Genomic DNA, 72,089 nt, shown 5'->3' on the forward strand with positions numbered 1-72,089 from the left:
CAGTAATGTAGTAACGATCAATCAATTACATAATTTAAATAGGACTTTGGCAAATTTGGCTGATCGTCATTAACATATTTCACAAAATAATACTACTGCATAGTAAAATATAACATGTGCTGTTTTTAGTTTGATATGTTGTTCTAAGAATATTCAAATTTATTACTATTCACCTCACCTGTAAAAATGAATCGCTTCTTCATTATTTTATTCGTTTGATCACTTATTCATTAAACTTTAAGGTTAAGATTTTCTCAATATTCAAACATTCTCTGGTTCTCAATATTTATATCTGAACGAATTTTCACAGCTTTGGAAGGAAGAACTCTGTGGTGAAGAGTACTACCAAAAACAAAAGTTGGGATATAAGGGTAACAGCACTAAACAAATAGTTTTAGTTGAGTTAAACTCACGTTTATCAATATATACACTAATGCATGTTCACCCACAAAGGAATATTTCTCCTGTGTATAATTACGATCGCAGGAAATCAGAACATTTTAACATTACATTTCCATTATTAAAACTCTGCGCCTTAAGGTTAATACTATTACAACTTTTAAGAAACTAAATCCATTAAGCAATTCAGAATTGAAATTTATATCCCAATATTATTAAGGTCGAGCCAAGCAAGTTCGTTTACAACAAACACACCTATAAAATAAGTTAAAACAATTTTGGATTATATTTGTTCTGCGGTTTTACTTCTTGAATTTAGATCAAAACTGTGCTGAAATTACAGTGCTGGATGCAAACTGCTAAGTAATGGACTGCCACAATTCCCTTAAAAAATATTACATGAATAAAGTAAAAATTTGCTATTATTGCTTGAAACATAATATGTTTGTAACTGATTTTTTTATATTTTAAAACAATTACACATCTGACAAGGCATATTTATTTTGTAATAATACTGCGTCTCATTAATCATATTGTTGTTATTGGTCCTTATTTCTATTTAAAATCCAAATTATTTTAGGTAATGCCTCTTTTTAATTGTAGTTGTGTTTCTAAGGTTAACTTGTAGAAATACGGAATAGTTACTTTATCTTACTGAAGAAATCCAATGGTGATCTTTGTTTTTAAAGATTCACATTGCAAAACCCTTCTGGATGTATCCATGGATAATCCGTCTGTCGCTGGCGATGACCATTACTGGAGGGATGAAAGGCACACAATGCTGGCTGCTGTAAGTAATCTGGATGATATCCACTACTATCATACAATCATATTGCTGTTTTTGAGAGAATTAGAAACATTAGGATTTATGTTGCACATAAACATAGAGTCTAGGTTGAATGTCGGTGTCTCGCTTTCTGTGATGCATACGGCATGTGTGTAAAGTGCTCCTGTATTATGTACTCGCATGGTTGTGATTCATCATACAACTTTAAGCATCAGGTACATAATCAATGTATATATATGGCATGAAACGATGTTTGAAAAAAGAGAGACAAAAGTGGAGTAGGACCATTACTTGCTTGTATTCACAAGGATGGCTTGTGTCAACTGAGATGCTATGAAAGTCGCATGATTTTTTAGTTGCTGGCCAATGTATAGACCAGCAAAGAATAGCCAGAATTGGGGCCCATGTGATTTTAGATACCTCTAACCAGTAATACTCATATAGATATTCACACACAAATACATACAAAGAGAAAGAGAGAGAGAGAGAGAGAGAGAGAGAGAGAGAGAGAGAGACAAAGTTTTAAAATAAGAGTAGCCATGTTTCAAGTAGATATTATGTTTTTGGTTAAGAGGTTAAGTATAATTGTAACTTGTTCTTGTTTCAGGGTTTTACTATACATAGACCACATAGTACAATGATTAAACCTAATTTTGATTTCCAATAATAAACTTTATATTTGCAATATGTTACCACTGCTATCTATGGTAAAATTATTATAGTACTACTGTTAAACATATTTATATATTTAAGTTTAGATTTGTATCCGTGCCTTTTTTATATTTAAGTTATATAATAAATATATATGCAAGCTCTTGTCAAACAATTTCATTTTTAGAACATACTAGCCTATATATCCATACTATTGCAATCAATAGAGGAAACAGAAATGAAGCTTAATTCATCCATCCAAAATACATTTTCATGTTTATTGTTTTGTGCAATGTTTTCATTAACCTGCCCATCGTTGATTGATTCGTTCCATTGGAATGTAGACATTTAAGATTTAAGTTATTATATAAAGCAGTCTTTAGTGCCTGATTATTGTATTCATAAAATAATTTACTGATTTTTTAAAATTCTTAAGCTAAAGACTTATGACAAAAGATATGTAGATTTTAATTTTTTATAAAATGAAAATATGCTTCCAGGGAACGGAAACTCTAGCCTCGGCTCTTTCATTTTTTTACAGTAATTCTTGCCAATCACTCAGATGTGCAGGTAAGAATAAATTAGTAAATAAATAATAATACAAATTAAAGTAACAGGTTGCTATAGCTATTTTTTTCATATTATTTTATAATAATTACACACTCTATACTAATTATAGTAATATATACATTTGAAGAAGCAAGCTATACGGGTTTTTTACCCTTTTTTGAACTTTGCAACAACATACTTCCTTTTTCTGTATAGGAAAAAATCTACAGAGAGATTCTGCAGGAAGTTAAGGACCCTAGTGACGTCACTCTCTCTGACCTGAGATCTCTGAGATATCTTGAACAATCTCTCATGGAATCTATGCGACTATATCCAAGTATTCCCACCATTGTGAGGAAAGTTACTAGGAACACAAAACTGTGTAAGTCGATTAATAAAATTTAAAACGTTAATTTGGAATAGGCCAACTATCGGTAAACTGACAATGTATTTTTCTGAATTAATCCCAGTTTTTAACGACATTTTACTTCATGAAACTACAAATCTGAATTAAAAATATCTACATCAACATACAAAAAGTATTACCATGATTTATATTTTATCAATTTTCAGTACATATTAAAAAATAATACACGTAGTTTTATGACAGAAATATTTTTTAGATATAAAATGGAAATGTGTGTAGGTTTTTACACTATACATATTGGAAAAGGCCATAACTAATTTCAATTACTACATTTTGATTTCGTACAGCTTACTTTTTGCAGTATTTTCCGTGTTCATTAAATTTTCTATAGTAATTTAACATATAAAAGCGTCTATATTCTAAAGCTTTCCTTTATTCGTTCTAAAACCATGAAAATACGCTTCTTTCTGTATCCCTACAAGGGTTAGTATTGTTGAACATTCTTTTATGAGACATAAAGCCGATTCATTTATTCATATCCTGGAAAAGCTATAAAAACACACAGTAAAATGCATAGAACAATTAAAATCTTATATACAAAATTAATCGGAAAGTACGTCGCTAAGCGCTAATCTCGAGAAAGGCATGACATATTCGGGTAATTAATTTTTCAAAACATTCGTTGTAAACTGAGGAAGGTTTAAAATAAGAAAATGATTCCAATTTATATATTTATTAAAAAATATTGTATAATACAAATTTAACTGACTTTAATCAGCTGTTTACACTTTCAAGTGATGTTTCGACTGGGGCAGAAACATTTGTCAAGGAATACAAATTTAGAACAGTGCCGAATGTTATCAATAGAATTTTAGGTCATTAGTGATGCAGATATCACATAAAAATTTAATATTTTAGTTTTACTCCAGACTGAGATGGTGACGAATTTTAAACATGTGGGCTTCCTTGGCATTGTAATAAGCAATTTTAATAGTGGCGGAAAACGGCCATGACCAACATAACATCATGTTTCAACGATACTTTCTTTCCCAGACTACAGTCTCAAAACCAAGATTATCTCTGTAATCCAATAATTTATGGACGATTATCTTGAAATTTTGCATGAATTTAATAAGGATTACGCACTTATACCGAAATTAAATAAAGTATTACCATTTTCTGTATTAGGCTACTCAGTCCTTCGTACGCACGTGTATTTTCTTCATATGGACAAGGCAAACTCAAATATGGCACTGGAAATATATTAGACAAAAGTTAATTTCAAGAGAAGGGAGTAGACGCTTTTTGGTTGAACTAGATTTCGGATTGATCCATAGGTGTATATTTTATTGAATGGGGTTATAGGTTGAAATCAACTATAGAACCGAAATTGAATTTAAACACGGCCATAAGTAAACACCTTTTGAACGACATAGGCTCGTTATACGCATCTTATATATCATTCATCTGTAATGCAAGACTAAATCAAATATAGCAACAAAAACTTCTTAGAAAGAAAGTATATGAGAATGGTTAGTAGAGAACCAAAGTATTTTCCGAGATTGTATCTTTTTTATCGATACAACAAGGCATCCTAGATGTGCAAAAACATTATCTAAGAACCAGAATAATCTCTCATTCTCTTAACAATTATTCTCTCAACCATGAATGGCCAGTAATTAGTAATGAATGGCCAGAAAACCCAGTAATATGTACTTTTTGTACGCCTACTTATGTTTGGGAAATTTCATGTGACAGCATCATTTCATGTTATTATATTACATGATTATTGTTGTTACTGAGTGTCACAAGGACTTCGATTTTCAACATTGCGTGCGAAGCCGAGTATAACATATAGTATTACATAAAAAAATAGGTGTTAAATTCTTCCTGAGAACTTGGGGAGAGTTCTTTTTTATTGAACGTAAAACTAATGTTAACTGTTAATGTAATGAATCGATACAATGGGTTATCATTCGACATACAAAACCTTAGTAAAAGATTTATGAAACAGACGATGCCTTGCACAGTCGGAAGGATAGTCCTTCGATCTTTTGACCACAAATTCGTGAGTTTTTTACTATACACCAAGAAATATATTTACCAAGTTAGACCAATCCATTTTTATACTGTTATTGGTATCCATTATTTTATTGTCTATTAGGAGTTATCACAAGGGCAGTTATCGCAGGGTCGTACAGACGAATGAAAGAACCGCTCTTAGAACTTGTGATCAAAATTGCAACCATATCTTTTCTTAAATGCTCCTTTTCTATCAAGAGTTATCGCACAGAGACACAGTATAGAAGGGGACACGTTTACGCACTTGGCCAGCCCTCTGATCTCATAAAAGATTGCTTATTTTTTGGACTATTTAAATGTATTTACGGAAGTTTTAAAATCGATAGTTTCTTAATATCAAGTGTTATCTCATATACAGGTAAATAAACGAGATTTGCTCAGAGTCAGTGTGTCCGTTGATTTTTCATCCTGTAGGGTTTTTCATTTTGGGCGGGTAGATGTTGAGATGAAGTAAAAACACGCTATGTATTGATATAAAAACGAAATTTATTTTTCATTTGGAAGGCCCATGTATGCCATTATATGTGGAATATAACATCGTTCCCCCCCCCCCCACCCCCCCCCCCCCCCACCCCCCCCCCCCCCCACCCCCCCCCCCCCCCACCCCCCCCCCCCCCCACCCCCCCCCCCCCCCACCCCCCCAGAAACAATTCTATGTTTACCTCAGCTTCTTTGTTACTGCTCAAAAAATGTCTGATGTGCTGCGTATCTGTGTATAAATTATTCTCATATATCTTGATGTGGCATTGCAGTCCTACATACAAAGTAGAATTTTAATGGAACAATATTAATATGCAAACGTGTGAAGCTATATTCAACTGTCAGTACATTTTCCTTATAAAAGACCTTCGACTTGTGTTTCATAGTCCCGTATAGTGTTTCATATACGGGAAAAAAATAATTATTGCCCACTGTTTAGCTTCCCTTTGAGTATTAAAAAAAGTATTTTCATGTATCTTGGTGTATAACTTTGGTCCTATGAGGTTCCATAATAGTCACACAATTACTAAGGATTTTAATAACTCCAAAAACTAATTTATCATCTTAAATTTCATAATAATAAAGTACACAATTTATAGAACAAATAAATTTGTTTTCGTTAGGACATAAAAATTAAACAAGAATCAGTTATTTGACGTCAAAACCTCGTATAAAATTTGAAATAACATTATATCATGTAAAATAATAGGTTACTTTAGCACCAAAAATCTAATTTCTTTTCTTATTGTACGGAAAACGTTTGTGAAGTATAAATTTCTAGATAACAATATATATATATATATATATATATATATATATATATATATATATAAGCTATATATATATATATATATAATTAAACATTAATTATACAGTGGCATTTATATTTCGGTGACAATCGTTTTCAGGCGCATAAATGGTATGAAATATAAAAGAAACATGATACGAAAAAAAGTAAATAAACAATAAATAAATTTTAAAAGAAAATTATACAAACGAATTTAAATAAACAGTTATTATTATATAATACTGATGACATGAACTAAATATTTCCCCCCATATCTTACTCTCCAATTTAGAAATTTTTTTTCAAGTAACCTGATGTTTTGTCCATGTGGAATTTTGCTCTAAAAACAAAAAAAAAAGACAATTGGTGTGTTTTGTTTCCAGTGCTCTTAGGTAAACCAATTAGGTTTGACAGAATATATAGTGTTTAAGATAGTGTCATTGTAATTTAGACCATAAGTGACGACAGTTTTTTTTGGTGCTTATAAACCGAATCGGTGCCTTGTCATTCTTGTCATCAATTTATTTGTAGTTGAATCAATATAATTTTTGCTACTAGTAAAGTACTACGAATTAGGTAACATTTTACTATCCAAACATTGTGGGTTTGTTACATGGATAAGGTCCTTTTAGTTTTTGTATTGGCCTTTCATTAGTGTTTGTGATTGGTAATTTAGGTTTGACAAATAAATCTTAAAGAATTTGAGGCATTTTAAAGATAACTGTGGAAGTTATTTTAAAAACATCATTATTTCAACTTGAATTTTTTAAGATATTAAATGTTGGATATTATTAATTTTGTGAAGTCCTGGATAGTATTGAATATATTTTAAGCTCTGGATAGTTTCTAAGCTCTGCAAGCTAACATTTTCGATATATTCCTCTTGATATGAACTGCATAAACTGCTGTCGTAGTTTCAATATTACATAGCAGTCGTTTGTTTTATGTTTATTTTGCTTTTTAAATTTAAATTTTCAATAAATACTTCCATATGCAATAATTTTACCTATTTTGAAGACGATTTAAATGTGAATTGTAATTAGCGAAACTTGTTTAAATGTGTTTGAAAAGGTTTTTACAATTCTTTGTCTCATGTGTCTAAATACAAAAATGTCTTCAATGAAACATTACCAATATATGGGCTTTTAATTTTAGCTGTTGAGAAAATGTGATTGTAGTTTTCACATAAACATATTTGGCATGTGACGGAGGCATACAAGTTCCCATTTATGTGCCATTTCGTTGTAGATCAAAATACATTTTGAAAACGGATGAAATCCATTGTGATAACAAAATGGATTAATTTTGTAATAAATGAAGTACTATTTTTTAGTTAACTTGGGTTTGATTAAGATAATATGTTAGAGCTTCAATCCTTTTATCACTTTATGTTTGTGTATACAAATGAAACATCAACAGTGACCGATATTGTATCATTAGGAAGAGGTTGGGGTACATTTTTTGAGTTTTTTCTAAAAAGTCATCCCAATTTTTTTGAATAGTGGTAGTTTTTGACAATGTCTTGTAGCTGGTGATCCACAAATGCGAAAATATTTTTAGACAAACGATACATTTACATCATTTTCACAAAATAGGTGAAATGGTAGTCTTAGTGTCTAATATTGTTGTGTGTTTTGAGCTTCTTCGTCGTCAACTTTCTTTGGATATCTTCAGACGAACATGACTCCGATATTCCAAGAGTCAAGTCTGAGGCAGTTGTCAGATACCATACACTGCAATAAAAAGGAGGTGAGTGGTAGCTAAGCCATTCCATTCATTCGTTTGTTACAAAAAGAAAAAGGACACCACCTAGTCTTAGAACTCCTTAACATTTTCATTTACATGGCTAATGGTTATAAGGAAGGTGAGGGCAAGTTTATAAGCGGGATTTCTATGATAGTGTTTTCACTCATATTGCTAGGTATGAAATTCCATGGTTGTAAAAGAATTTAACAAGAGAGGCGGATTATTTAGTAGTGTTTGTTTTAAGATCTCCAGAATTATAATATACCTTTCCTATTCTTTCGTTTACGATAGTATAATATAAGGCTTTATCTTTAAATTAGAGTAAAATGGTACTGTGTTGTCTGTTTTAGAAGTCTAATTTATTATAACCTTATAACAGAGTTCTTGTACACATGTCTGAGTACAGTTATCGTAGTGTAAACATTTAAACAGCTCTGCATCTTTTACATAAAAAATGTCTGATAAGTATACAATACGTCACAAAAAGTAAGCAGTAGACGCATATTCAATTATAAAGAACGTTACACAGAATAAGGTCTACAGAGAATAGGGTGAGATTGTGTCAATATAATGTTTTCTATAGTGAATTATTAAAATTAGCTTATCATATTATTGTAATATTATTTATACGTAGCAGTAAACATATGCTTCTGACGCAATGTTTTATTGAAAAGCAAGGACATCCTAAGAATATTACTATGCAATGACATTCTAAAAACTTAATTAGTTAAAAATATTTTAACATTTTTTATGATCCATCTTTTTAAGTTGAAAGAGCAGGTTTTGAGCTTTCAGCTCAGGGAGTGAAACAGTTTTTGCTATTACCGTGAAACAATACAAACTTATATGAAAAATGTTTTGATAAATGTTTTGCGTCACAATGAAACTATATTACAAATATTTAATAATGGTTTTAAAATTATTCTTTAGACATATTTACTTACACTACACATTATTTAATACGAAGTTATGAACAAATCTTTTGACTATGCATGGTTGCATTTCCAAATAGTTATGATTCCGTTAATTATAACTAACGTAAAATTATTTTTCGACATCATTCCCAAAATTGTATTAATATTAGTCCAAAAAAGCTTAGTTTTACTTTTAACTATCGTAAAAACAATTCATATATGAATCTATCAAAAGAGAAATATTCAGATTAATATTTTACTATCGGTATGTGTTTTAAAATTGTTTTACTATTAGGTTGTGGTTATTGCCATCAACTATAACTTGTTGATGAGAGAGTAACACCCTCAAAATCTATTCCGCACTTGCATGCTAGCCTATATGACGTACAAGTCCCTAACTTCTTTAGCTGCCTATCTGGGAAAGAAGTTGAGCCTTATAATAATCCAAAGATATACCGTTTCAACGGGCTAAGCTTTAAGTGTGTTTGTCCTTTAAAACATGGAAGTGGATTTGGGGTCCAAGTACCTTGTTAGGTCGTGCCTGTAAAATACCGTTAATGTGAACCCAGTCTGTGTGCCGGAGTTCTTTGCACCGTTTGAAATCGATGCAAAGGTTTAAATCGATAGAATGTCCATTTTAACATATAATTTGTAAAACTGCACCGTACAATGTTAAAAAGTTTATCAATAGGTAGACTGAATAATAATTGGACATTAATTTTATGAGGTGAGGTTTTTCAAATTCTTTTTAGAGCAATGACGTGTTATGGACTGCTTGGAAGCTTTTTTTTACTTAAAATGATGCATAATATGGACCATGTTTATAAAATTTTAAATCATTTATTGGATATTTCAAAAACTCATATCAAGTGCACTATGAATGGTTGCCAGATACCACATTAAAATTCGCTTTGCGCAAGACTAATAATTTATATATATATATATAATAATAATATATATATATATATATATATATATATATATTATATATATATTATTATTATATTTATTAGACTTTTCAAACATAATCCTTTAAATTATCTTTTGCAGTTTAAATATTTTAAGTGTAATAATCAGAGTTTCCTTAAAAACAGTACTCCATATCGTATTTGGAGAAAACATAGTCATAATACAATGCTCCTAACGTTTCCACACCGACAGCCAAAATTTCGGTTTCTCATGAAATAATCAAGCGGAACCCATCCTAATAATTAGCTCTGCTACATGGCCATTCCATTGCAAACAGTTTTTAAAATACTCCAAAATAAATATATATGAGATGACGATTTTATGTCTTCAACATCTCTGGAGGAGCTTTTATTGGTAATGCACTAAAAAGACAATTTATGTTCTATTTCCAATTAGAAAAAGAAGAGCTGTGTTTAGTATTTCTAAGCGTTAAGGCGAAAGTTGATATAAACAAAGCGATATGTTAAATGTACCAATTAATATTAGGGCATTTTTTTAAATCGTTGTAGCAGAGTGAAAAACTGCTTTTCGAAACACGACTGCTACTTTTAATCGTGTTATTCCACATAATTCCGTTACTTATTTAATTAATTTAAGATTAGTAACGTAAAATAAAAGTGGACTTAGTCAACTCTAAAAGTAAAGGTCGTGCATTACGGCCGGCATTATTAGTGATGGAGGGGTTGTTCTGTCAGTAAAAATTTAAGGACAAAATTCACTAATTATTTACGGAGTATATGAAGTACTGGTGCATGATAAAAGAAAAGATAAGAGGTTAAAATTAAATATTTGAGTTAAGAACCGATACGCAAAGGGCTATTATGAGAACGTGCATTTGAAAGAAGGTTGATGAGCAAGTCTCCGTTTTTTCCGATGTGTGGTTGAATTTACAAACATCTATGTTCAATTTAGTAGCTACAAATGAAGTAGTTAGAAAATACCTTGTGAAAATGAATATGAGTTTTCTGTATAATTCATTTGGAAAAGAGTCTGTACAAAATATTTTGGAAAATCTCATGATGTATCTAATCAAAGGTTTAAATATATTGTTAATAAAAAAAAAACACCGGTGCTGTATTTTCTCCAAACGAAATTCCTTGGAGAAACAAGAAAATAAAATGAAAGGTAATGCCATACCGGATAATAAATTACCTCATGATAAAATCAAAGAGTTAAGAGGCCATATATGGTTCTTTGCAGTTTAAAAAAGTTACTAGTCTCGTACCAAAAATCCAAATGTTCGCTAATTAGAATTAAGTTTTAAACTTAAAGTTGACCTAAAATAAGTATAGATAACAGCGCCAACAAAACCATAAATCTGCTGTCAAGGAAAGCTTTTACGTAAAATTTTATATACTAAGTTCAATTAAAGGTTAGGAGACCCAGAATTGATTTATCTAACACGTGTGACTCACTGAAAAATTAAATAGATCATACAGAAACCCGTCATGAGAAGTCTGAACTTCTAACCAAGGCGCCTTACAAAGGCTGAAAGTGCGCGTTAAGCAAAACAAAAAAGCAGCGGAATTGGCCAATTAACATGAATACAAAGTTGTTGTCTTTGATCTCCAAAATCTTTACCGACCAGTTCTGCATGTATTAAAGTTTATTACTGTCGGAAGTTGTGGACGTATAATCTGTGTATATGCAATCCATGTACTGGACAAGAAACTATGTTCATGTGTGATGAAAGCCAAGCAACACGAGGCAGCCAAGCAATTGATTCGTGTATATTCCAATTTGGAAACAGTTTGCATTTTACAGTTGATCATATCATCGCTTTATTGACATCTCTATGATACAAAATAAAAGCTCTCTGGCTACAAAATTTTGACCCCCCTCAACACAATCATCATACAGGAAATTGGTCGGTTACCAATTCTCCGTCCAGGCGCATTCCTTCAATGAGTGTCATTGGGACTTTGGTGGGATCGGGAAAGCTCAAGAGAGAGTTTTATTCCTCTTCACTAAAGTGAGATAATCGCAAAGGCCTATACAAAGTTTATAGTAGTCAATTTTAAAGATAATGAGACACAGTATGAATTAGTAAATTCCAGTGGTTAAATTTCAGAAAAGACCAACCTTTAACTCTTTTACATAGTTCTGCTGTTGTGACAGAGAAAGATTGTTTCTGTAAAATGAATATCTCGGTAAAAGCACATCCAATAAAAAAGAAGTTACAATACCTCTTCGACTTGGGATCCAAAACCTTCAAGGCCTTCTACTCTTCATACCCCCAATAAACCATGAGTTTTACATCCATCTACCACATCTTAAGTAAGGTTAACGAGTAAGTTACTCGCAAAACATTAGTTCAGGCTGGATATTCAAATGGATCGAATGAACTCAATTGAAGACGTGGAGGTTGGGTTTTATGAAGTAATTGAATTTTAAGATGAAAATAATATGTATAGTTTATTGGACTAAAATATGTCATCTGAATTTAAATGTTATACCATGTATAACTTCTTCTATTATAAGTAAATGTATTTTTGTTACAAAACATTATTAATAAGAGTAATGTATTCTTCGCAAAAATCTTATTTGCTGAAAATTTCAGAAGCCAAGTGGACAACAAGTAAATACTTGTTGATAAGAACTTATTGGAGAAGGTAATGCTTTCATGTAAAGAAGTGGTAATATAAATCCAATTACTGAATTTCTGTCTTGATTTTTATGTCAAAAGTCTCTAAATAATACGGATAGCTGAATAAGAAATTATATTTTAAATAAAATACAAATGAAATTTCTGTGGCATAAACAACTATTGGCATTTTTCTCAAAAGAGTAACACGGGTACTTACTCGATTTTCCATCTTATGGGGTCAAATAATTGCCAAACTCTTTCTTGAAATACCTCAGAGACTGTTTAAAGAAATGAAAAGGAGATTTATTTACTATAATATAGGGAATATTTGTCCCATAGGATTGAATCATAGAACGCAACGTTGTAAACATTGCTCCAATAATTTGTATTTATATATATAAATATCAGCTGCCCTAGTTTGGTAAACTTCACTAATCTGATAAATTTAACCCTTTACATAGTACGCATTCATTTACAGTAGATACATCATCCTGTTTGTGGTTATTCTCATTTGTGCTACCTATTACCAGTAAATTAATGTTGAAAATAGCAAATCATCTAATTAAACCATATTGATTGAAGTATACGATTTAAATATAATATGAGTCTCCATTCTTCTTAGTCCATTGTATTATTTGAGAAATTTATTATTATTCTAAGTAGCAGTTGATGGAATATTTTTTGTATATACTTTGATTATTATTATTATTGTCGTTTACCTACTAAGTTTAGTTTGAGTTCTGTTTATTTGTTATTTGCCAGGAAACTGCTTGCGGACCATAGTAGTAGTATAGTACTAGTATGTATTATATTAAGATATGTTTGTCCCTTCTAGTGACACCTAATATTTCAATGATGGAAATTTATTATTTATATGAGGAAAAGAATAAAATCTCTTAATACTGATTATTTACTTACAAATAGATAATATTTACCCATTTCAGGACAAAGTAAGATGGTGCTACTGCTGCTATTGTATTCGGCAAGTATTCTACTGGTTATATTTTACCTTCAGTTCCGGTGGCGATACAGATATATTTTGGCCACAGCCAAAAAATTGCCTTCTCCACCAGGATGGCCACTCATTGGCAATGCCCTTTTACGCCCAGGGGATATTCCTTGTAAGTATTAATTATATAAATAACTAGAGTGATAATTCAATCTAATCTAAAATGTTAAAATTAATTATTTATACACCACTGAGATCAAATAATTAGTTACGATTCCGTATTAAAATAAGGTTGAACATGATTATACATGATAGACTGGAAGGTATATTAGCCTGTCTAGGGTTAAAACGACATTCCGTTCAACTCCACCATTTCCAGAGTATTTTCTAATCCCGCATTCCACATAATAGGAAATACTCTTATATGAACATTTTTGTATTTTAAAAGGGATGCGTCAGTCGGTGCGTGGTTCTGTTAGACATTCAGTAGCACAAAGGGTTCCTAAGGAGTACTATTCAGGACAGAGTCACCATCATACCATAGATGGAAGTGTAAGCAAATTTAGGAGTGTAAGGAGTATTTTAAATGAATCCACTAAATAAAAAAAAATGAAATGAAAATAAATTAATAAGATATGATTTAACTCACTTAAAGTCAAGGGATTATGTACTTGTTGAAAACGATGAAAACTTTTGAAAATATAAACCATTATTAAGCTGAAATATTTAATTTAATGAAATTAAACAGATTCGTAATAAAAATATAAACTTAATTTAATAAAATGGACATTAGATATTAATTCATGTATGTGCAGTTAAAATATACTTTAAATTATTTTTCATATCTAACATCAATATTATTACTCAATAATGCTTTTTATTTTATCTAATTACATATATAATATTAAGCTCCTTACGATTAATCTGCTTATAGGGTAAATTAGGAATATTTATGACGGATTAAACACACAGAGTGAATACAAATTTAGGACTTCCTTCTATTTAAAAAAAGTTTAAATGATAAACATAACCTTTGTGTAGTGGTACAATAAGAAATTAAAATTTCATTTATTAATTTTCAAAATTTGTTGTGTTCCCAAAAATGGGGAAATTTTAGAGACAACTCCAAATTTCTAACAGCAAACTCTTCTAAGTGACCTCTCATTTTGAAGATGATAAAAATTTTTTGGAATAGTGAAAACCAGAGATCGCTATCTCTTTACTCTATAATAAAATAATAGGTTTTAAAATGTTAATTACTTATTTACACTCACATATTTTATTGTAAAATTATTTTCGGTTTGGAAACCAGTTAATTCGTCGTTTGAGTTCTGAATCAATTAGAATGACAATGGACGAAAGATGCAATGAAGGAAGAAAGTACACTCATAAGAAGTTTAGTTACAAACAGTGACTAAAACCCTAACACCCTAAGAGTTCCTAGATCCTTGTCGATTCGAACTGCGGTTTAGTACGAACAAGTCCTTTCTTTATTCCAATCTCATCAGAAAAGGTAATACTTTTAGAGTTTATATTATTAAGTGGATTATCATCATCATGTATATCGTTTTTTGTGTCGTTACTGTTTTGTGAAGTGTTTAGATATAGTTTTTTTAGTGTTATTAGAGCTATTAATTTTGGATTGTTTTGTCATTCTTATTTTTAAATAATATTATAAAATTATTACTACCTATGAGCGATAATGCCTGCTAGTTAGAACAATAAAGTATTAATGATAATTATTTTCGTGCTTTCAAATGAAAATTATCATGAGGCAGAAAGGTGGTTTAATGTTGCAAATCCTGATATACCTGTTACAAGGAAATAATTAAGAACGTTAGTAAATAGATTTCGAGTATCTGAATTCATCTCAGAGGGCCTACACTCAAGTTCATTTCTTCTAGGCCAAAACAATTTGAAATCGTATCAAAATTTATCAAACATCCGCAGCAGTATACCAAAATCAGTAACAAATCCGTTTCCCAAGGGTCTGTGGTACGCGTACTGAAAAATATTTCAACCTTCAAAATTCAGCTTGTACATGAGCTGAATGAAGACGATCGAGGCCGTCGTATACATTTTCGTGAGGAAATGTATGCCCTAATATCTGTTCATCCATTGTTTGTTTGAAACGTTGAGTTCAGTGATAAATCAGATTTTTGTCGATGGAGCTGAAAATAAACACAACTGAAGGTACAAATCCCTTTGATTTCCGTGAATCCTGCACTCAATAACCAGGAAAAGTAAACGTGTGGCCTTGAATTTTCGGGAATCACATTTTAGAACCTGTTTTTATTAATGGGATTCTTCATGGAGAACTGTATTTGCAAATTTTACAAGGATCAAGAAAATTAAATATTAATTTTATGAAGAATTTGTTCCCTTTCAGCAGGATGATGCCCCAGCATATTTTTACCGTGCTGAATGACATTTCCTGGGAACTCAAATACGTGATCGGTTGATTGGTAGGCATAATATAGAAAGATTATTTATGAAACAATGGACCACTCAATCAATGTTTCTATTCCCTGCAACTTTAAATGAGCTTATAATAGCAATTAATTCCTTAAAAACAAGTAGCGCAACAGGTCTGGATGGTATTAGCACATCATTAGTTAAAGATACCTATAGCAAATTTGCAGATGTCTTGCTTTATATTATAAATTTGAGTTTTGAGACAGGGGATTTTCCAGAAAAGTTGAAAGAGGCTGTAGTCATACCCAATTTATAAAAACGATTCTAGAACCTCTTGTAATAAACTACAGACCTATATCATTACTGTCCACATTTGCAAAGATATTTGAGAAAATCATGAAAAATAAGTTATTACAATTTCTCGAAAATACAAATTTTTTCAGTGCAAACCAGTATGGATTTAGACAAGCCATGAGTACGGAAACGGCTTTGCTTGAGTTTATGAGTAGAGTGGGTAATGGGATTAACGATAGGAAAAATGTAACAGGGCTTTTTCTAGATATTACGAAAAGCATTTGATACAGTTGACCATTCAATTCTTTTAAATAAATTATACGCTTGCGGAATCCGAGGGGTTGTTTTTAAATGGTTTAAGAGTTATTTATCATGTAGGAAGCAATGTGTTAAAGTAAGTAGTACCTTAAGTCAATTTGGTGAAATAAAATATGGAGTACCTCAAGGGTCAGTTTTAGGTGCCACATTGTTTTTAATATATATTAATGATCTATGTAATGGAAGGTTTTACGGTAAGGTTACTGCATTTGCAGACGACACAGCACTTTGTTATGTTGAGCATTCATGGGGAGAAATTGAAGTAAAGATTAACAAGGATCTGAATGCATTAAGGTGGTGGTTTTCAGTTAATAATATGATATTAAGTCCTCAAAAAACCAAATACATAAATTTTTCGTTAAAAGTGCCTTATCCACGTTTTAAAAATAAAATTATGTATAAATGTCTTAACTGTATAAGCACTAATTCTCAATGTGATATAAATTGCAGTCTAGTGGAAAGGGGAGGATTCGCTGAAATATTTGGGGTTATGGCTTGATAAAGATTTAAACTGGAAAACTCATGTTTCAAAACTTAAACAAAAACTAAATAATGTAATAAGAATCTTCTATTATTTGAAAAATATGTGTGATACTAAATTGTTAAGAATGATATACTTCTCCCTGGTGAACAGTAGGATGGAATATGCTATATCGTGCTGGGGAGGAACGTACAAAACTTAATTTAAAGCCTATAATAACAGTTCAAAAACATTTTATAAGAATAATCATGAAAAGAAAGAAAACTGAATCATCCTACCCTTTGTTTTTGAGATTGAATATTCTTCCGTTAAGATATATGTTTGTTTTTAAAGTTTTTTAAAAATATTTTTCTTGAGAAGCAAAAAATCATAAGTCAACAAATAAATTTAAACTTAAATTAAGAAATGCAGAAGACTCATTAGTACCAAAACCTTCAAATACTTTCTTTACAAAAACTTTTATTTATTTAGCACCAAAACTTTTTAATCTGTTACCACAGCATATAAAGAGTCAGTATTCAATTAATATTTTTCTAAAACAGCTTAAAAAGTGGCTATTGTCAATGAAGGATATTGAAGAAGTATTTTTTAAAATTAATGTTTAAAATGAGATTTTTCCTTTCCTTGTAATCTGTTTCCAATAATGATAATAATGCATAATTTAATTTATGTTCTGGTTGTGTTCATTGTGTTCTCCATGTTTATTTGTTTAATTTTTTACATTTAGGCTTAGTTGATTATTTTATGTATAGTTAAGATTTTTTATTAAGATTTTTTATTAATTTAGTTGTGTTTATCACGAACTTCATGTAGAGTAAAAATAAATAAGTTTTACTAAAATATTACTGTACTGTTTGTAAAGCTGCTAGTTTTCTGTTAATTTTATGATATTTATTACTCCAAACAGGCTTTGCCTTGGAGTTTTTCTCTTTATTTCTCATAGTGATAGTGTTATAGTAGTTTTAGTTGCATATGTATGTATTGTTTATGTGTAAGTAAATGTAATGTTTTTTTGGTTAGTTTGTAAAATTTTATAAAAATCGTATCTGTAATTTTTATTTGTGAGAAATAAAGTTTCTTTCTTTCTTTCTTTGTTCTAATAAATTATAATAAAAAAAACACTAGAAAAACTCTTGAATACGTAATAAACAGCATTGTTGATACCTGCAACCAAATACCACTTCAGACATTTCAAAAGGTAAGGTAAGAGTTCACCCTACGCTTGAATAGCAGAAAACTTCATTTTGAACATTTGATTAGACTTGCAACGTGGTGAGTTACTAAAAATATTGTTCTGGTAAATATAGGTATTAATTTGGATGTAAATGATAGAGCGATCTCATGTTTTTTTCACATTTTTATTTACGTTCTGTATGCTCTTCGTAATGGGGTGTTTATTTTCAAAATTTTTGAGTTGCTACCAAAATTCTCATTTTGCGGGTCAAAAATATTTTTTTATCATCAAGTGAGACTTTTTTTCTTATTGTATCACTATCCAAAGATATATCCTTATATAATAAAAATAGAGAGCGGAGAATGATGTTTTTATTTAACCTGTAGAGATAGTTTTTAAAACCCAAGCAGTAACAATTATTCCAAATTCTTGTAAGATAAAATTTGTTGGCCATATTTTGTGCACTTTCACCGAAACTCAGGTCTCATAGACCGAAAGGGAATTTTATTTTCGACTAGTTATGACACTGTCTCACATCGCCTTCCCTACTAAACAGTACCTCCCTCCCTCCAACTCCACACATAAATGCCGTTTTTTGTTCATTTTCAGCGTGGCTTTTTCCTTTATCAATCGATATTGAGAAACCTGCTGGTCTCAGTGACCTTTGATTTCAGTCTTCATGTGCTTCCTGTGCTTGTTATTATTATTTTGTAATGATCCAGTTCCGGTATTTACCCGTTACTAAATGTAAATTTGTTTACGTACTTGAATACATTTCAAGATTTTGGAAAGTTTGGTTTAGTAAATGGAGCATTACAGTGGATCGTTCCAATCGACGACCAAAAAAACTTGAATCCGCGTGATTCTAGTTTTAGTAATGACATCCGCGGTCTCCTTTATGATGGCCTATGAGAAGATTCCGATGTTAACAGGAGTGTAGTAGACGACTCAGATCCGGATGTATATTTTGTTCTCTCTGATGTTGTAATAGAAGAATCAATTTTACGTGAACAGGAACCGGATAGTAATCTATTAAAAGTTCCTGGGAACAGGCGAGTTGTAGTAGGGAATATGTTACAAGCGAGCAATGAGAAGGATCACATAATTATTATTTAGAAAGATCAATCAAGATCCAAATTTTGCCCCAAACGCATGAAATAGCAAAGAGCCTCAAAGATATGTCATAACTTCTGCTATATATATAATTAGAACATTGCCAGGAATAAAAGGAAGAGCAAGGAAACTGGGTAATCAGCCCACAGAGGTATGGATTCTTTTAGTTGATTTTAGGATCTATTTTACACATAATATAACAAATACCAACAGAAAGGTAGTAAGTGTAAGACCAAAGTTGTCACAACAGACCAAAGGAAACAGCTTTAGGGATACGGATGTTGAAGAAATAAATGCTTTTCGATTCTCAGATCCAATGATGAAAAATTACTATCATTGTTCACTAAAGGTCCTTTTAGCCTCCCTGTATACAGAGCCACGATATCTCTCAAACTGTATAAAATCCTCCTACCGTGCCTCAGATTTGACGACACATCAACAACTGATCACAGGAAAATAACGGTAGACAAAAATGTTATTCCTGAAATATTTCTTTCCAATAGCAATAGTGTAGCCTACATTCAGCTTCTTCAAATGTCACTATTAATTAAATGATCGTGCATTTCCAGGGAAAGTGTGGATTACGAGTATATATGCCACAATAGCCAAAGAAATATGAACTAAAGTGTTTGTGTGATTCAAAAATTTCGAAACGAACACACTGGTATCCTGGTCTTCTGGTATTTACACTGGTAAAGATAGTGAGTGACTCATTACTTTTCAGTGAAAGAAAAGAAACACTCAGTATCTCTACACAGCCTGTGATTATACTGGTTCGCTCTATTGTTTCCTAGTGAAAGAAACGTCATAGGCAATAATTTTTTATATCAATATAATCTGTACATAAACTTGAAAAGAGACAGCTGACCTACGTTGGAACCATGAAAATAATACAAAAACACTTTCCTGAAGAGAAAAATAGATCAGAGCTGTTGTACTAGTATCTTCAATTCACCATGCCATTGAGACTAATGAGGAAAAATGAAAGCCAGACATAATCTACTACTACAAAAGCACAAAACGTGATGTATAATTACTTTGAATGAAATACTGTAAATAACTCTCTCCTCTCTGCATATCTCTTGCAAAAACTAGATCACAGGTTGATCAAATCTTGACCAACCTTTGCCCACAAATAGTAAGGGTTATGAAGCTCACAATCTCTCCTCTGTTTGTTAAATTATAAAACTCCTGAAATCTGAAGCTCTTGCGTTGAGGATGTAACATTTTCCTCAACTTAAAATGTAAAAATATTCACCAATGCTTACCCAAATTCCATCTACTCACATACTCCTTCATCGTACTCAGTGATGTGATGCTTATGTGGAAATGAATGATCATGCGAACATTCAGTTTTATAGTTTTTTTCGAGATATCGAGCGGACAGACTGAAATTGAGACATAAATTGAATTTATACAACCCCTCTAGTGACTTTGATAACCCTAAACCTGACATGTAAATGTAGAATTCCAAGAATAACTTAAAACTGCATGCAATACTATGTCATATTGTAATACCTCTTAAAATAACGTAAATAATCTTAATTAATATATTTTCAAACACCCCTGGTATTATGTTATAGTAATATTTTAAGTATACTTTTTACAACGATTACTGTTTTTAGGTACAACGAAAAATCTGTTCAAAAATCTTATAAAGTTTAAAAGGCGTTTCTGCTTTTGGGTTGGACCTGTACCGACTTTTGTAATATCTGACCCCTCAGATGTGCGGGTAAGTTTCATTGTTTTGCCATTTTATTTTTTATGTTTCCGCACGTTTCATATAATATTTGAAATATCTTTTAAAATAAAGTTTATCTCATTGTTTTCTTTAATTTTTATAATTATATTCCTTACGTGTAGTAAAATTGGTATTCTGTTTATTTTTAGATTATTCTGAATAGTAGTACCACGTTAGAAAAAGACGATAAAATGTACAAAATTATGAAGATCCTTCTAGGAAAAGGATTAATAACTGCAAAAGGTGAGATACAATTTAAAACTGTATAAATAAGTGAATGTTACAAAGAACAAAAAAATTTCTATATGATACGGAATTAACTCGAAAATATATATTAATGGTGTACCAGAACTCTCTACTAACCTTTAAAGGTATTACCTCAGAAATAAATGTAAATTTGTTTTCAACAGAATTTGGGGTAGTTGCAAAATAAATCTACTGACTGCCCCAGAGCTCTCCAACAATAGATTCAGACATCATATACGAATGACATGTAATTTTTTCTGTATAAGATTTTATTTCCTTTAGGTTAGGAATAAACATTTTTAGGACTTTCATCTTGGTTTTGTATTGCCTACTCATTTTCTGTGAGATATATCCAGAATTCCTCTTATTATGTTGCCTCCCTTTATGTCCTTCACTATTCAATAACCAGATCAACTCTATCCCTTTATAACACCTGAATGTATATTATTTTTAAATAATCACAATTTATTTAGAGCTTATAATATAATAATCCTATTCACTCACCAATGTTTAATATACAAAATATAATACTTTAAATTGAGTATATTTTTCTAAAAACTCCTTTCACTGTTTGTGTAAATTTGATCAAAAAGAATATTTACTTTTTTTACTTACGTAAAACGATAGTCGATTTTAATATCTTTCCTATAGTAATCCTAAGCATTTTGTTTTTTCTTAGTTTTATTTCTAAGCCATACATTTCTTATGAACACACTCAAAATCGTATCGACCTATAAAATTTCCTATCTAGCTATAACATCACAGTCTTCTCCTTCTAGTATATTACTTATATTAATTCTGGTAACGCCTTTTAGGCTTTAAAACTTGTTCATTCTCGCGTTAATCCTGAATTTAATTTTACAAATGTCGTTTTTTGTTATATGCTCTAAGTGAATTACGTTCCCCGAGTCCTAACCTTAGAAACCCCATAACCAATACATTCAGAACAATACTCTAATAGAGATCCTTGAAGGAATTCTTTTTTTGGAATGTTTTGCGCTTTTTCTTCACCATCTACGTTAAATTTATTTTAACGAATTAATTTATAACTAGTGTGGGCAATTTCCATAAATCCTGCTATTCACAATAAACTCTAAACAGTTTGACCCACCAAGTTAATAATACGGTTTTGATGTACGAGCAAATAATTACATCTTAATATACTTAAAAAATAAATCAGCTGACATAATTTAAAACTCAAAAATTTAAGAATATTTACCAGATTATAATTTTAATCACTTTGGAGTATTCAAAATATCAAACCGTCATACCGAGTGTTTTGTGAAATTTTCAGTTTCAGTTTGGAAGAAGACTCGGCGTTTGATCAATCCAGTGTTTCACCCCACAAACATTGAGAACTTCCTTCCTGTATTTAATGAAGTGAGCAGAGAAGTGGTCCAACATATAGGCGTAGAAGGCGAGATATTTGACTCTTATGATTTGTCCTTCAATGCAGCGCTGGATGCTATATCAAGTATTGAAATTTAAATAAAAGTATTCTATATGTTATTATAGTCTAATGTACTATATAACTATAAATGCATATATATAACTTGGAAACTAAGATACTGTGTAATAAAAATTTCAGTATTTTTTAGTTTCTGGAAGATCCTTGTTGTTTAGTCTTGTTAAAATTTTTTTGTGCGGTGCACCTGAAAAATTTTGAAACAATGTTTGACTATAATTGATAGAGAATTTCAGACATGGGCTAGAACATAGAATATTAAAAAAAAACTTAAGCCATGCACTTTTTAAAACCGTTACTTGTCCTCTTTCTTAAGTTTAAAAACAAAACGTAACTTAAGGTGTAACAATCACATAAAAATTAAGAGAATATGAAAAAATAAGCGCATAAAAATGAGGCATACTTGCCAATAGAAAATACGTAAGTATAACATTTATTAAGTTAACACGAGAATAATATATGAAACCGATGGTTTTCAGTAAATTTAAAACAAAGTTCACTCAATATTAACGGAAACACAGACAAATGGACAATTCCATGTCCCTGCGATGTGTTTGTCACAGATTTTGGAGTTATAGGGCTGTATCTCTGTGTAAACTTAAATGGTGAAATTTTTAATACGAATAAAAGTAAACTATACAAATCTTTTTTTATGAAGATTAAAAAATAAGTAAACGGGTTTTATCTCAAGATTATATGCAGATTTATCTATACCTGTTTTACGAAACATGTTCCCGTTGCACGTCACTTCAGGTTTTGTTTGCTGCTCGGCCTCCATACTACACTTCTTTTGATTTTTTGAAATTGAAATTTCCAGTTTGGCTATTTTGAGAAAACGATATGTGTTACAAAATATAATAACTCCGTAAATTTAAGTTGCAGCATAGTAAATTAATTACCAAGTGTGATTTATTGTAATAGTACGCTAAATATCAGAAAAACTAATCAAGAAAAAACGTGTGTAGTATAAATAGTATAGTAGTGGTAATAGTTTATAGTACATATATATATAACTATAGTATATATTTAGTTTTATATATATATATATACTATAAACTATTATACATATATATATATATATATATATATATATATATTTGTATATATATATATATATATATATATACTATAAACTATTATATATATATATACGTATATCTTCAATAACAATAGAAAAAATAAAAGAAAAGAACATAAAAATTATCTATATTTCGTCTTAAAACATTTTCAAGAGATATAGGTAAATAAGTAAATATATCAACACATATAATAAACAAAAGAAATATCATTATGTTATTAAAACTAATTTTGAATTACGTAAAGAGATTAAATAATTTTGCTTAATACAAGGAGCATAAAGTTATAAATTAAATTTGTAGTGAAATGTGTAATGTTATAAATTAAAATTGTAAACTGTAATTTATACATACTGCTATCCATATCTTAAATTTAGACCATCCGGATGTTTAGTTTGTAGCACCCTCTGATGAGCTATTTCTAAATAATTCATTTTAAGTTTATGGGGGTTCTGAATTTTGTTAATACTTTTTAGAGAAAAGCATTCATCGAATTTTTTTATGCTCCATTGCATGGGCCGAAATAGGATTTGGTTTAATTTTAAGGTTTGTTTGTATCGCTGCGATTTTTGTTCATTCTAATGTGCAATGGAATTATAGTCTGACTATAGAGCTGAGATTATAAACTTACTTTAGTTGGAATAAATTTTGGTTATCCAAATTACATGTTCCTTGCACCAAACTTTGGGTATCGACAATATTACTAGATAGAAACAGAATATGTTCAATATATACTTGACAATAAACAACTACTTGTTGAAATGAGTTCAGAATTACTCTGTCCGTGTAACTCTTCATTAAAGCTCAGCGAAATCCTGGAAAGGTATTAACACTTATATATATGTTGCAAATTTGGGACTGAACTTATATATTAAAAGTCATGTTGTTAGTTATTCACTAGATATCGGCCGGTTACCTCGCTAACGCTCAGCCTAAACCAATGAATAGATATTGACCGACATCATACTTTATTGCCAATTCAGGAGTGGATTGATATCTCAAAACTCATCTCCATAGATATTCATTTGCAAGATATCGTACGATTACTTCACTAACGCTGATCCAAACACTGGTGGATATATATATTTACTGTATTGACTACGTGAACATATAGATTAACATTTGCAAGATATCGTACGATTACTTCACTAACGCTGATCCAAACACTGGTGGATATATATTTACTGTATTAACTATGTGAACATATAGATTAACATTTGCAAGATATCGTACGATTACTTCACTAACGCTGATCCAAACACAGGTGGATATACAGGGTGTATATTATGTCTGGAAACACCCAAATATATCCTTTAATAATTTAAATATAAATTTGAAAACCTCTTACAATCGTGATAGAGATTGGGCATCTACTTTTTGGAACAATGTTTTGTTATGTCACACCAACGGGGGACGTCCTGCGAGGGTATCGTGAATATTCTTAATGGAAGAGCCTATACCTTGTGATACATAATTTTAAAGGTAATAGCTTACTGAATTGAATGCCACAAACCGCATCTCAAAGGAATTATTCTATCAGAAAATAGAGCATTTTTAGTATTGAAAATTTACTGATGTTCAACAATGTAATTTTAACATGGTTCTTGCCACAAAATGTGTTACAAGAATTTTTTAGCATTTTTTAAAATGTTCAATTAAAATAAAATAAACAATTTATTTTTTAAGCTGGTTTCATTAGTACAAAATTTACCAGTTTTTATTACAATGAATAAAACTTATGAGTCACTTTCTTTGATTACTTATGAATCCTGTACTTGGTGTTTTTCCAGTCAGCAGGAAGGTTTAAAGAGACAAAGGTCACTAGCCTATGAGAAACATTATTGTGTTATTAATCATCTGGTCTACAGGTTTCAGTTTGTTGAGCATGGAGCTTTCACTAGACAGGTCTAAGCTTGGGAATTACAAATGGACAAAGGTCATACATATCATTCCTGTCGAGTTAATCAGTGTCTCTGAAGCATTGCTGTCAACAAGGTTATCTAATTACAGTAGTTCAGTTTTTAATTTGGCATTTTAATGGAATTGTCTGAAAGAGAACGAATTACTCTGTTGATGATGCGAGGATATGGCGATCGTCAAAGATCTTATCGGGAAGTTTGTAATTTGTTTAATGACACTTTCCCAGAAAGGAATCCCATAAGTGTTTTCAACAATATCAAAAACTATTGAGCGTTTTGAAATGACAGGGAGTGTACGTAATCGGCCAAAGTCGGGGTAGGATACAATCTGCAACAAATGAAGAACATGCACTAGATGTTTTGCAAACATTTATTGAAGACCCACATACATCGCTCAGAAAAGCTGCACAGCAACATGATATGCACCCTATGTCTGTGAGTAAGATTTTGAAAATTAATAAATACAAACCATTTAAAGTTCATTTAGTCCAAACAGTTAAGTGAGGATGATTACGACAGAAGAGTTGAGTTTTGTGAACTTGTGATGCGCAAAATGTGGATGACAATAGAGATTTTCTGACCAACATACTATTTTCTGATGAGGCAACTTTTTTCCTAAATGGCAATGTTAACAGGCACAATTGCCGTTACTGGGCTAGTGAAAACCCACATTGGATTACTGAGTCCCATTCACAGCAACCACAAAAACTGAACGTATGGTGTGGAATTTTAGGTAACAAAATTGTTGGACCCTTTTTCATCAATGGAAATTTAAATGCCGAACTTTACTACAATATGCTCCAAAATGAAATAATCCCAGCTATTCAAATTGCATCAGGAGAATACTTTGATAATGTATGGTTTCAGCAGGGTGGTGCTCCACCCCATTATGGGAGACAGGTAAGAGAGTATTTGGATTTAAGGTTTCCTCATAAATGGATTGGCCGAAGAGGAGAAATCGAATGGCCTCCAAGATCTCCGGATTTGTCACCAATCGATTATTTCCTATGGGGTCATTTAAAATCCAATGTTTATAGAAGAAAGCCTCATAATTTGGAAGACCTAAGAAACAGGATTATAGAGGAGATTGCTTTGATAACTGAAGAAATGTTAGGCAACTCTGTCGAATCATTTTACACAAGATTGGCTCATTGTCAAACCGTAGAAGGAACACAGTTCGAACAATTGCTTTGACACCAAATGCAGGTAAAACGTTTGTTGTAAGACTTTTCTAACAGCATACATTATTTTTTATTTGTAATATAAGAAATCAATAACATAAGTATTTCCATAATTGTACTGTAATAAAAAACTGGCAAATTTGTGCTAATAGAACCAGCTTAAAATGAAATTTTTGTTTTATTTAATTGAACATTTAAAAAAATGCTAAAAAATTAGTGTAACACATTTTGTGGCAAGAACCATGTTAAAATTACATTGTTGAACATCAGTAAAATTTTCAATACTAAAAATGCTCTATTTTCTGATAGAATAATTCCCTTGAGATGCGGTTTGTGGGATTCAATTCAGTAAGCTATTACCTTTAAAATTATGTATCACAAGGTATAGGCTTCCATTAAGAATATTCACGATACCCTCGGCAGGACGTCCCCCGTTGGTGTGACATAACAAAACATTGTTCCAAAAAAGTAGATGCCCAATCTCTATCACGATTGTAAGAGGTTTCAAATTTATATTTAAATTATTAAAGGATATATTTGGGTGTTTCCAGACATAATATACACCCTGTATATTTACTGTATTGACTACGTGAACATATAGATTAACATTTGCAAGATATCGTACGATTACTTCACTAACGCTGATCCAAACACTGGTGGATATATATTTACTGTATTGACTACGTGAACATATAGATTAACATTTGCAAGATATCGTACGATTACTTCACTAACGCAGATCCAAACACTGGTGGATATATATTTACTGTACTGAATACGTGAACATATAGATTAACATTTGCAAGATATCGTACGATTACTTCACTAACTCTGATCCAAACACTGGTGGATATATATTTACTGTATTGACTATGTGAATATATAGATTAACATTTGCAAGAGAGAGTACTTTTATATAGTTTACATTTAGTTGGAGTTCTTTAGACAGTCTTAAACACATTTCAACATTGCGGTCATTCAAATATGTCATTATATTTATGATCAAACTTCTGAAGTAATGAAACCAAGAAATTTGTGTTGAAATTAACTTTCAACGACGTTTTGGAAAACTTGAAAAGGTTAACCTTTTTAATGAGGTTTAATTCCATTGATGGACTTGCACATAGTTTTGTGTGTATGTAGAATGGGTCGTCATATTACGTGCAAAATATAAAATCAACATATGATTTTTACTAAGATATTTTTACACATGAAATATTCATAGATTGATGAGATAGGTGGTTTCGTAATAGTGTTTAAGAATAATGATTTTCGATGAGGTAAGGGGTGTAATGCAACACCTGTCTGCGATAAAATCACATTTTGTCATTAACACATCGAGTTTCGCTCCAAAACTGGGTTATTCCTTTTTACTGTATAAATATACTACATATTGTGTTAAAATGTTAGTATTTATAATCTTATAAATTCGGATTGTTTACAAAATTTATCTTTTGCGTATATTTTTGCATATATATGCAGTTTCATGGACCATCAAGGTTGCTAATTCATAAATAAGGGTCAATGGAAAATTTTAAGTCTATAGTACAGTTTTTTACAAAAATTTGAAATGGAGAGATATAAATAATTGATTTGTTTTCCAGCCCAAATAGTGGTAGGCTCCTCTAACGCTCAGCCAATAACAAAGTTTGTTTACATGTGTCAAGTAATGAACTTCTTGAATTATTAGTAACCCCAATATTTAGGCTAGGTCAGTTATCTTTCAAATATTACCATTAGTGTCTAGTTAGATTGAGATTACGCATTTATATCAAAGACAAAAACTTGTTAGTTTGGAATGTATTATAGCAATAAATGATAGCTGTCAGCATTAGGGAGGCTATAATTTTATGTTTTATTTCGTTTCATCTTACGTATATTTATATCTGATTGCATATTAATTGGTAAGCCTTATGTTTAGTAACTCATTTTTAATGGGCTGAGTATGTGTGTGTGTATGTACTCGGTTGGCCTGTGTTATTTGGATAATGTTTTCCTATTAATGTAAATTTTACGTATTTGTATTAAGAGACGTGCAACATTGCATAATTACATTTATATTACGTTACATTTATATTACAATACATTTATATAAATTTTAATAATTTTTTCCAGGAACTGTTCTTTCAAAACGATCTGTGAACAAAACAATTAGGGAATCAATTCATACAGGATTGCAAAAGTAAGTACAATTTTAGAAATAAAAATAGGCTTGTTTGTTCTTTTATAATGGATAGATATATTTACATTGTTCAAAGTCCAGCGAGTTGTTCAAGGACGCCTCCAAATTTAAAATCTTTTCGGTTCCTATCTTAGGAAACGATTATTATTATTTAAATAATTCAGTGTTACTGACATGTACTACTAAAATATCGTTCACAACAAAGTAAAGGGTCGATAAATAAACTCTGAATAATACATATTGTAAAATTATACAATTATGTTTTTAAAATATAATATAATATATATATATATATATTATATATATATATATATATATATATATATATATATATATATATTTTTTAAATATATAATTGTATTATTTTACAATATGTATTATATATATATTATTATATTATATATCTATAGAGGTACAATAAAATTCTTTCATGATTGCATTATTTCTTTATATTATTATGCTCTTATCTCATGATTTTCAAATTCCGGCCGTATCTACGAAAATGAAAGGTCATATTTAGCAAAGAATATTAATAAGGGGGATACCATTACTATATTCATTTAACTATCAGGACATATGAGTAAAAGAGCTGATTATTAAGAAATCCTAAATTTTCATACTTGAAAAAAATAGATATTTTGTTTAGACTACTCACAAAAAAGAATCATATTCTTAGACGTATCATTGATAATATTTTTTGTAAACATGTGATATATTATTTTACTAAGGTAAATAGTTTTTTATTTTTTGTTTCCAAATTTTACCTTTAAGATAAAAGCATGTCTGTATGATTTATTACTTTTTAAAACGATCATGGCCTTGAACTAAAAGTAGTAAAATTCAGATTCATATTTAGAGAATGTTATAGATAGCCCTTGTCAGTCTGAAATGGGTTATTAGTAGTAGAAAATGTTAAGTTATGTATTTAACAATAGGTCCAAAATATTACAATCATAATATTATCTTTTAATTTATGAAATAAATGTGGTTTAGATTGCTGTAAGTTTATAAAAAAATTATTTTATTTACAGTTTTCTTTGTGAACTCTAAAAACGTCTACATCCAAACGTTAAATGTTTTCTTGTTTTTCAGCCATGGTGAATTGGTTTATGAAAGCATTTACAAGCCTTGGCTTCACATAAAATGGATTGCAATGCTAGTAGGAGACAAAATTAGTTACACAAAGCAGCTTTATTCTGAAATAACAGAGTATTTTGATAAGGTAATAAGTATGCCAGACGTTAATATTTTCACTGTAGCAGCCTGCACCAAAATAGCCCAAAAACATTCAAGGCGGTGTTGCCATATTACTTCTAACCATTAGTTGTTCCTGCTATGACGTAGGTATGGTCACATACAGTATATATTATTAAAACGGTTTTTAGAAAAAGATTAATCAAATGAAATTTGCGTATACTAGTTTACTGTACCAAACTTGTGTTCTTTGTTTATTTAAACTGACGATGTAACGGATTATTAACTGTCTTTACATGTAAAACTGGTAACCCAGATTTTTTCCGCAGGGTGCTGGGCAGAATCCAGACACATAAAATACCACCCGACTATTTTCGTGCGGTCTACTACAGTAATGTAGTAACGATCAATCAATTACATAATTTAAATAGGACTTTGGCAAATTTGGCTGATCGTCATTAACATATTTCACAAAATAATACTACTGCATAGTAAAATATAACATATGCTGTTTTTAGTTGATATGTTGTTCTAAGAATATTCAAATTTATTACTATTCACCTCACCTGTAAAAATGAATCGCTTCTTCATTATTTTATTCGTTTGATCACTTATTCATTAAACTTTAAGGTTAAGATTTTCTCAATATTCAAACATTCTCTGGTTCTCAATATTTATATCTGAACGAATTTTCACAGCTTTGGAAGGAAGAACTCTGTGGTGAAGAGTACTACCAAAAACAAAAGTTGGGATATAAGGGTAACAGCACTAAACAAATAGTTTTAGTTGAGTTAAACTCACGTTTATCAATATATACACTAATGCATGTTCACCCACAAAGGAATATTTCTCCTGTGTATAATTACGATCGCAGGAAATCAGAACATTTTAACATTACATTTCCATTATTAAAAACTCTGCGCCTTAAGGTTAATACTATTACAACTTTTAAGAAACTAAATCCATTAAGCAATTCAGAATTGAAATTTATATCCCAATATTATTAAGGTCGAGCCAAGCAAGTTCGTTTACAACAAACACACCTATAAAATAAGTTAAAACAATTTTGGATTATATTTGTTCTGCGGTTTTACTTCTTGAATTTAGATCAAAACTGTGCTGAAATTACAGTGCTGGATGCAAACTGCTAAGTAATGGACTGCCACAATTCCCTTAAAAAATATTACATGAATAAAGTAAAAATTTGCTATTATTGCTTGAAACATAATATGTTTGTAACTGATTTTTTTATATTTTAAAACAATTACACATCTGACAAGGCATATTTATTTTGTAATAATACTGCGTCTCATTAATCATATTGTTGTTATTGGTCCTTATTTCTATTTAAAATCCAAATTATTTTAGGTAATGCCTCTTTTTAATTGTAGTTGTGTTTCTAAGGTTAACTTGTAGAAATACGGAATAGTTACTTTATCTTACTGAAGAAATCCAATGGTGATCTTTGTTTTTTAAAGATTCACATTGCAAAACCCTTCTGGATGTATCCATGGATAATCCGTCTGTCGCTGGCGATGACCATTACTGGAGGGATGAAAGGCACACAATGCTGGCTGCTGTAAGTAATCTGGATGATATCCACTACTATCATACAATCATATTGCTGTTTTTGAGAGAATTAGAAACATTAGGATTTATGTTGCACATAAACATAGAGTCTAGGTTGAATGTCGGTGTCTCGCTTTCTGTGATGCATACGGCATGTGTGTAAAGTGCTCCTGTATTATGTACTCGCATGGTTGTGATTCATCATACAACTTTAAGCATCAGGTACATAATCAATGTATATATATGGCATGAAACGATGTTTGAAAAAAGAGAGACAAAAGTGGAGTAGGACCATTACTTGCTTGTATTCACAAGGATGGCTTGTGTCAACTGAGATGCTATGAAAGTCGCATGATTTTTAGTTGCTGGCCAATGTATAGACCAGCAAAGAATAGCCAGAATTGGGACCAGGTGATTTTAGATACCTCTAACCAGTAATACTCATATAGATATTCACACACAAATACATACAAAGAGAAAGAGAGAGAGAGAGAGAGAGAGAGAGAGAGAGAGAGAGAGAGAGACAAAGTTTTAAAATAAGAGTAGCCATGTTTCAAGTAGATATTATGTTTTTGGTTAAGAGGTTAAGTATAATTGTAACTTGTTCTTGTTTCAGGGTTTTACTATACATAGACCACATAGTACAATGATTAAACCTAATTTTGATTTTCAATAATAAACTTTATATTTGCAATATGTTACCACTGCTATCTATGGTAAAATTATTATAGTACTACTGTTAAACATATTTATATATTTAAGTTTAGATTTGTATCCGTGCCTTTTTTATATTTAAGTTATATAATAAATATATATGCAAGCTCTTGTCAAACAATTTCATTTTTAGAACATACTAGCCTATATATCCATACTATTGCAATCAATAGAGGAAACAGAAATGAAGCTTAATTCATCCATCCAAAATACATTTTCATGTTTATTGTTTTGTGCAATGTTTTCATTAACCTGCCCATCGTTGATTGATTCGTTCCATTGGAATGTAGACATTTAAGATTTAAGTTATTATATAAAGCAGTCTTTAGTGCCTGATTATTGTATTCATAAAATAATTTACTGATTTTTTAAAATTCTTAAGCTAAAGACTTATGACAAAAGATATGTAGATTTTAATTTTTTATAAAATGAAAATATGCTTCCAGGGAACGGAAACTCTAGCCTCGGCTCTTTCATTTTTTACAGTAATTCTTGCCAATCACTCAGATGTGCAGGTAAGAATAAATTAGTAAATAAATAATAATACAAATTAAAGTAACAGGTTGCTATAGCTATTTTTTCATATTATTTTATAATAATTACACACTTATACTAATTATAGTAATATATACATTTGAAGAAGCAAGCTATACGGGTTTTTTACCCTTTTTTGAACTTTGCAACAACATACTTCCTTTTCTGTATAGGAAAAAATCTACAGAGAGATTCTGCAGGAAGTTAAGGACCCTAGTGACGTCACTCTCTCTGACCTGAGATCTCTGAGATATCTTGAACAATCTCTCATGGAATCTATGCGACTATATCCAAGTATTCCCACCATTGTGAGGAAAGTTACTAGGAACACAAAACTGTGTAAGTAGATTAATAAAATTTAAAACGTTAATTTGGAATAGGCCAACTATCGGTAAACTGACAATGTATTTTTCTGAATTAATCCCAGTTTTTAACACATTTTACTTCATGAAACTACAAATCTGAATTAAAAATATCTACATCAACATACAAAAAGTATTACCATGATTTATATTTTATCAATTTTCAGTACATATTAAAAAATAATACACGTGGTTTTATGACAGAAATATTTTTTAGATATAAAATGGAAATGTGTGTAGGTTTTTACACTATACATATTGGCAAAGGCCATAACTAATTTCAATTACTACATTTTGATTTCGTACAGCTTACTTTTTGCAGTATTTTCCGTGTTCATTAAATTTTCTATAGTAATTTAACATATAAAAGCGTCTATATTCTAAAGCTTTCCTTTATTCGTTCTAAACCATGAAAATACGCTTCTTTCTGTATCCCTACAAGGGTTAGTATTGAACATTATTTTATGAGACATAAGCCGATTCATTTATTCATATCCTGGAAAAGCTATAAAACACACAGTAAAATGCATAGAACAATTAAAATCTTATATACAAAATTAATCGGAAAGTACGTCGCTAAGCGCTAATCTCGAGAAAGGCATGACATATTCGGGTAATTAATTTTTCAAAACATTCGTTGTAAACTGAGGAAGGTTTAAAATAAGAAAATGATCCAATTTATATATTATTTAAAAAATATTGTATAATACAAATTTAACTGACTTTAATCAGCTGTTTACACTTTCAAGTGATGTTCGACTGGGGCAGAAACATTTGTCAAGGAATACAAATTTAGAATAGTGCCGAATGTTATCAATAGAATTTTAGGTCATTAGTGATGCAGATATCACATAAAAATTTAATATTTTAGTTTTACTCCAGACTGAGATGGTGACGAATTTTAAACATGTGGGCTTCCTTGGCATTGTAATAAGCAATTTTAATAGTGGCGGAAAACGGCCATGACCAACATAACATCATGTTTCAACGATACGTTCTTTCCCAGACTACAGTCTCAAAACCAAGATTATCTCTGTAATCCAATAATTTATGGACGATTATCTTGAAATTTTGCATGAATTTAATAAGGATTACGCACTTATACCGAAATTAAATAAAGTATTACCATTTTCTGTATTAGGCTACTCATCCCTTCGTACGCACGTGTATTTTCTTCATATGGACAAGGCAAACTCAAATATGGCACTGGAAATATATTAGACAAAAGTTAATTTCAAGAGAAGGGAGTAGACGCTTTTTGGTTGAACTAGATTTCGGATTGATCCATAGGTGTATATTTTATTGAATGGGGTTATAGGTTGAAATCAACTATAGAACCGAAATTGAATTTAAACACGGCCATAAGTAAACACCTTTTGAACGACATAGGCTCGTTATACGTATCTTATATATTATTCATCTGTAATGCAAGACTAAATCAAATAAAGCAACAAAAACTTCTTAGAAAGAAAGTATATGAGAATGGTTAGTAGAGAACCAAAGTATTTTCCGAGATTATATCTTTTTTTATCGATACAACAAGGCATCCTAGATGTGCAAAACATTATCTAAGAACCAGAATAATCTCTCATTCTCTTAACAATTATTCTCTCAACCATGAATGGCCAGTAATTAGTAATGAATGGCCAGAAACCCAGTAATATGTACTTTTTGTACGCCTACTTATGTTTGGGAAATTTCATGTGACAGCATCATTTCATGTTATTATATTACATGATTATTGTTGTTACTGAGTGTCACAAGGACTTCGATTTTCAACATTGCGTGCGAAGCCGAGTATAACATATAGTATTACATAAAAAATAGGTGTTAAATTCTTTCTGAGAACTTAGGAGAGTTCTTTTTATTGATTGTAAAACTAATGTTAACTGTTAATGTAATGAATCGATACAATGAGTTATCATTCGACATACAAACCTTAGTAAAAGATTTATGAAACAGACGGATGCACAGTCGGAAGGATAGTCCTTCGATCTTTTGACCACAAATTCGTGAGTTTTTTACTATACACCAAGAAATATATTTACCAAGTAGACAATCCATTTTTATACTGTTATTGTATCCATTATTTTATTGTCTATTAGGAGTTATCACAAGGGCAGTTATCGCAGGGTCGTACAGACGAATGAAAGAACCGCTCTTAGAACTTGTGATCAAAATTGCAACATATCTTTTCTTAAATGCTCCTTTCTATCAAGAGTTATCGCACAGAGACACAGTATAGAAGGGGACACGTTTACGCACTTGGCCAGCCCTCTGATCTCATAAAAGATTGCTTATTTTTTGGACTATTTAAATGTATTTACGAAGTTTAAAACCGATAGTTTCTTAATATCAAGTGTTATCTCATATACAGGTAAATAACGAGATTTGCTCAGAGTCAGTGTGTCCGTTGATTTTTCATCCTGTAGGGTTTTTCATTTTGAACGGGTAGATGTTGAGATGAAGTAAAACACGCTATGTATGATATAAAAACGAAATTTATTTTTCATTTGGAAGGCCCATGTATGCCATTATATGTGGAATATAACATCGTTCAAATGTACACCGCGGTTTCTCAAAATAGCAAGGATTCGAGTTGCCCAACTTTCAATTACTCTGCCGCATGAATCCGGTTGAATTTGAGCGATGGCCTGGGTTACGTTGACCTTATGTTCATCGGTTGATTGAGTCCTATTGGCATAGACCTGCGACTTCAGGAAACCACTAAAAAAGTCTAGGGGCGTCAAATCGCACGACCTCGGTGGCCGGTTCGCGTCACCTCTGCGAAAGATAACCATACGCTCAAGTCGTTCATGCAAAATGTTCATGGTTTTGTTCACCATGTGGCACGTAGAGCCGTCCTGCTGAAACCACATGTCGCTTACATCCGTATCGTACAATTTGGGCCAAAATAAATCCGTTATCATTGTACTGTAGCGTTCGCCGTTGTCAGTGATGGCCTCACCAACGTTGTTTTCAAAAAAATCGGACCAATCACACCGCCAACCCAAAACCCGCACCAAACAATTTGTGGATGCACCGATACCTGGAGAACCTCATGTAGGTTTGCGTTGTCCCATATACGGCAATTATGCTTCTTAACTTAGCCATTCATCCAGACATGTGTTTTGTCGCTGAAGATAACTTTTTGGCCGAAATTAGGGTCCTATTCCAAACGCTCCAAAGCATACTCGGCGAACAAACGGCGTTGTCTATGGTCATCAACTTTAAGCTCCTGGGTCAGGACGATGTTGTACAGATGCAAGCCTAAATCCAGACGCAAAATATTCCAAGTTGAAGTTTGCTAAAAGGACGAGTTCTTGTGCACGGCGAGGCATTTACTGCTTCGGGTTCCTCTGCACACTTTCACGGACAGTGGTGACGTCCTCGATAGATCTGCTGTTCCTTTGACGTCTGGGTGTAGGCTGGTTGTTTACCGAACCGGTATTCTAGAATTTAGCTTCCAAACGTTGAAGAGTGGAAATTGAAGGTCCTCTGTGACTGCCGAATAATGGTTGCAACGCACGTAACGTTTTAACTGTTTTTATAATACACTCATTTTTATAATACAGTTTGATCACCTGAACGTGCTGCTCAATCGTGTAACTTGTCATGATGAAATAAGTTGTAATGAAATGGCATTACTTTCTGAACAACAATACACTAATGAAAGAGCTGACACAAAAACAACATGGACGCCACAGGCTGCCAACATCTACCCGGCCAAAATTAAAAACCCTATATAATCAATTTGTTTTTTCTTGGACCAAGATAAACCTATGTAAAAAGTTTTAAATCTTTATGATCGGTCTATAAAATATATTACACTGACGTAAAGACGGTCCCAGGATCACATTTTGGCCCTAATACAAAAACACCTTTTTTGGATTTAAAGGAACCTACGTACCAAATTTCAAATCCGTAAGATTTTATATTAAAAGAAATCTCACATACGGATAGATTATCATGCAGATGGTCAATGACACGGTTTTAATATGCCCTTTTTGGTTTTTTAATGTTAATATACACATATAGAATTCAGCATTGGATCGAGCAAAAGCTGCTAAGATATAGAGTGATAAAATTTTAGCGGATTGCTTTAAAAACCTCTCAATACTATTTGTACTTTTTATATTAATTTCAGTTATTAGGCTATATGGTAGGGCTAAGGCAAAAAAAGGTAAATAATGTGCAATGGTTTAGAATATTGTACGAAAAATATAAGACTTTATAGGCAAACATATTGGAATTCGTTAACCATTTTAGACGTCCACAAATAATAGGTTTTTAGTGTAAACAGCGGCGATTCTTAGTTCTGTATAATGTTTTTTGTATGTTATAAATACTAAGAATATATAATGTAATAAAAGGATTTTGTTCAATATCCATGCTTTAATATATTTGTGAGAACAGAATTTTGCCTTTTTACAACATATGTGCTTATGTGCCTTTTCCGACACATATTCTGTTGCATGCGTTCTCCGCACATTACTTACCACCTTACTCACCAAAAAGAGGTCAACTAATATATGCTCAAAGCTGAGAAAGAAAAGATAGGTATACATTTAGAACAACCGACGCGACATAAGAAACTGGGACAAAATATAAGCAACAATGCTTGACGTTACTTCTAAACCTGAAAGTTCATAGTTTAACGCTACCTATCACCGTATCAGCTACCTATAAAAGTGATAGATAAAAAGTCTGTAAAATGATTCAACATATCCCTGTGACCTCAAGGCTATACTATTACGTATTCAAAACATTATCGTGTTTATATATTCTCCTAATGAAAAGGATTAACATTAGTTTATAATAATAATATTATTATTTTAAAAGTTAAAAGCGTAACTCTTGTTTTGTTTTTATTTATAGTCAATACACAATGAAACTCAAAACCAATTTAACTTTTTGTGTAAATATTAAAACAGTAAACATTAGTTCGAATCTCATCAAGTATATATACATATGTCATATATATATATATATATATATATATATATATATATATATATATATATATACAGGGTGTCAATTAAGTCTGGAACCTCTTTTTTAATTTTTGAACCACAATATAAAGAAATACCAAAGTTCACATGTGCTTACTGGTGATAGTAACGCAAACATCTGCCCAATTACCGACCGGATAACTCTTTGGGGGACGGTCCACAAGGAGTCAGACAAAATTCTTAAATAGCAGCATAGGTCAAATTATTAAGTATTACAAGTAAACACCAATTTTTAAGTACCTGTGATCAAAGTAAGTGTTCAAAATGTTCCCCTCCCATCATCTGACAATGTAGTAATCGAAGCCAGGAATCAATAATTATTACCAATAACACAACTACTGTTAGAATTTGAAAGTGGCAGATAGAGTCATACACAGCATCCAAAGAAACTTAACGTTTGGGCATGTATTACAGGAAATCAAATTATGGGCCCATTATTTATCAATGGTAATTTAAATGGTGACTCGTATCTAGCAATGCTCCAAAATGAGATAATTCCTGCAATACAAGCTGCTCTTGGTCGACAATTTCAAAGAATTTATTTCCAACAAGATGGCGCGCCACCACACTTTGCTCTCCTTGTTAGAGAATACTTGGATACAATATTCCTTCGCAGATGGATTGGAAGACATGGTGCAGTAGAGTGGCCTGCTCGTTCCCCTGATTTATCTCCGCTGGATTTTTTTCTTTGGGGATACCTCAAAGATAAAGTTTATCGTACTAAGCCTCGAGATTTGGCGCACCTAAGAAATCTCATAGTCCAAGAAGCTCAAGATATTCCTCGTGACTACCTTCAAAATGCAGTGGATGGCTTTTACAATCACCTAGGACATTGCCAGACGATGGGAGGGGAACATTTTGAACACTTACTTTGATCACAGGTACTTACAAATTGGTGTTTACTTGTAATACTTAATAATTTACATTGTTCAATTGTTTTAAAATTCAAATAGCTATAACTACTGAATGAATCTACCTTTTGAAGTCCGGTTTGTGACATTGTACCTTTCTAAGTAAGACCTTTAATTTGATACCAAACTTGACCTATGCTGCTATTTAAGAATTTTATGCTGCTAAGAAGACTCCTTGTGGACTGTCCCAGAAGGGATTATCCGGTCGGTAATTGGGCAGATGTATGCGTTACTATCACCAGTAAGCGCGTGTGAACTTTGGTATTTTTTTATATTGTGGTTTAAAAATTAAAAAAGAGGTTCCAGACTTCATTGACACCCTGTATATATATATATACACTTTAGTATATATATATATATATATATATATATATATATATATATATATATATACTCGTATTATAAAAAATATGGGACATCCAATTTAACATTTAGATATTTTGTGTGATATGTAAATGTGGCCTATACAAGGTTTTATTGACTAGAAGTAAATTATGCAATTTGTATTGTATATTATGCAATAATGTGGTAGTTTGAAAGTGGTTAATTAAGACTATGTATAATATGTAAAAAAAAGATTCTCTTTTATTATTATATCCATTATTGTTTTATCATCTACTGCAATATTTATGTGTGCTATTATTTTAGTACTAACACCATTAATAACTGTATCCATTACAATACAGCAACTTTAACGCTGCCAGCCAATAGTCGTGTGATGATTCCTTTCTACTCCATGGGCCGGGATGAAGACCTGTTCCCCGATCCTGAAATATTTCTCCCAGACCGTTTCTCGCCAGACGCCTCTGAAGGAAGACATCCGTATGCTTTCCTCCCTTTTAGTGGTGGACCACGAAATTGTATAGGTATTGTCACGTTTATGTCATCTTGATACTAAGAAATCTCTCTCTCTCTCTCTCTCTCTCTCTCTCTCTCTCTCTATATATATATATATATATATTATATATATATATATATATATATATAGCTTTATCGACGAAATTTTGCAGCCAATGGTGAAATATTTAAAGTCACACATCAATAACACCGATCACTTCATCGCAAGACTGAATGAAATGAAGCAACCCATTCCCAGCGATGTAATTATGGTTACCATTAATGTCCAGTCCTATACACAAACATTCCTCACAATTTGGCCGAAGAAGCAATTCATAGTTTTTTAACCACTAGACCTAAGCAAGCCAGTCCCAGCACAAAATTTATAATTACATAACTTCATTTTATTTTAACTATGAACAACTTTAAATATCAAGATACAAATTACCTCCAAATTAATGGAACAGATATGGGCAGCAGGATGGCACCTGCGTATGCTAATCTATTTATGGCAAAATTAGAAGAAGATTTTTAGAATTTTCAATCCTACAAACCTCTTGTATGGTTGAGATTCATTGACGATATGTTTATGATTTGGAATAAAACTTAGAATATTTAAAAGAACTTTTGGAAAATCTAAACGAATTCTCGATTTTAAAATTTACCTGGAAATTTTCTAAAGATATCACAACATTCTTGGTTGTAGATGTTTTTATTAAATCTGGATTTCTCAAAACAAAAATTCATATTAAAGTCAGTAACACAATGGATTATCTACATTTCAACACCTGCCATCCTGTACATGTCAAAAAATCAGTACCCAACTTTTTGTCAGTTAGGGGCAAAAAATTATGTACTTATAGTGAAGATTTTCAAAATTATCTATAAAAACTTTGAAATGCATTTTTCAAAAGAAGATATCCTTAAATTTTTTTAATAATCAAAGTAAACACGCTAATGTTCATAAAATAAAAAATAATCATGATGTAAAATGTATAACAAAATATGTTCCTGGTTTATATAAAACAAACAATATTCTAAGAACGGCACACAACATTCTTAAATCTTCACCAATTACCAAAAACTTAAGTTCAAAACCACCCAGGCTAGTGTTTCGTAAAAATGCTAAAATCAGCTTTACAAAATACTTTTGTACTAGTAGTAAAACAAAGAAAACTTGCCCTATTAGAGGACAAATTAATTGCAAAAGTAAAAATGTAATTTATCAATTAATATGTAAAAATTGTGCAATGGATTATGTTAGATTGACAACAAATCCATTGCACATAAAAATGAATTTTGTTTTTATACCTTTTTGAAAACGGCAAAGCCGAAATATTAAAGGAAATCGAATAAGTGTAATAGAGTAATTCTTCATTTATACATCCGAAGTGAATATATATATATATACGGCCAAATAAAAAATAATTGAATCGTAAAAAATAAGGGTTCTGTGGTGTAATGGTAGTACATTCACCCTGGCAAGTGAGAGATCCGGGTTCGAATCCCAGCGGAGCACGTACTTTTTGTGATTCAATATTTATAAAAATTATATATATATATATATATATATATATATATATATATATATATATACATATATGATTTATGTATGTAAGTGTTTGCAAGATTGTGTAGCAAGTAATATTAAATGTGTTTACAGGAAAGACGTACGCTATGTTCTTCATGAAGACAGTCATGGTACATTTGCTTAGAAGTTACAAAGTGCACAGCAATGTACGTTTGTGTGATATTGAACCTACTCTCAAGATTGTGCTGAGTTCTAACACGAAACTCCTCGTACGATTTGAAAATCGATAATCTGTTTTCAAATTAATGTATTGCTTCAAGCCTTGACCTTTAATATTTCCACATTTAAAACTGTAAGATAATCTAGGTCCATAAAGAGCTATAAGAATTTGTAAAACGGCAAATCAATAACTTACTATTTGGATTTTTAATTTATAATACAATACCACCGGCAATGTGTGTTTAGATTCCGTTATCTGCTACCTAAAATCTCTTTCTAATACGTATTGTACAATTAAATTAATATTCTTTTCTATGTACGTGAGTGTGGCAATAGAACAGAATTTAAACCAAACTTGTTTAACGCTCATTTAATTCTTGAATATTCTGCTTGTTGTGCAATAAAACAGTTTTAGCTATCTAATCAATGTTTAAGTACCTATAAAAGCAAGGTATAAAACGAAGAAGCCTATTTTTAAATATTTCTAAACCCGACTACCATTCCTTCTATAATTTGATAGTAATATCAATGTGTCCTCTGTAGTTGCAGGCTTTTAATACTGTATAAAGTTCATAATTTATTTCTCTAAAAAATAGTATGATACCTTATTCATTAGTAACATGAGGATATATTGTAACACTAATCATAGCCAATTTCAGCCATTATGAGTAGAGAGGCTTAATAAATAAAAAAGGTCCAATATCTAAGCAAAAGTATTTCAAATTATAAAAATTTGACCTCTGCAAAATTCGTAAATATTTACGAATAACAAAGATTTGTATGCGTTTGACATGTATATTACTTATAAGTACTACAAGTATTGATTCATACTTTGTTTCTGTACAGCGTTCATAAATTATTAATTTGAATACATAAAACAATATGAGTGCATTATATAACGTAAATACAACTTGGGGATGGAGTGTGCTAAGGTTTAAACAGTAAGCTGTTTAATATTACATTACACCCTAACATGAGCGTAAGCTGCTTGACCACTTTAAGCTACTTACATGCCATAGAGTACCGTTTAAATTATGCCAATACATACATAATGCTATTTATACTGGGAATGTAAGGCGATTACATATTATGAAGTCATACAATAATTACATTCACAATTAATTACACCACGTTTGTTTGCTTACCATCTGTACTATCAGTAGGTTTTTGAAATAATTTATGTTCAAAATTTAACTACGTAAATAACAGCCTCAATATCAACCAAAATATTTTAAAAAATTATACAATTTAAAAATATTACAGTACGTATAAAATTATTACATGGTTGGTTTTTTTTAATAAAAAAAGTTTCCTGTCCCATCGTATACGTGAGGGGGTCAAAACTAGGCAAGATTATTCGTGTTCATGATCCCATGTCTATATAGCATGTGATTTTTGTACGCTAATTGGCTTAGCGTTAGTGAAAACTTATACTAGTGTACTTGGATAATCTATTTTCTGTCTGTCTGTCCACAATGCATCTCGAAAACCGAATGACCCGGAAGTTCAACAGGATTATCATATTAACATGTGATGTTGGCTAATTGGTTCGTCAAACTGTTGCATGCCTCTTAATGGTATTGGACGGAGCTTAGTAAACTAGATCTTATTGGTATAACTTAAGAAATAATTATACTGTAAACCTAACTAAGACTTATTTCAAACTTATTATATTTAACTTAAGTTTTTTTCTAATTTGATAATCTATCACAAAAATTATTTCAAACTTTATAACAATACTTACTTCAAATTTATTTGATTTAATTAATTTGATAAGCTATCACTAAATATTATTACAAAACTTATGTTTTTATTGTGGTACTGTATATCTGCGTAGATAAAAATACTTATATGTAAATTTAAACTTTTGCATGAAACTTAATTTCTATCAAGACAAAAAATCTTTCAATGAACGTATACAGGGTGGAAAAAAAGTATGGAAACGCTTTTCACTAATTTTGTATGGCTTCACCTATACAAATTAAATTTTGTACATCACCACTTGTATTAAGAACCTAGTTTTTGAGACCAGTGGGTACATTTTATCTTTTCAGGGGGACGGCCCCGTGAGGAGTCGGACGAAAATCTTAAATGTAAGCATAGGCCGAGTTTGGTATCAAATTAAAGGTCTAGTAATGAGAAAACTCATTACCGCAAACTGCACTTAAAAAGGTTTACCCTATCCAGAGTACGGGCCGTTTGAATTTCATAAGTAACGTTTTGATTAATTATTATTTCTCCGCAATTTCACAGTCTCAAGTAAACTGTTCTTACTGAAAATGACACTTTTATGGAACACAATTATCCAAAAGAATTAAATTAAAAATTATCTATGTATTACAAAAAATAACCATACCTTTTAAATGAGGTGCTCAAACTGCTCTCCGAACACTTGTTGGCAAATGAAGCTAGTCTATTATAAAAACCTACTGCAGTCACATTTTGAAGCATCTCAGGTGTAATTCTTCTTGCTTCTTCTAATAAACGATTTGTCAGCTCCTCAATGTTGGCTGGTTTAGTTTTTATTACACATTATCTTTTAGAAGCCCCACAAAAAGAAATCTAGTGGATTAAGATCCGGTGACCTAGCCGGCCACTCAACGGTACCCCTGCGACCAATCCAACGGTTAGGAAACACTTCATCTAACAGATTGCGCACCCGCAAATAGTAATGGGGCGGTGCTCCATCTTGCTGAAACCATACTGCATTAAAATTTGCCCCAAGAAGAGCCACGCATTGCTAGCAAAATGTTATTTGTCAACATATTTCGCCTGTTAGATTTCCATCTATCACAAACGGTCCTACAATGTTATTGTTTATTATTCCCAGTCCACATATTCACTTTCTGAGGCCTTTGTGTGTGGCCTTCTATCATCCAGTGTGGATTATGGTCGGCCAGTAACGGCAATTATGCCTATTTTAACTTTTCCATTAACAAAGAATGTAGCTTCATCTGAAAACAATATCGAACTTAAAAAATTTTGAATTTCGTCACACTTTCTCATCATTATTTCGCAAAATTCAGTCCTTCTATCAAAATCATCCTCTGCAAGTTCTTGGGTTAGGGTTACTTTAAAAGGGTGATACTTGTTTTTGTGTAAAGCATTCAACACTGAGGTATGGCTCATATCAAGATCTTCTGCAGCCACTCTGGCCGAGGTGCTGGGATTTTCAACAAATGTTTGGAGTACATCCAAAGATTTTTGTTCATTTGTTGCCGATTTAGGCCTGCCACCTCTTTCGCGATCTTTGACTGTTCTAGTTTCTTCAAATCTTTTTACTGTCTTAAACACTGTTGACTTACTAATTGGGGGTCTATCAAGAAAAGTGTCATCAAACAAAATGCGCTGTTTCTTCATAGGGACGAACTAGATATCCCATACCAGCGCAGCGTGATTCTCTCAAACTCACTAAGTGACATTGCTTTTAAAAACTAGTAGAATAAAATGTAAACACTTAAGTAAAAAAAAAATATAACTATCGCAGTACCTTCTAGTGAAGACTTTCAACTTTATCTTACGTGGAAAATTATAACGTAGACTAAATACCAAGCTGATATTAAAAATACAAAACTGTGGAGTTTTGCTGTGACAGTACTGATTTGTATTGCCTAAAACCAGTTTATGTTTGCCTGAGATAAAAGGGCTGGAGGGACTGGACCTTGACCTCATGTTGATAAGGAGTTACGGTGGTATTATTGAATACTCTCAGTTTCTTGAAGACAAGACAGGAAAAACCCCTATTTACTGTTATCCAACAAATGTAGAGGTAAAAAAAAATAATTTTTTGTTGGAAAATTGTTTTTTCAAATTTACATAACCGACATAAAACATACTACTGAAAGTAAATTAGTTACTTCACAAGACAAAATTACTAAATTTCTTTGTCATGAAATTCATACGGCTCGTTACTCTGGATAGGGTCAACCTTTTTAAGTGCGGTTTGCGGTAATGAGTTTCTCTTTACTAGACCTTTAATTTGATACCAAACTCGGCCTATGCTTACATTTAAGATTTTCGTCCGACTCCTCACGGGCCGTCCCCCTGAAAAAGATAAAATGTCCCCACTGGTCTCAAAAAACTAGGTTCTTAATACAAGTTGGTGATGTACAAGATTTAATTTGTATAAGTGAAGCCATACAAAATTAGTGAAAGCGTTTCCATACTTTTTTTCCACCCTGTATGTCTATCTATGACTTTAATTAGCGTCACTGTAAGCTATTACAGTTGGTTGGTAAATTTTTTCTTATCTTTATCTTTCTACTAGGGATTTGCAGTATTTTTCTGCCTAATTGTCTGTCAACAGGAACTTTTGAGAATGAAATTAGCTATAGATATTACATTTTTCTTTTAACTTCAGCTAGGCCTTTTACACGTCACGTCTGTAGCGTACACCTACCTAATAGTGTAAATGTGTTTAAAAGTATTAGAGTCTGAAATAACGAATAATGCTGTTAGTCGGTACTATAGACAGATACCCAAAATCTACAAAATCTCTTTATATAGTTTTTTTATTGCCTTCAAAACATTTATTTTCCAGTTTAAATGCCCAATAATTATATTTGTTAGGGTAGATAGACAGGAGAATACTTTCTTAAATCACTTTAAAAATAGTTCATTAATAAACATATAATTAAAATCGGCTTTGTATAAGATTCTTAATCTGGATATGATCATTTAAATTGAATATTCAAGAGCTTACACGACCACCTGTCTTGTAAAGGTTTCCTCAAGAAAAGGTTCTTCTTTCAAATTAAATAAAGGTAAACTTCCTGTCCAAAAATTAAAATTGATCGAAAATTTTAACTTTCTTATAACATAAATAAAAAAAATAATATTTTGTTTAGTTTGTGATTAAATGTTTTTTTTTACTATAAGCGAAACTAAATTAAATTAAACTAAAAATTTCTGAAACATTCTTCGAATCACGTAAGCCATTCCCTTTATCTTTTCTTTTAAATATAGATTCAAATTTAAAACTGTAATCTAAATATGTTTTACCAAAATATATTTACTATAACTTGATATCTTGGTGTATTAAAAGTAATCTCAATGCTGTGTACTAAATTTCTTTTTCAAGTAATATATATAATTTTGTTATTACTTTGTAATGTGATTATGTGCTATGAAGTAGCACAGTAGGTATTTGAAATTAATTACATCACCCTAAATAATGAAATATACTATATGTTTTTCAGATAGGGATTCATTCTTTAAATGAAAGTTTAAATAAAGTGTATTATTTATTATAAATAATAAAAGTTACAATTACATATATATATATATATATATATATATATATATATATATATATATCTTGACAGGAAATTTGTTATGCTATCTTCATACGCCTGTAATGTGGTTTACTTTTTATTTTAGCCGAGAAACATTCTTGGCATATTTAATAGCATTTAGGTACATACGATGTAAAAATATTTAAAGAAAAAAGAATATTTTGTAAGTTGATACTGAAGTCAGTTGATAAATATTAAAGTAAACTTATTTACAACACCGTATGTAGAAAAATATGTTGAGATAAAAATACACTAAAAAGCATTAGGAATTAAGCTATTATTTATTTAATAATAAATTCAAGTACCACACTAAGATTTGTAAAAGACACATTTTAAATATATATATATATACCTGTGCTTAAAGAGCCTATATCACTTCTCGGATATGAATATATCTTCTATCTTAAGATGAAGAAAGTTTTCAACTCAGTTTGTTACGCACCGAACTAAGGGAGGATCATACAACACTCGGTATTGTTCAAGTTTTGATAGAAAAACTTAGACAATCCAGCGAGACAACGAAAAAGAGTTGCTTTAGAACATACTACTGGTACCAAAATGTTTATATTCTGTACAACTCGTTAATTCAAAGTAACTTATCAAACAGTGTAAATAATCAAGGTTTATTTTTTCACGTATCATAATTATGGAAAGCTATATTAAAATCTATGGTTATTTTAAGTTTTTATTAAACAAATCGTAAACTTAATTTGATATATTATAAGCTTTCAACTAATTTATGGATAGTTTTTTTTAATTTTTAAAATTATAGAATGAGATTATTCCCAAAATCCAACTTATCAATAACATTTCAAATCTAACAAAACCTGTAGTATACAGCTGAAAAGTATAATGTTTCATACAGTGAAAGTCTATATACAAGTGCAATGCGACTTAAAATAAAAACAATCATAATTTGGTGAGGGTAAGTGTAAGATTTGATATCTAATATAAATTTGAAATATTCGATGTATTCTACTTGGATGTTATAAGCATTTAATTATTTAGCGCTTTGTGTTTCTTGTGTTTATTACATCTTTCCACATTAATAACTATTAATATTTTTAATTAACAAAATAAAACAATTTATTACTGAGTGGTGTAATATTGTAAAATAAGGCTCTAGTTTATACTTTTCATATCTCATATTGAACTATCCAGCAGCGTTAAGTATACCCTTAGTGAAAAACGAATACCCAGACGTATTTACTTTCAACTGTGAGGTATGAAATTTGTTTACTGGTCCTTTGAGCAGGAATATTATCAAATAATATGCTCATATCTAAAATATATTGATACAAATTACGACTATTACAAAGTATTATAACGTTTTCCCAGTAACCCTGTATATGTTTAATAGCTATACATTTGAACAGGTCATGTGCCTAGGAGAGTTGTAGTACTTAGTAAACAAATAAAAAATGGGTTGCTCACTCCCATGACCCCCGTATCCAAAGTCAAAATTTTGAAATAACAAATAATACCTTATATATACTTAAACATTCTAACATGCTAAAAATAATATATCCAACAATATTGGACATTTTAACTTTCATTGTGAATTAAAGTTTCGAAACAGGGGTATTTCCCCAAAAGTTGAAACACGCAGTAGTCATATCTATTTACAAAGCGGGGGCCGTTTAATGTTTGCTCTAATTTTAGACCCATATCTTTAGTTTCATCCTTTTCTAAGGATTTGAAAAGATTATGAAAGAAAAAAATGTTGCTTTTCTTAAGTAAAATAATTTTTTTAAAGAATTATTACGGGTTTAGGGCAGGACTAAGTACTGAGTTAGCCATTTGTAGCTTTATGGAGAAGATTAATGCGGGGATAAACGATGGGAAATTTGTAACTGGGCTGTTTATTGATATTAATTTCAGTTTATTTGTTTATTTTGGAATGGGTCATGTATGTGTATGTATATGTAGGTATGTGTATGTATATATACTCGTATGTATATGTATATATAATTTATTTATTAATAGATCTAGATTATTAGCAACGTTTTATGTCACCTATTTAATATTTATTAACATGACAATATTTACAAATGAGTAATTTAAAGGGAATACATATTTATTATCAGAATGTAAGAGGTCTCGGATCTAAAACAACTTCATTTATGAATAACATTCTTGCATGTAGTTACGATATATTAACGTTGACAGAAACCAATTTACAGTATGATATACATAGCGGTGAGTAGATATGAATATGCCGATTCTGGCGCACTTTTGGGACAGTCAGAAAATCAATGTAAAATACTGTCCATTGAACCATAAACAAATCTAAGAAATCTAACAGGAAACCACGAATGTAAAATACTGTCCATTGAACCATAAACAAATCTAAGAAATCTAACAGGAAACCACGAATGTTAAATAACCGAATCTATAGCTGTTTTACTGTTCATTGTAGGCTTCTAATTTCTTAAGCTGTTTTAATGAAAAAATCCAGAAATCTTAATAAAAAATCTATAAACGGAAATAATGAAATTTGCTAACAATCACTCGAGAAGTCGGGGAGAATGTGAGTAAAACCGCATTCTTTTCAAGAGGTTCCTCGTTTAATTTCTCCAAATGTACTATAAAATCATCGAGGATTTCTGGCTTAAAATCGTAGACAAATTCAACATCCAGATAATGAAAAAATACAGGTAATATCTTTTCATAATAAACGTGTGTATTTAAACCAACAAACCTAATGTATTCTTTGAAAAGGAAAATAATTTTGTCAATGGTTCCAAGAGATAAGTAAAAATTTTTGTTCTTTTTTCTAAATTCTGTAACAAATTTTGTTTGCTTCTTGTCTCCGTATTGTAATTTCATAAGCAGATTATTCAAATATGTTAATTTATTTCGAAATTTCTTAGGCTTAGGTCTTTCGTACAAAATTAAATTACAATCTCTACAAACTAATCTTTTATCAATAATTTCTCCTCTATTATAACACTTGTAACAGTTGGCAATATACTCTTCCATTTTTACAAAAAGAATAAATGGAAGCTATGGAACTAAGTCTGCCGAGATATAAATTTTTCAGCGCAAATGTTTATGTTTATATTTCAACTACCGAGATAAAAAGAAATAATTTCATTCTATTGTACAACTATTTAGGATATTTTGTTTATGATTATAAAGATTATTCCGGAAGAAATCGAGATTTTTCATCGGCGAAAGAGTATATTTTTGAAGTTTTAGAAGGAATGAAAGAGAACAATATGAACATCATTAACTACTGAATTTCTCTAATATCGTTCTTAATCACATCATAGGCTAAAAATTTCTCAGAAACCACAACCACATAACAAATCGCGTTTGTAACAGCTTTTTGAAAATCCATATTGATAATTATATCGTTCTTTGAACTAGAAATATTTGTCAAACTCTTTGTTGTATCAATGACATAAATGGGTCTATTTGCTATAAATTCTTTGGGGTTGTAATACATTTCCATATTTTTGTAGTAAACTTTCTTAAAATCTTGATACATCTGATACATGATTCTGAAAAGACCACCGGAAATGTTTAAATTTTGTAATTCATCTGGATAATAAGAACCGTTCAATTTTACTCTGATATTTTTTACATCCAAACTATCAAACTTTGAAGGATTTTTTTCTTGATTATTCTGTCTATCTGTTTGAAAACCGATTATAACGAACTTGGGATTGAAGATATTTCTATAAATATTTGTGATATCGAACGAATAAGTTGTTCCGGAAATACCTTTTTGTTCAATACATTGCCAATCTAGAAAATTAAACATAATGTTTTGACTTTTTGTAATTTCATCAATCAATCTAATTTTACTCGTGGTTTTATAATCAATCATTGGAACTCTAATGAAAAACTCGTTAATTGTAATTTTGCCATCAACAGGCATAACATTTCCAGTTGCAGTCTTCAGAATCACATCATCGTCTTCTGCTCTTATAAAACTTAGATAAAATCCTCCTTTATAGATCGGAATAGTAACATTTTCAAAAAATCCTAAGCCGAAATGTGCTAAATCACCGACCGCTTCAAATTGTCCAAATTTAAAAGTTGATTCAAAACTGTTTGAAAATACATCACTTTTGGAATAACAAATGGTTCCTTTAATAGTGCTTAATTGGCCACAGTTTTCGACTTCTTCTATCAATTTATTGTGTTTTCTTACTTCAATCTTAGAAAATAAAAACGGTATAAAATTATCGATTAATCTAACATTATCAGTTCCAAGATATGCTTGACCATCTTGTTTTGTTAAAGTTCCAGAAATATAAAACTGGAAGTTAGACGAGCAAAAGTTATCTCCAAAATCAATATTAAACTCAGTTCTTTTATTCGGTTCATTCAAATGTTGTTTACTAATTGGATAGAAATTTTTAAACTCCGCCCTTTCAATATCACTAGCATATTTTCTGTAGTCCGCCATTTAATAAGAGAAAATTTAAACATCGTGTATCATTTTTTCATCGATCTAATGTACGTTTTTATAAGAAAAGATATAAATTTTTGTAAAATAATTAAAAAGATTAGTCATTTTTAATGATCTACTTCGTCATATTCAGGATTCTCTTCCTTAAATTTTGCGATCTCGGTCACATATTTCAATAAAATCTGCACAGGATAGTAACCGCTATCTATAATATTGTTCCAATCAACTGTATCTTTATTTTCATCCAAAAACTTTATACTCAAGTGTTGATAGAGACAAAGAACAGACATATGATCTTTTAATTGATAATGTATATTTTCTTGAATGAACTCTGGGGACAGATTTTGATATTTTGCAATGTTATACCAATTCAATTTGTTTACGTATAATCTCATCATATCTTCGGATAATTCATATTTTTGAGAAATGTCATCCCAATGTTCTTTTTTCAAATCTCTTTCGTGTTGCATTATAAAAAGATCGAAAGCACTGTAATGTCCCGCCATCTCTATTTATTAAGAAAAAATTTCAAGTTTTTATAAATTGACTCTTTTTTGCGTTACATTCAGCACATTTTCCAGAAATTCTCTTAACTCCATTGATATTTGCATAGTATTTTATATCATTTGTTTCAGTTTTTGCCTTACACCTCACACAGTATATGAGCGCCATTTATATAAGGAAATTTTATCATGCATAAAACCCTACACGAATACCTATTTCAGTAAGATCTTCCTCCATATTATTAAGTTTTTCTTGTAATTTTTGAAATTTGACAGCATAAGAATCATTGTATTCAACAAATTTATGACCAATATTCTCAAAAGTTTTCGTAGCATCTAAACTAAACTTATCAAAAGACTCTTTAAAATTAGTAAGTTTTTCATTAATTTCACCAACATCGTCTACTGATCTTCTATTTCTGGCTTCTAACTTGTCATAGACTTCTGTTGTAAAATCTTTAACATGCTGTTTATGATTCTCATAATTTTGTTTTAGTTCATTAAACATTTTAATAGGATCTTCTAATTGAATCATTACAACAACATCAAATGGATTAATTCCTTTACTAACACTGCTAATTCTTTTTCCTTTAAAATCTAAGGCATTTTTAACATTCGGATCATGTAAATCAACAATATCGATGTTTTCTGATAATTTTAGAGGTTTTAAAATTTGTTCTTTAACAACAACATCGTGTTTGTCAATACCAGGTCGAACACCGACAATTCTTTTCTTATTAGCCAAACTAACATAATTCTTTTCAACTTTGATCGCTTCAGTAATTTTATCAGCTTTTTCGATATGAGACATTAAATTGGTAAATAATTTTTTTACACCATCATCAACTTCTTTTTCCAATGTTTTTATTTTATCAGCAACTTCATTTGAACTCATGAAATTTGCAAGTTTGTTATCATATTCTGCTTTAAAATCTTCAATCTCGATAGCAAACATATCTGAATCTGGAAGGTTTTGTAATAAATTTTCTAACTTGTTATCAAACTCATTTCTCAAACTATCAAAATTCAAACTATTATCTACATTTTGAATAATTTGTGTACCAAATACGTCAAAAATATTTTGTGAATCCATATTTATTAAGCAATAATTTGTTAACAACTTCTTTAAAATCTTTACCATTACTCAGTTCATTCAAAACAAAAACACATAAATGACCACAAATTGGGGGATCTTTATAGTCTTGAATCTGAGAGTCATTGTAGTAGACGCTTGATTTTTTCAAATATTTGATCAATTCTATAGGTGGTTTGTCCTCAATTCTTCCATACGAATCAAAATAACATGCATTCTTATCATTTTTATAATAACAAACCCAATGCGTTCCACTCCCCAAAATCGAGTCTAAATTCACAATTCCACATTCGAATTTCTTAACTTTTTCAGGTAATGTATCTCTCATGAAAATTCCTCTAAAATGTTTAATGTTTTTGCAGAGTTCTTCCAATTCACCGAATGTTAATGGTTTGATTTCAAATTTTTTTTAATGTTTGTTTTCACGTAATTCAAAGTTTTTTCATCTAATCCAGATCCTGTAACATCTTCCAACTCTTTATCTAACCAATTTAAAATGTTTCGAACAATAGGAATCACATCTTTTTTAACGATTGGAGCAGCTTTACGAACATAAGGAACAACATTTTTAACAACTGGAATATTTTCTCCAAAATCTAATAAATCTTTCAAAAGTCCACCATTTTTAAGTTCTTTCAACTGATTATAAGAAAATTCTATTCTGGTTCCTTTACTGTTTTTCTTATGTTTTTCGAGTTTATTGTATTGTCTATTTGTTAAAAATATCTTATCTTCGCCATTTTTTAGTTGATCTATTTTAAATTGAATACTAACGGGTATTTTTTTCTTAAAAGCGGATTTTATTTTTTCTTTCTGATTTTTGCTGAAATTTACGTTCACCTCCATTTATATAGTTAAAATTTCAAGTTCTCTTCAATTCCCATTCCTAGTTTTCTCTTCAAAAACATTGCTCCAACTGTTGGAAGTGCAACAAATCTTTCACCTAAACTAGCATCTTTTGATAAAAATCTATCCATTGCCTTATCTTGCAAAACTTTATCTGCTATATGTCTGGAATTTGTGTCACTATGTTTTGCATAAAAAATATCGTGTTCCATAGCAGCTTGATCTAATTTATTTATACCAGGATCTCCTCTTTGTAGTCTTTTTTCGAGTTTTGTGCCAGGCCCCAGATACTGATAAGTTGGTACGTGTAATTCAAAAGGTAAATTGTTGATAAAATCATTCAAAAGTCCGCTACCTTCAATCATAGATGAACTTATTGCTGGCAAAACTCGCTTTAAATATTTAATTCCATCAGGTTTTTCAATCAATTCATCAAGTTTGTTCGAAATAAAATCTTTAATCGCTTTCTTTTCGTTCAAAAAATTGTTGTTTCCAGCCTTCTCTTGAGCATAAATATAATTAATAATTCCATCGAGTTTTGTCAAATCGTCGATATATCTGTACTCAATCTTATTATCATTGTATTTTCTTACACCTGATCCTTCGATTCGTTTTTCCCAAATTGGTTTAATCAAATTGATATATTTTTTACCTCTACTTGACTTAGGCTTCTTAGTAGATGGATCATTATTTTTGTAAATTGAGTCAGATTCCCATAAAATTTCTGTATACTTTTTCAAATCTTCTTCAGAATATAAATTATCTTTTGGAGCGTCATAGTCTGTTAATAATCTCCATAAACCTTGAGTTCCTTCATATGTTTTTTCATTAATAATGATATCATTATGTTCAAAATTCACGGGCAAATTTCCAATCATAAAACTTTTCTTTTTTTTATCCCAATACAAACCAAATTTATCATCTTTTACTCTAGGAAGGAATTTTTTACCAATTTCACCAATTATTATATCCGTTGTTCCAGGACTTATTGGTTCAACTATGGTAGAGTCTTCAATGATTCGAGGTCTAAATGGTGTTGAAGATGGTAATTTTGGCAATTCAAACTCTTCTACTTCAGATTCTGGAATCGAAATATCGGCAAATTGTCGTACAACTGGAACCAAATTCATTAAATTTTGATTATCGCTTAAAACATTTTCAATTTTGCCCTCAACATTTTTTATAGCAGAAGTTACAGGTTGATTAATTTTTTGAATAAGTTCTTGTTCTTCTTCATCAATTCGAATCTGTTCTTTAAATTCTTTGATTAATTTCTTTTCGATTTGATCAAGTTTTTTCGCTTCTTCAGAAGTTACGTTCACCATTTATTTAGGAAAATTTTGAAACGTGGAACACGAAACGTGGAACGTAAAAACGTGAACGTGGAACGTAAAAACGTGAACGTGGAACGTAAAAACGTGAACAGATTTACCGTTTTTCAGTTGTTTTCATAATGTAAATAAAAATTAAAGATAATGTAAAAATAATTGTAACAAATATTTTATCAAGTAGATTTGCCAGACCACTGAGCAGCATTTATATTAGAAAATTTATTCAAATATTTACCATTTTTAGGCTTCAAAGTTAAATTAATAGTTAAAAATCCATAGTCTTCTTTCCAAATTTTATCACATAATTCATTAAAGTGGTTAAAACTCATATCAGATCCCACATAATTGTTGTAAATCTTTCTCGAATAGTGATCGTCTTGCTTAAAAACACACAACATATTCAAATTATTTCTAATAACTTGTTTATCAACCTTTGAAAAGCATTGGGAAAGATAGATACAAGAGATATTTTTGTGACGAGACATTACGAAATATTCCTTAATAACGTCTTGATTTTCTAAAATACAGTCATCGAAAACGATTAACGAATTGGGTTTACACTCGCTTAATGGAACTATGTCCTCAGAGGCATTATAAAAATGTGATACCTTTTTGCTTAAGTTTTTCTCAATATTTTCAAATCTTTCTTGCAATTTTTTATAAGCGTCTTGTTCTAAAGATTTACTAAAAACATACAAATTGGAATAAGGAATCAACCTATTGTAGATAAAATTCAATAATAAAGTTGTTTTTCCACATCCACTTGAACCAACAATTAACAATCTGATTGGTTGATCTTTCTTATTTTCTTCAAACGTTTGAAGTTTTATCTGATCTTTTTGCTTTAAAAATTTCTCCATTTAAATAGCTAAAATGAAGCTGTTCAAGTTGACTTCAGAAAGCTCTAAATTAGTTTTAAACTTGGAACATCCTATACACTTAGAGGAAGAATCAAATTATTTTATCGGTTTAAGCGGTTTTTATTCTGACAATTTTGTAATAAATATTAGTGAAAGTTCTCCTTATTGTATAGGATTTAGTGAGAAGAACATAACAAAATATTATGGTTTAAACAAAGGATATTATACTTTCGATCAAATAAAAAATTCCCTTAAAAATTATCTGAAAACATTCAAACAATCAGATAAATCTTTAAACTTTGACGAAAACAAGTTTGAAATGCAAAAAAATTATCTCTCTAATAAAATTCAAATAAAATCACCAGTAAGAATAATGTTTTCAGCAATTATTGTAGAATTGTTAGGGTTTGTTCAAGAAACTATTGAGCCAAATCAGGTATATTTAGGAAATAAAACGCCAAAATTTAGACCGTTCGATGTAATTGAAGTACATTGTAATCTCGTTGAACCTAGTTTTGAAAATCATACCGAACATTTACACAAAGAATCTGAAATTTTGTACACTTTTTTCCCAAATGTTGCTTATGGATCAAAAATCAGTGAAAAACCGAATGAAATCGATTATATTCCAATTAGAAAAAATATTAAAAGAATTCAAAAAATCGTTCTAACTATACAAGACTCTGAGGGAAATTTAATAAATAATGAGAGTAAAACAACAATATATTTAAGATTGTCGAAAGAATGATGAATCAAGGGGGGAACGAATCGTTCTTACCTTCAAACTTTCAAAACGAGTTGATAATGATGATAAATACCAATACTTTTATCTAAAAGATAAGGTAGCCCTCGAGGGCCACCTCACAAATATTCACAAAAAATACGAATAAAGACAATGTTAAAGAAAAATACAAAAAAAGCTTTGAAAACATAGATTCTGACAAGGGCGTCGATTCGACGCTCTTACAAAAATTTTAGAATATGAAAACACGAGACAAGCAATAATATTAAACGTTGATGATGATAAATCAATGTTTAAAGACATAAATCAAGGGGGTCTATTGAATAGACTACCTTTAAACTTTCAAAATAACACTGTTTTCGTTAATGAATCTGGACTTTATACTCAAAATAAAAAATTGCTTGTTAAATTTTTTCTATCTAAATGGAGTCAGTTGTAGACCTACTCAATAATCAACTTATATTCAATAACAAACATATCTTTACGATTGTTGACGAAAACAATGTGATCTGGTTTAAGGCTAAAGACGTAGCAAAAATTCTAGAATATGAAAATACTATGCAAACGATCAGAATAAACGTTGACGAAGATGATAAAAACTTCTATTTTAATCTAAATATAAGGGGGGCTATAAATAGCTTACCTTCAAACTTCCAAAATAACACTGTTTTCGTTAATGAATCTGGACTTTATTCTTTAATTTTGAGATCGCATAAACCAGAAGCGAAATTGTTTAAAAATTGGGTTACGAAAGAAGTATTACCTTCCATTAGAAAATATGGTGAGTACAAACTCAAAAACGAAAATAAGCAGTTAAAAGATGAAATAAAACAGTTACAAATTAAAGATGAAATGAAATCATTGAAAATAGAGAATCAAGAATTGCGAATGGAATTAATGAAGAGAGATATGGTATGTAAAGATTTTGATAAGAAAAAACACCATGTTTTTGTGTTAATTAAGAAGAATCACATGTGGGAATGGCCTTATTACGTTATCAGAGCTCAGAAACGAGAAATACCAAACCGATTAAAACATCTAAAAATAAATTATCCTGAATTAGAGATTTTGTTCATTGATGACGAACCAAATTCTATCAATCTGTATAACCAAATGAAAGAATCTTTGAATATTTTATACAACGGAAATCATTTTACTACAAATATGGCAGAATCTCGACTGATTTATAGAATATCTAAATTACACGATGAAAATGTTAATAAATTTTATTAAACTCTCGAATTATGATATTTTGTTTGTAAATGTTTTTCATAGTTATTTAACCATTTTATAATTCTTCCACATTCACAATGAGTATCTTCATAATATAATCTATGAAGATTCTTCTTTACACAATCTTTACAATATGAGTCTTTCTTATCTCTACTATAGTGATCACTATTAAACTCTGAAATTTTTTTAGTTTCTTTACATTTAAGACATTCTTTATCTTCCAAAGTTAATTTTTCTATTTTATCATATAATTATTTATGATATTCCCTTTCACAATCTTTGCAATAATAATGCATTCCATCTTTCCTATTTTTATCTTTATAAAAAGCTTCAAAACCTTTTATTTCTTTGCACATTGAACATTTCTTTTGAGCCTCCATTTATATAGAAAAAATCTTTGACTTTCTCAATTCATATTCATAAAACTTTCCGGTTATTTCTTCATTATTTAAATCTTTTATACTATAAGTTACAGGATCTGTGTTATTAATTTGATAAATCACAAAGATTTCTCTTGACCAATTGTTCTTATATTTGTTCGAAAATGTTTGTTTTTTACTAACAATTCTTACATGATCATTGACTTTAAACTTAGTTTTCGTGTGAATTTCTGGTGGAACATACTTGAAAACGGTCTCTAATAACTCCTTTTCTGCATCCTTATCTACGTCTTTGGGCTTCATTTTGATTGTGCTGTGAACTGTATCGTTATAATTGTTTACGATTTTTTGAAGAATATCGATCCATTTAAAGTTTTTATTAATCTCAAAAATTACTTTCATTCTCTCATTTTGAGTTCTGTTATATCTCTCTACAATACTTGATTTCTCTTCGTTTTCAGTATGATAAATCTTAATGTTGTATTTTCTCAAAACTTCGTTAAATTCTTTATTTTTAAACTCTAAACCCTTATCTGTATGAAGTAGATTTGGCGGTTTGTGATTGATCTTTATCGCGTCTTTTACTATATCTTCGAAGGCTTTTGAAACATCTTTACCGTTTTTTCTTTTGATAGCTCTTGACCAAGCATATTTTGAGAAAGTATCAATAACATTTAACATATACTTGAATCCATCATTTTGATCCGAATAGTTAGACATTATAACTAAATCTGCTGCCCATAAATCGTCAATTCCTAATGTTATAATTTTTCTCTTTTTAAACTTCTTTCGTACTGGTGCATGAATTTCTCTAGCTTCAATCTCGATTTCTTCCTTATTCTTAGATTCTTTCTTTACTTGTTTTTCATTTGGATTCTTTATAAATTTACTCTTATTTGTCTTACATTTTGAACATTTTGCTGCAATTCTATACAACCCGTTTTGAGTTTGAACGATTTTAGAATCTATACTTTTCGTTTTTTTCTTGCATTTGTGGCAGTGAATCAAATTATCTTCCATTTACATGTCAAAGTTTCCAAGTTTATTTAACTCATCTAATATATCAGATTTTGCTTCATTTTTATAGCCATAAGGTACTGTATCGATCTTATTTTCTAGGACATTTCTCTTATCATCTTTAGCGTTCAGTGCCAGCTTGTTTATGGTGATGGTATACAAATCATGTTTATAGCTTTTGATTACTGTCATCTCCCTAAATTCTTCTTTATCTTCGAACAAACATCTCTTCAAGTTTTCGATATTTATTGTTTTATTTACAACGCTTCTCTTAATTCCTTTACACCTAACTGGATTTTTGTCTAGATATTTGTACGAGTACATCTTTGACCTCAAACCACAAAATTCTTCTAAGATTTCCCCATTTAGTTCGTCTTTGAATTTCCCTATTACCTTCTTGTTTTTAGTAGCGAAACATTCGTGATCTTTTGGATAATCGCTCGTATCGAAATCATCTATATTTTCTTTAATAATTTTGTAAGGATCACGTTTCAATTCTAGGAAGTAACTGTCTGTGTCCATGTAACACAGATTCAAATCTGGATCAAACTTCTTTAATTTGTTGTAATAAAACTCGTACATTAACAATTTTGAAAGGTCAAGAACTGAAAAACCTATGTAGATTGGCTTGTTAAATTTAACTTTCTGCTTGTACATGTGACTCGCTATACAGTTGTCGTCAAAGATGTTAAAGCATTTGAAATTTGTTTTCTTAGCTTGTTTCATTGAAAATTCTTCATTTCCTAGTCTAATATCACATCTGTTTCTCACATTTTCCATAGATTTTCCAAAAACAGAGTTGTTCATCAGCTTGTAAAAATCTTTCTCAAAGTCGCTTGTAGCTTTGGTTCTCATACTAGTATTAAAATCAATGTAATCTTTCATAAAAGGCTTCTGATCGAATGCAATAACTCTATTCACATGTTTTAACACCATTCCTTGTTCCAGATAGAATTTCAAATTTCTCGAATGAACAACATATTCAGTTTTATCCAGTAGAGTTGTGCAAAGTTTGTTGTTATAATGTTCTGGAGCAAGAGGCAAATCTTTATGATTTTCATGTAAATTCTTCGGATATTCTAGATCGACTTCGAGAATATAGCCATAATCTTCGTCGCCAGTGAGTTCCAAAATTGTTTCTTTCCATTCTGCAGTTGTGTAAGTTTTTGGATCCATCCACTTGATTTCGTTATATGGTAAATTTTGCATTAGGCCATACCCATAAAGGTTATTTGCATCGACGTACAACAAATAGTTTTCAGGCTTTGTCTTATCAAAATCTTTTAAATATTTGTTATTTGCTTTCACATATCGTTTAATACATTGAGAAATGCCTCCGCGAATACCTTTTTCGATCATCAAATACATATTATAATCACTAATTAATTGTAATTCTATATTCGTTAATTTTAACATAGCATCCCATGCAAGACTGGGAGCTGTTAGATAGTGTGCTGGATCAAGCTTATAGCAATTTAAGCAAATATTTCTGAAATTTTCAAATATATCAGCGAGCAATAGTACATCTTGGATATTGTACAAATCAGAGTAATTTCCAAGATTTTTCTCTTTTAAATTGTTCCAAACGCTCAAGTAGTGTTGATAATCTTTCTCAGATATGCTCTCGTCTGTCAAAAGTGAATAGAAATCTTGAATTCTCAATTCTTCTGTGTAATCAAGTTTTTCAATACTGTCGATAAATTCATAGGGAAATATTCCTTTTCCAGATAGAATTTTAAAAATCTCGTCGTCGTCATTTGGCTGTCTTTCTATTATCTCATTCAGTCCATCTTGTATAAAATGATTTGTATGTTTGAAGTCTTCTCTCTTTAGATTTTTAGCTAACTTTTCTATAGACGAGGCCATGAATCTGAACGTGTCTACGAAAGAAAACTTGATGAATTTTCTTGGCTTATCATCTTCAAACTCATACCCATATCCTGAATTTACTGAATAATTTATGTATTTTTCATCGGTGTTTGCAATCAAATCAACATTACCATACTGTTTTGCCAACTCTTTTACGTACAAATGAGTATCATAACATGACATATTGTGACAGAAAACTGGAATATTCTGAGGAAATTTGAGATTCAAGTTACAAGATAAATGAGCTGAACCTCTAAATTTACCTGTTAAATGACAATGATCTCGTACTTTTTTTCTTGTTTGATTATCAAAACCCTCACATTCACAAATATGACAAAGACTGGAATTTTGATACGAAATTTCTTCTTCTTCAGTTAATTTCATAGGTATTTTATTCTTAGAATTATACTTTTTAGCTATGTATTTCGATAATTTATTAAGTTCTTCAAACAATTTTGCAGGAACATTTGGCAAATCTTCTTCATTTTTTGCTCGATAACATATCGGCTTGTACATACGATTGGTCACATTAGACACTAAGTATAGAGTAAAACCATATGGAATGTGCTTCTGAATCTTGGTTGTGATCGATTTTTGCGGATTGTTTTTGCATGTGGGAATCTTCTCTAATATGCTTTCAAAATCCATATAAATAACGTACGGATGGCTAAACTTCTTTTGATAATTAGTAAATCTAGTTGTTTGACCTGGAAATGGCATAATTGGCTTACAAACTTCGTGATTTTTACAAATTTCTAAATGGTCTGCTAAATCTACAGATTTGTAGAAATGGCTTAAACATCTCCTACATAGAAAATTTTTATGTCCATGTTTGGATGTTTGAGAACTCACTAACCTACTTAAATCGGTTATCAAAACAAAATGAGATTTGTCTTCTTGTTTTACATACAGTAGATCAATATTTAATTCTGCATCATATTTTTCAGAAATTTGCAACGGAACAACCTTAATACTTTCATCAAAACTGTAGATATTTATTGACATTTTTGGATATTTGTACTTGGAATTGTAACTTCGTTTTTCAAATAATTGTATATCTTTTAAGGACATTGGATACTCGAAACCTGAAAATATCTCGTCATTTACAAATTTTTCATATTGTTTTGATCTTTCGCAGTCTCTTTCGGGTTTTTCAATAGCACATCTTATTGAGTAAATAAAGCAAAAATCATCTCTATTTTTGATATTTATACAAGCTTTTTTATCTTTGATTTTCTTTGGTAAATCGATGTATGATCCTGCGTTCATAAATTCGTGTTTATTAAGGCTCAAAACTAGTTGTTTGCAGCGTTTTAATGTCCATCCAGAACCTTTATTTGGATGATTCGTTTGTTCTCGATGTGTTAATTTATTAAATTGCTTAGTAATAAAGTCGTTTATGTCAAAGATCTCGTCTGCTTTTATAGTAAAATACATTGGGCAAGTTTGTGTTTCACCGTTCACTAAAGTACGTTCGTATTCGCATTCTAAAGAGAGATATCCTTTACTATTTTTCACAGTTTCTTGAAATTTTTCGATTAAACTTTTAATTTCTGGGCGCATAATTGATAGATATTTGTAAATTGACATGGAATTATCGTTTAAATTTGTTAAAATGTATTGCTTGAAAAGACCGTGTATTGAGGATAAAACTTCTACATCAATGATATTTTCGGGTTTCTCATTAAGAGTTTTGTCAATTTCTTCGATCATTTCAGACTTAGTTTTATCGTTTGTTTCAATGGACAATTTCTCAGCGATTGATTGAATTTTTTCATCTTTAAATAGATTGAGATCTTTTTTAATTTCCTTAAAATTTTTCTTTAGTTCACGCAATTTTTCTATATTGTACATCTTTTCATGATCGACAATTTGATTTTCTTTAGCCCAATTCCTCAAATAATTTAGTTCTTTCTCATAAAGTTCTTTGTTTTTTAGATGATTTTTTGACTTATAATGTCGGGTAAAATGATGTTCGAAAACATCTTTTTTGCAGTACGGGCACTCTATCTTTTTCCGCTCCATATTTAAATAGGGAAAATTTGAATGTGCCAAGTTTTACTATTTAGTGAAATATCTTTTTATTAAGCTGAAAAATAGCAATAATTCAGTAGATTTCTAAGGATTTTTATCAAAATTTGATAAAAATCAGCACAATTTATGGTTAAACAGCCTTTGATTCTTCTATTTAAAGAAGAAAAATTTGTTTAACTAACACTTTGAAAAGTGGAGAATTTTACTAGAATTTTACACAAATCAGCACAAACTGTAGTAAAACAGCTGTAGATTCTTCTATTTATTATAGAAAAATCTGTAAACTAAGACTTAAAATTATTGAAAAAATAGTATAGTTATAGTAATAAAAGTACTTTTATTACTATATTGGTTTGTAGGGGGTAATTTAAATTCTATAATACTATTTTTTCAATATTTTTTTCTTTAACTTTTCCAAGATTTTTCATTAAGATTTTAATATATTTACAACAGAATTTTCGTAGATTCGAAGCAGATATGAGATTGATTCGAAGCATATTTCACTAAGTTTCAGCTTAAGAAAGTAGAATCAAACAGCTATAGATTTGGTTATTTTACATTCGTGATTTACAGATTAGTTTATGGTTCAATGGACAGTATTTTACATTGATTTTCTGACTGTCCCAAAAGTGTCCTCTCCCCGACTTCTCGAGTGATTGTTAGCAAATTTCATTATTTCCGTTTATAGATTTTTTATTAAGATTTCTGGATTTTTTCATTAAAACAGCTTAAGAAATTAGAAGCCTACAATGAACAGTAAAACAGCTATAGATTCGGTTATTTAACATTCGTGGTTTCCTGTTAGATTTCTTAGATTTGTTTATGGTTCAATGGACAGTATTTTACATTCGTGGTTTCCTGTTAGATTTCTTAGATTTGTTTATGGTTCAATGGACAGTATTTTACATTGATTTTCTGACTGTCCCAAAAGTGCGCCAGAATCGGCATATTCATATCTACTGCGGTGAACCGTTCCCCGACACTTACAACGTTTTTAGAAAAAATAGAAATTTGGATGTTACTGGGATGTCAAGTGGAAGGGGTGTTTTAATAGCAGTAAAAGCTAATTTCATTTGTAAAAGAAATTATAGCCTTGAATTCGACTTACCAGACTGTGAAAATATATTGATAAAGTTGTCAAGTATTGCAGGAAAATCAATATATTTATGGGTTGTTTATATAAGGCCTAGAGCGTCTGTACTAACATACCAAACTTTTTATGACAGATTACAGAATAACAATGTCATTAATAATTCGGGTGTAAAATTATTAGGAGATTTTAATTTACCAATATTTGGAAGACATTATAACTTAACAATTGGGGATAGATTATGTAGAGAACTATTAATATTTCTAAACACTCATAATTTAAAATTTAAACATAACATTTTGGACATTCAAAATAAAACCTTAGATTTTGTTATTTCAAACATAGAGAATACCGAGGTGAGTCGATGTTTGGACCCGCTGGTGGTGGAGGATCCTTATCATCCTGCGATAGAGGTGGAGTGTGTTATCGCGGTACAACAAACGTGTGGGTCAAGGTCGATTGACGAGCCAGGCTATTGTTACCGCCGGGCAGATTTCCTTGAGTTGTATCGTGGTTTAGCAGCAATTGACTGGTCTCAGTTGTATCTTTTATATGATGTTAATGTTGCTCTAGATTATTTTTACAAAGAAGTATATAAGGTTATTAATAACACTTGTCCTCGTAAAAAATCAACAAGGTTTACAACTTAATAATGGTATTTTGATATCTAATGGCTTTAAAGATTATTTTCGTTCTGTTTATAATAAATATACAGTAGAGCCTACAGTAGGGTTGGCAATGGGAGGGGTGACCATGGTGGGTGCGGGCCATTTAGCTCTGGACCGGGTTACAGAGCAAGATGTCACTTTAGCTATTGAAAATTTGAAATCTAAGACCAATGCGGGTCCTGATTTGTTGCCTCAGTATATATTTAAAGGGGTGCAGATGTTTTTACTCAACCATTGATTTATTTATACAATTTAGTTTTGAAATCTAATACATTTCCTGATCAATGGAAGTTGACAAAAATAACTCCAATTTTTTAGAGCTGGAAGGAATCGCAGATTGTGAACCAGCGACCAGTAGCAGTGTTATCGGCACCAGCTAAGATATTTGGAAGTATAGTTCATAAATATTTGTATAACTATTTTAATTCAATATTATTACCTAGTCAACATTGGTGTTTGCCTGGCCGCTCTATTAACATTAACTTATTAAATTGTACAAACTATATCTCTTCACGGTTGGACTCATCGGTTCAGACTGATGCAATATATCTTGACCTGGCTAATGCTTTTGATAAGGTAAATAATTTGATTTTATTTAAAAAGTTGCAATTTTATGGTTTAGAGAATAATCTAATTAAGCTTTTTCATACCTATTTAATAAATAGCATACAGTTTGTCAATTATAAATGTTATTTGTCTTCCAGTTTTCTAGTACAATCTGGGGTACCACAGGGTCAAATTTTGGCCCATGTTTATTTACAATAATGATCAATGATCTGTGTGACTTTGTAAAATATGTAAATGCTCTGTTATTTGCGTACGATTTGAAACTTTTTTTATCATATATCCTCAGTAAATGACACGGAAAAATTACAATCTGACCTAGATAATGTTAATAACTGGAGCGTTCTTCATAAATTGAGATTTAATGTCTCTAAATGTCATGTGATGTCATTTACCAGGTCAAAAAACTGTATAATAAAAAATTATAACTTAAATGGCGAAGTAATTGCTAGAGTTAGTTCAATAAAGATTTAGATGTAGTACTGATTTATCATTTTCCAGTCACATAGAAAATTTTTTCAATTCAGCTAGTCGTATGTTGGGGTTTATAATAAGACAGGGGGTCAATTTTAAAAACATCAGGTCTTTTATCACATTATACACATCTTTATTCTGATCAAGACTTGAGAACGCCGTCATTGTATGGAATCCGATGCATTTAATTCACGAAGAACTGATTGAACAAGTTCAAAAAAGATTTTTGAGATATTTATATTATAAATGCTTTATTATATATATACATATTTAGTGCCATACAATGAGTTGTTAGAAATGTTTGGGCTGGAGAGTCTGAGTTGGAGGAGACAAGTCCTGGGGCAAGTGTATCTATGGGGCTTGGTCCGGGGTTGGGTGGGCGACGCGAACTGTTTGGGAGTCCTCAGTTATCGAGTACCCAACTTCAACAGCAGGAACAAATGTTTGTTTCATTTGCCCTATTCACACACTGCGACGCGTGCATTCTCTCCTCTGTTGAGGATGATAAGGTCTTATAATATAAGACTCTTGGGTGGTTCCGACATTGACATTCACCATGACAGCTTGAATGTTTTCAAAAAAAGATTAAGCCATTGTTGCCCTGAGATCCGTAGGTAAACGTTCTCCATAGGTTTCTCCCCGGGCTGTTTTGTTCTCTATGTGGGTTGGTGTTTAATTATTTATTTATTACTATTATATTATATTTATTACACTGTTGTTTTGTTATATTTATTGCATTGTTATTATATTATATGTATTACATTGTTATTATATTTTATTTATTGCCTTCTTATTATATTATATTTATTACATTGTTATTATAGTATATTTATGATATTACACTAGTTACTGTAAGAAAAGTAAAGTAAAGCCAAAAGTGAAGAATTGTGCTATGAACTTGAGCTATAACTCAAGCCACTGATGTCTGTTTTGTAATTTTCCGTGAACTGCTATAATATTATTAGGGTAAATCCTGTTTTATAGCATGTAAATAAAATAAAATAAGTAAATAAAATTAAGAAGTCATTTGACACCGTAAATCATGAGATTTTGCTAGAAACATTGGGCCACTGTGGATTTAGAGGTACAGCTCAAAAGTGGTTAAGTAGTTATTTAAGCAAACGACAGCAATGTGTCAAAGTATAAAATAGTTTTAGCGAAAGAGGGGAAGTTAATTGTGGATTGCCACAAAGTTTTTTACTGGATGCAACCTTGTTTATAATTTTTATTAACGATTTGTGAAGAGGGAATTAACAGATTTTGCAGATGATACTGCTCCCTGCTATAAGGAGAAGACAAGGGAACTTATAACTTGCAATGTGAGAATGGATTTAAATGCTCTTAACTAGTGGTTTAGAAAGAATAAATGTTTCTTGAGTACTGAAAAAACTACGTATATTAATTTTTCTTTGGGACAAAATCTTCATGTACAAAATGACTTAGTTTATAAATGTCAAGTCTGTTTAGAAAGTGGAATTGTATGTGATAATTGTGCTAAAGTTCAAAAAAGTACAAGTACAAAATTTTTAGGAGTTTTATTGGACCAAGATTTAAATTGGAAGTTTCGTCTCACAAAATTGAATAATAAAATTCTAACAAGTATACGACTGTTCTATTTTGTCCGCGACATGTGTCCTCAAAGTATTCTAAGAACTCTTTAATTTGCTCTAGTTAATAGTAGATTAGAGTATGGTATTACATGTTGGGGAGGAACATACATTACAAATTTGTAACCATTTGTTACTTTGAAGAAAGTGTTTGTAAGAATTATTCTGAAAAAAAGTAGACTTGATTCGTCTTTTCCGTGTTTTATCCAGCTAAGAATATTACCATTGAGATAAATTTTCATATTTAAAACCTTGAAGTTCATATTTAATAATAAAAAATTTAAAAAAATGAAATTTTGCGTAAAATTAATACAAGAAGCGCTTGTAATATTTTTTTCCGAAACCTAATTTAACTTTTTAGCACCATGGCTATTTAATAAACTGAGTGATGATATTAAATTACAAACTATAGATTATTTGTTAAACTAGTCAGGGTGTGGTTGCTAACTCAGGAGAATCCTGAAACTGTATTGTGTATTGTACGATGACATTAGATAAATAAATTGAAAAAATAGGTTTTTGTCTTAAGGAGACATTATTAGGTAACAACGGTAGGCGTTCATATAGGTTTCATGTGTACCTATGTATCTATTATGTATGTAAGCAGTTTGTATGTATTGGTATGTATCTGTGAAAGTGTGTGTGTGTGTGTTTGTGTGTGAGCGTGCGTGAGTGCGTGCAAAATATGATTGATTTAAGGATTTTTTAGGAACACATATTTTTTTATGTTGTACTTGATTATTTTAATTAGTTATATTTTTTTTAATACAAACAGTTATAATAATTGGTTTTGTTTTTAAGCTATTTAATTAGTTACGTTTGTAGATTAGTACATTGAAATGTATAAGGTTTGGCATAAAATCACATCTTTTGATTAGATTTTTTGTTTGTTATATCACAGTAGAGTTGTTAATTATAAACACATGCTCCTGAACTTATTAGTTTTTAATAGTTATAATTATTATGATGGAACCCCTTGATGGGCTTATTAGTAGCCTTAGGGGCCCTATTATTTTCCTTTTGGAGTCAGCCTCGATCTTAGAATATGTATAATTTTACTATTCCATTGTTTGAGATTTAAAAATGTTATATATGTTTTGTAAAGTTCGACTTCATGAGGAGAATAAAGATATTTATTATATATATATATATATATATATATATATATATATATATATATATAAATAATAAAATGTTTTCAAGAAGCATTTCCAGGTTATACAATGTAAACACTCACTACTCTTGTTGAGGTTTATTAATTTAGCCTTCTCAATAAAAGTAGCTCTATACTTCCTAAATTGTTAAAACTACACCCATTCCTTGCATTGCTAACAAATATGTTTTACAATGTGAAACGTAAAACCAAAATTTCATGATTTTATATTAACTTCACGTTAAACATCGTCATACTGTTTATAGCTGTATCAAAACCTTTTTACCAAAAAAAAATAAATTTTTGAGCGGAATTATAATTTTATCTTTAGAAGATGTTGCTCACGAAAGGTTTTTCAAAATCATTAGTTAGATTAATCATTCATTACTTAATCAGTTTGGAATCAAAACATTATTGCCTTAATATAAAAATAAATATAGATTATTTTAATTAATATGAACCCCAAGACATTAGAATACTCGAAATTGTGTAAGGCAAATTTAACAATCCATGAAATGCAACATTAAAAACTTTTATTCAATTTGTAATATTCAAAAATCTGTTGAATAATAGGTAATCGCACTGACTAATGCGATGGGGAAACCCGATGTTCTTGTTCAAATAATTAAACAGTAAATAATATTAGATCAATAAATTGTGGATGTCTACACCATAAACAGAAAATTTTTTTTTCACCTAATGAAGAATTAACAAATGAAAGTGCTATTACTAGGGTTGGAATGAATAACATAAGTACCCATGCCTGACAGAATACCCAAGTCTCGGGCTTACCGTAGGCCTTCGTGTGATTATCTTGGTTTGTTTTCTGCTTGGATTTAACATAGCAGAAAACGATCTTTGTAGACATTTGGCAATCCTCTTTTTCCAGCGTGCTCAAAAACTAAGTTTTAAGGTTTCCAAAAAAGAGTACTTGTCGACTCTACCAGTTACGTTCAAACATTGAAAGTTTAATATATTGTAGCTATTACTATACGACTTGTGGAAACAGTCTTGTTGATTATTCCTTAATAAAGGTGACCAGTATATTTAGAATGTACTCTGGGGAGGGATTGGACCGAAAGAGATAATATATATGAATTAGTTGTAATAAAAACATAAATATGCTTTGCGTATATGTGCATAAAGCTGCCCAATCGGTTTGCCTCTTACAATGCAATTTTATTTTAATTTTATACGTTATTTTCGAATACCAGTAAATAAATCATTACAATATATATTACAATTCTCTGATTTATTTTTATCATTTTACTGAAATAAAGGTTTGCTTACCTATACTGATTAAGAAAGACTCTACTGTATTATAGTAATGAAAAATAAATCAGTAGAACTAGAGTAATGTATGTTACATTTAAACATTTTCCACTAATATATCTTTGAAGTAAATTAATGTTTTATAACAAACACTTTCAAACAATGAATTTTTCGTTTTTAACCATGAAAACGAAAGAAAGTACCTGTTTTTGAGCTTTCTACAACCTTAAAGTTTTTAATTATAAACCTCGGACATTTACTTCCATATTAACTAAAGGATTTAGTACACGATAGGGGGACATGTACAAAGGTAAGTATAGAATGTGAAAAAAGGATGAAATTAATTACTACCTTAACTTTTATTATATACCAGACTGTAAAACTATTCGGCTTTGCGCCCGTAATTAACGCTGTTAAGTCATATTTATACCACTGTTTAGACCATATATTTTTACATATTTTTAATCGATTTTTATCCTTTGGCCACGCCCGACGCCTGCACTTTTTTTCCAAATACGGTTTTATTATCCGAAAGCTCGACTTTAGGTTTTTCGTGTGTGATATGTGAAATATGTTAAAATTCCTCACACTCATCCTTTATTATACGTGATATCGACTTTTAATACTTTAATTTATTTTATTTATTGTCAATTTCAGTTTCCTTGTTATGACGCCACAATGGTATAGTATATTGTACCATATATCATGATAATATATTTTCTGTAGAGTCTTCGAGATGAGCAAGTTTATCGATCAATACGCTTTCATTATACTAGACCTTGACTTCAGGTATTGTGTTTTTGATATATGACAAATATTAATATTACTCACTCTCAGCTTTCATGATATGACGCCACAATAATATATTGTAACTCTAATACTGTCATATATAATGGTAATATATTTTCTGTAGAGTCTTTGAGATGAGCAAGTTTATCGATCAATACGCTTTCATTATACTAGACCTTGACTTCAGGTATTGTGTGTTTGATATATGACACATATTAATATTGCTCACTCTAAGCATTCATGTTATGACGCCACAATAATATATTGTAGCTCTAATACTGTCATATATAATGATAATATATTTTCTGTAGCGTTTTCGAGGTGTGCAATTTTATCGATCAATACGCTTTCATTATACTAGACCTTGACTTCAGGTATTGTGTTTTTGATATATGACAAATATTAATATTACTCACTCTCAGCTTTCATGATATGACGCCACAATAATATATTGTAACTCTAATACTGTCATATATAATGGTAATATATTTTCTGTAGAGTCTTTGAGATGAGCAAGTTTATCGATCAATACGCTTTCATTATACTAGACCTTGACTTCAGGTATTGTGTGTTTGATATATGACACATATTAATATTGCTCACTCTAAGCATTCATGTTATGACGCCACAATAATATATTGTAGCTCTAATACTGTCATATATAATGATAATATATTTTCTGTAGCGTTTTCGAGGTGTGCAATTTTATCGATCAATACGCTTTCATTATACTAGACCTTAACTTCAGGTATTGTGTTTTTGATATATGACACATATTAATATTGCTCACTCTAAGCATTCATGTTATGACGCCACAATAATATATTGTAACTCTAATACTGTCATATATAATGATAATATATTTTCTGTAGCGTTTTCGAGGTGTGCAAGTTTATCGATCAATACGCTTTCATTATACTAGACCTTGACTTCAGGTATTGTGTGTTTGATATATGACACATATTAATATTGCTCACTCTCAGCTTTCATGATATGACGCCACAATAATATAGTATATTTTACCTCTAATACTGTCACATATCAAGATAATATATTTTCTGTAGAGTCTTCGATATGAGCAAGTTTATCGAT

General features: G+C 30.5%; 2 protein-coding genes across 7 annotated transcripts in view; both read left to right on the top strand.

Annotated features, from left to right (window-relative positions):
• LOC124365990 (cytochrome P450 4g15-like) overlaps positions 1–2,762 on the top strand; it is a 22,825-nt gene extending 20,063 nt beyond the window's left edge. The window contains exons 8-11 of one of the 3 annotated variants that reach the window (XM_046822157.1): positions 311–371; positions 1,089–1,189; positions 2,338–2,407; positions 2,603–2,762. In XM_046822157.1, coding sequence (XP_046678113.1) covers positions 311–371; positions 1,089–1,189; positions 2,338–2,407; positions 2,603–2,637 — 267 coding nt within the window. In that variant the 3' untranslated portion in view covers positions 2,638–2,762. Of the gene's footprint in view, positions 1–310; positions 372–1,088; positions 1,190–2,337; positions 2,408–2,602 lie in introns of those variants that run through there. The other 2 variants (XM_046822158.1, XM_046822159.1) reach the window with 2 other exon arrangements.
• Positions 2,763–8,258: 5,496 nt separating this feature from the next.
• LOC124365991 (cytochrome P450 4g15-like) lies at positions 8,259–42,218 on the top strand. 4 transcript variants are annotated; one of them, XM_046822160.1, is made up of 13 exons: positions 8,259–8,399; positions 13,263–13,439; positions 20,688–20,794; positions 20,953–21,046; positions 22,344–22,523; positions 28,806–28,872; positions 29,965–30,094; positions 30,765–30,825; positions 31,545–31,645; positions 32,796–32,864; positions 33,057–33,222; positions 39,855–40,034; positions 41,669–42,218. In XM_046822160.1, the coding sequence occupies exons 2-13, from the start codon at positions 13,274–13,276 to the stop codon at positions 41,824–41,826; spliced, it is 1,479 nt and encodes a 492-aa protein (XP_046678116.1). In that variant the 5' UTR covers positions 8,259–8,399; positions 13,263–13,273; the 3' UTR covers positions 41,827–42,218. The 4 variants fall into 4 exon arrangements, with proteins under 4 accessions (XP_046678116.1, XP_046678117.1, XP_046678118.1 ...); XM_046822161.1 differs by having other exon boundaries at positions 22,350–22,523; XM_046822162.1 differs by lacking the exon at positions 32,796–32,864.
• Positions 42,219–72,089: the final 29,871 nt, after the last annotated feature.

Source organism: Homalodisca vitripennis, chromosome 7 (assembly GCF_021130785.1).
Source record: "Homalodisca vitripennis isolate AUS2020 chromosome 7, UT_GWSS_2.1, whole genome shotgun sequence".
NCBI lineage: Eukaryota > Metazoa > Arthropoda > Insecta > Hemiptera > Cicadellidae > Homalodisca > Homalodisca vitripennis.

Coding starts and splice junctions, on each gene's coding strand:
- LOC124365991 (XM_046822160.1), top strand. CDS start 13,274: ATGGTGCTACTGCTGCTATTGTATTCGGCAAGTATTCTACTGGTTATA. Junction 22,524..28,805: donor AGCGCTGGATGCTATATCAA/GTATTGAAATTT, acceptor AATTTTTTCCAG/GAACTGTTCTTTCAAAACGA. Junction 40,035..41,668: donor TGGACCACGAAATTGTATAG/GTATTGTCACGT, acceptor ATGTGTTTACAG/GAAAGACGTACGCTATGTTC.